At 40.6% G+C, this 72,089-nt stretch overlaps 1 protein-coding gene across 1 annotated transcript; it reads left to right on the top strand.

Moving 5' to 3' along the window:
- Window positions 1–26,013: 26,013 nt before the first annotated feature.
- Window positions 26,014–55,921, top strand: DCT (dopachrome tautomerase; the record flags this gene model as incomplete). Its single annotated transcript, XM_079903117.1, has 8 exons — window positions 26,014–26,368; window positions 34,481–34,780; window positions 37,389–37,489; window positions 37,623–37,789; window positions 39,920–40,099; window positions 41,693–41,828; window positions 52,226–52,427; window positions 55,749–55,921. The coding sequence occupies exons 1-8, from the start codon at window positions 26,074–26,076 to the stop codon at window positions 55,919–55,921; spliced, it is 1,554 nt and encodes a 517-aa protein (XP_079759243.1). The 5' UTR covers window positions 26,014–26,073.
- Between the last annotated feature and the right edge of the window lie 16,168 nt (window positions 55,922–72,089).

Genomic DNA, 72,089 nt, shown 5'->3' with positions numbered 1-72,089 from the left:
TGGAAACCTCTAGCTTAGCACCTTAGTGTTGACAGCAGGAATGAAAATTATTACTGAGTTTGGGAGAAAATCTTCTTTGTTCAGCAAGATTACAGAGGCAAGAAGAGCCATCAGAACTTCCACAGAGACCAAACGCCAAGGGCTAAAGTGAAGTGAAAAATCGATGAACACACTCACAGTCGGAAGGAACAGATGATAAAGAAATTGGCATTCAAATCAGGGAAAGGATGTTGAAGAAGGACTCCGTGTTGAAAAGAAGCTTTGGCTGTAGTCCTGTCTTCCAAATTAGTCCAAGGATTCTGGCCAACTCCAGTCTAATTACCTATGATAACCACAAAGACTAATTATGAGAACTAACTAGAAGATCTAAGAATAACAAAACAAGAGAATATGTTGCATGTAGTTGTAGTAACGAATAGATTTTTGAACAGCTATCAATTGATTATGTATCCTGAACTTTGCTCCTGGGACCCCACAGTCCAAAAAAGTAGCACTTATTTTTATTTGCCTCTGATTTCAATCAGTATTTCTCAGAAGTGTTAAAAAGATGGGAATATATCAAAAGGACATAGGAGCCAGTTTAAAGGGGCTCTTACTGGCCAAATCTAGGATAATCCCAGTATCAAAATGAATAAGAGAAGTAATAGATTATTTACCCCTTGAATAAAATAAAACTCCATGAGTACAATAATGGGGGGAGAATGAGATTGAGGGTTCTGGCTTACAGGTGGTAACTGTCATCAACTGATAAATGTGGAAGGAGTGGTTGCATTGGAAATAGCCATTTTCCAAGCATCATAGTAAAGGCTGGTTCGGTCAAGACTGATCAATGGATGCTAAGTATGAGGGGAAGGTTGTATAATGAGGAGGATCATTGCATGGTCTCAAAGTATCTCTCCACAGATTGCTCAATAGTTTCAAGGGGGAAATTGAAACTATACAGTGGGGAAACTGGACAAATCCTTGATCTGGTCACCAAGATGAACCTCACCAATGAAGGACACTGAGACATCATGGGCCTCCTAATGTCTGGGCCTCCTAACAGTCTGGAAGGAAATCATCTTGTCCTGGTATAAAGGGGGAGGGGTCAGCTCATTTTGCTGAATTTAAATCCACAGATGGATTCCAACCCCCTTTTTTCCCTCCCTCTCCGCTTCTCCCAAAGTGGTTTCCAGCGTTTGTATACACATCCATACGCATTAGAATGGTTAGTGTTAACAAGTGACTTTGATTTGGGCTTTGGGGAAATGAAAAATGATTTTAAAAAATGAAGTTTTTAGAACATTTTCTGAAAACTAAAATAATTTGAGGTCATTTCTGCCTAGTCAAAGGGGTGGGAAAATGTACAAAAGAGGAAGGAGCAGGCTATCATATGTGTTTGCAGCAAAGCTTAGGGGGTTCAACTGGGGGTGTAAATACAGAAGAAGGAACAGATCCCTCCCCCGTGAGGCCAGGGCAAATACGTGTCTGCTCACAATGGGGCTGCTTAGAAATGGCCTAGTTGTAAAACCTCAGATAGGGGCCTGGCCAGGGGGATATGACGATGGAACACTTAACAGAGGGGCCATTGTTTTGCTTCCTCAAGGAATGGGTCAACCCCTGTAGAAGCTGTGATACATTCAGTTTGAAGTTGGAAAGCTAAAAGTTGGAAAGCTAAGGTCCTCCACCCCTGTCCATGTGGTCGCTGGTGACTGCACTTGGGGGGCAAATAGAGTTCATGGAGAAGATCTTTTATCTCCTCTCCACTCCCTCCACGGCACAAAAAGTGTGTCCTAGGCTGTGGACCATTCACACACCCCTCGCCGTGGGACAGGTTGACGCTCACTGCAGCTCAGCTGTATGAGGAAAAACAGGGACTCTGTTCAGAAGGTCTGAATCTGAGTCCCAGCTCTGCTGGTAACTGCGTGAGGACATAATCTTTGCTAGGATGCCTGATTTCTTTGGGCTCATCTATAAAATGGAAAACAATGCCTGCCACCCAGGATTGTTGTGAGCTGTGGATAAAATCACTCCTGTTCAAATGAAATCATGTGTGTCAACACACCCTGCCCGAGAGAAAACGCCTCTGTATGGGTGACTGTTGGTACTATGTGTTATGATGCTTTTATTATTTAACACTGAATTTACAAGTATTCTATCAAGGAATAATAGCAACGGGTAAGCAAAATGTAGTGTATCCATGCAAGAGAATATTATTCAGCCATAAAAAGAAATGAAATCCTTATATACGCTAGAGCATGAATGAACCTTGATAACATGCTAAGTGAAAGCAGTCATTCACAGAAACACTAGATATTACAGTAAGTCCCCTATATACGGACCTTCGAGTTGTGAACTTTCAAAGATGCAAACGTGGAGCTTACTAATGAAGACCTGATGGAACTGGAGGCCTAGAGAAAGGACGAAGAGAAACAAGAAGAAGAAGAACAATTAACTGAAGAACCGAGGAGACTCACGATGCAGGAAATGGCAAGGGGACTTTCTTTATTTGAGGCGGCACTGTTAGTCTTTGAGGCACAGGACCGGAACGTAGGACGGTACACGAAGGTTGCAGCAGCCATTCAGAATGCGATCCAGTGCTACCGTATCATCTATGATGAGAAAAAAAAGAGCTACTACCCAGACATCACTGGATCCTTTTTTCAAGAGGGTAGATAGAATTGAATCCAGCAAGGAACCAGCACCTGTGCCATCAGCGTCAGGCATGAGCGACATCGCAGCTCGCCCTCCGTCTCCTGTTGCTGACGATCCTTCAGCTCTACCATCTCCCCCCTCCTCTCCCTCCTCCAGTCAGTAACTCTTCTTGCCTGTTCCCTCGATGCCAGCCCCTGGATGCCAGCTGTGGTACTGGACTACTGTACTTTTCAAGGTACTGTACTGTAAGATTAAAAATGTTTTCTTTATTTTTTGTGTTTGCTTATTTTTTATGTAGTATTTGTGTGAAAAGTATTATAAACCTATTGCAGTACAGTACTATATAGCCGATTGTGTTAGTTGGGTACCCAGGCTAACTTTGCTGGACTTACGAACAGATTGGACTTACGAACTCGATCTCGGAATGGAACTTGTTCGTACGTAGGGGACTTACTGTATATGATTCAATTCATATGACATATTCAAAATAGGCAAGTGTATAGAGACAGAAAGCAGATTAGTGGTTCCTTAAGGCTAGGAGGAAAGGACGAATTGGGGAGTGATAGCCAATGGCTATGGGGGTTTGTATAGTAAAGAAAATGTCCTAAAGTTGATTGTGGTGATGGTGGCACAGCTCTGTGAATGTGCTTAAAAACCTTGGAAATGGACACTTTCAGTGGGTTCATTGAATGGCATGTGAATTACGTCTCAATAAAGCTGTTACCTGAAAGACACACAGCAGCAGTTGGAACCACCCAAGGGTTCTGAACATGAAACAGTATCTTTCTCTTTATGTACTCATTAAAGGTATCTGGGTTCCTCTATCAACAATAGTAGCAGCTCACCTTGATAAGCACTGTGAGGTGCCAGGCTCTCTGTTTCATCCTCACAACACAAGTTTTGGTCCTCAGTTTAGAAATATGTAACAAAAGCTCAGAGAGGTGAAGCAGCTTGCCCTAGATCACACAGCTAGTGAGTCGCCATGCTGGGGTTTGAAAGCAGGCAGATGGGCTCCACTGCCTCCATCCTGCCCCTCACCTCCTCATATCTTCATTGAGAGCATATGTTGAAAGGTTTGGGACTCCATGAACTTTCCACTAAAATTTTGTCTCCATGAACTTTCCACTAAACTTAGATGGTTTGGGCTAGTCCTATTTAAATATTTACCATGTAATTTGCCATCTGGGAGGGAAAAAAAGCAGAGTCTAACTCTTTCGGGGAATAGTTATTCTAGAAAGGCATAAACTCAGTACCAGTGACTCCATCTCACTTTACTGCCGGGCATATATTTGATCTTGAGATCATGCCAGGAAGGTGTGTGTTTGTTTCTCAGCCTTTTCTTCCACCTTCCTAGAAAGCCAGAGCTTCAGATATTATTAAAAGCCTGTGTATGTATCTGTTTTCAGAGAAAAAAAAAGCGCGGGGTGGGGGGTTAGGTCAATTAACTGGGGAATCATTTAACATTTTGGTAAGATTTGGGGACCCAGTATGGTTTTGTGATCTACCCTGTCGTGAACCCGGAAGGCTATCGGCGAGGCGTCTGCCATTCCCCACATGCTCCAGATGACTTTCCCCTTTGACGCAGGGTCGGAGGCTGTGTCCCAGCACTGTGGCAGCCCTTGCCACTAGAATAGATTAATTTTGTCATTACCCTTTCTCAATTTCTGCCTTTGACCAGAAAAAAAGAGGTTAATTGTGTGCCATTTCTCAGGAGAATGAAGTATCAGCATTTCAATTCCTGATAGTTTATGAATTGTGGGTAGCTAATTAAAACTTAAAGATTAGAGGAGCTATTTCAGCTGAGGCCTTTTGCAGGACTGTGAAATGGAGAGAACAAAGGGTTGTCTTTTCTTTTTATTCGGACAGCTTAAATGAAACTTCAGGCTGGAAGAGAGCCTTGAATTGTTTTACCAACTGAGTATTCATTGTATGGATTCTAATTTTAATTTGCAGCCAGTGGTGTGGTATCTGAAAGCTGTGGAGGGGTGAACGCTGAGATTATTGGGAACGTGAAACAGCAGGATTTGCGTTTGGAGGCTCCGTGTGATCCTTCTTGACTTCTGAGAGACATCTTAAAGTCAGATAGGAACCACTTACAGATTCTATTAGATGTCCTTAATTGCCGTCTCAGAACTCAATAGGAATTTAGAGCTCTTCTGCTGTGCCTCACAGTTAACTGTTTGAGTTGTCCCATGGTTGATTAATGGATCTGCCACAAGCATTGGAGTTTTCTTGGTTCCTTTCCTCCCTGGTTGGCTTCCAGGCTATTCCATTTGTTTGGATACCACCAACATCACCGAAAACCTACACCTCTGGCGTGTGAATCAAGGAAGCCCCCAGCCCCTGCCCTACTTCGTGCAAATTAGGAAGGACACAGCTTCAGCCGATGCAGTCCCCGCAGACACGTAGCTTGGAAAGTCAAGTGTGGCTGGATTTTAGCTCCTACCCACCTCCTGACTATGTTCCCTTGAGCTGGGCAGAACGCACACAACAGATGACAGTGGCCATGAGTCAAAGGACTCTTTCCGTCTTAAATTTCTTAGCCATGTGTCTCAATATGCTTCTTGATGTAAAAGAATTTCTTCTCTTTGAAATGAGATTAGGTTAGATAAGATTGAACAGGTGTGTCCAGATGCGAACTCCTTAGATGCAAAACCAGGCTGTGCTCATTTTTCATATCCGCGACCTTCTAGTTTTTTCCTTCTATCCAAATTGAATAAGCAGCTACTAGGGCCAAGAAATAACCAGATTGGGGGAGGGAGTGACGATGGGGCAAAGGAGAAAGGACTTTCCATTCAATCAGAAGAGTGGGGGCAAAGACTGAAGCTGGAAGTGATTTGGTGCATTTTAGGAATTGAAATAAGACCAGCAAAATTGAAGCTTGGAGATCAGGGAGAAGCACGAGGCAAGAAGAAACTGCAGGGCGGGGAAGAGGACAAATCATGGGGGCGCTCTGGGTCCACGCTAAAGATTTGGGACTTGTATCCTATGAGGAACTGGAATCTATCCAGATACTCAGTTTTAAGCACAGACATAAGCTGGTCAAACTTGTCTTTTAAACAATAACTCTGGTCATGAAAAAGGAACCACCTGGAAGGGAGCAGGGAGATCTGTGCAGAGGTCATGACCCCAGGTCAGGCAACAGACCCTGGTGAGTTGAACGTGGCACTGGTGGAAAGTAGGGGAAAGGGAACAGTTTTAAGAAACCTTGAGAAATTAAAATCAACACGATTTGGTGATGGACTGACCAAGAGCACTAGAGGAGAAAAGCACCGAGGGTGGCCCCCTGGTTTCGGCATGGGTGACTGGACAGTATTAGTGCCACATCTTGAACTGTGGGACCCTGAGAAGTAGGTTTGGAGAGTGAGATCCTGAGGTGGGTTTTGGATGCGTTGGATTTAAAGTCCCTGTGTGTCCTCCAGGTTGAGCTGGCAGCTAAATACATACGCTCTGGCACGTGACTGAGGGTAGGTAGTGTGGAAGGCCCGGTTGAGGCTCACACCAACAATTTTTGGTGGCATCGGTCTGCCTGGTTGAATCATCGTTTAACAGTTGCTCAGGTGCTGGCACAGAGATGGCCAATGGTTAGGTTGATCTAGGGTGGAGAGTAAGTCAGCTGGTTATGGAAAGGGAATTATGAGCATCTGCATTGTTATAATGATGGAAAATGGAATTTAGGATGGATGAAGAGGGAAGAGAAGACAAAAAGGAAAGTGAAGAGGGAGGGAGAAGGCCAGTGAGCCAAGGGTCTGGCAGTCCCATAGACTGATGTATCATCAGGTGACAAATAAAGGTTAACAAACATAAATAAGATGACGTCTATGGGTTCCAGGGCTTAGAACCTGTTATCTTTCGGGGGCATTACTCAGCATACTACAGAGTACTTGAGCAAGGAAGCAGGAAGGATGGGAGGTTGTGATCACAGAATTGGGTATTTACATGTTTTCAGGACTTCACCTCCAAAATTACAAAGAGTTGTCATTTTTGGAAGCGACACAGTTTCAAGTGATACTAAAGGCAAGAACAGGACCATGAGGGTGGTGTCTAAGCTAGAGGAAAGGAGGAATATTGGAGATGAGGTCAAGGAGATGAGAGCCCGGATACCAGACGGGCATTCACACAGACCTTGAAGTCACATTGGACGATGGCAGAAATGGCAGTGGCCAACTGTCAAGGTCCTCAGAGAATGAGGAAATGCTATTATAAGTCAGAAGGGGACAGAAAAGGAGGAGATGTTGACAGGTGGAATAAAGCTAAAAGAGCAGAAGAGAAATTGTCTGGAAGCTATTTCCAACCTATATCATTCCCCTCGATCCCCTATTTCACCACTTACCCTCTTGTGATTTAGCAAATGATCACATTTTGGGGGGAAACTTTAGAAACTATGTAATTAGCATGCCTTGACATTTATTTGCAACAGCGAATCTTTGTAAAAACTTTGCTTTTTTGGACACAGTTTTTTTTTTTTTTTTTTTTTTTAAATTATTTATTTATTTATTTATTTTTGGCTGTGTTGGGTCTTCGTTTCTGTGCGAGGGCTTTCTCTAGTTGCGGTGAGCGGGGGCCACTCTTCATCGCGGTGCGCGGGCCTCTCACTGTCACGGCCTCTCTAGTTGCGGAGCACAGGCTCCAGACGCGCAGGCTCAGTAGTTGTGGCTCACGAGCCCAGTCGCTCCGCGGCATGTGGGATCTTCCCAGACCAGGGCTCGAACCCATGTCCCCTGCATTGGCAGGCAGATTCTCAACCACTGCGCCACCAGGGAAGCCCTTGGACACAGTTTTGATATTGTTTTATTTTGTCTTTCTTTGAATGAGCTCATAAATTACTTGGTATTAACATGGATCGCTTCTAAAGATTTATTCTTTTGAAAAGTTTTTTGTTCCCTCCATTGCAAATGACACAAACCATGAAATCTTGAGCACAAAGAAGCATTGCTTAGTTCCCTTAGCTTGAATCATGTGGTTTTCATCAGACATGTTTCTCTTCTGGGTGGCAGTTTTAGGAGGGTTTAGTTGACCCAGCTTGTACCTCAAGCCCTAACTCTGCCAGTTTTCTTCTTCACCCACCCACACTTGACCATCATCTCTTCCTCCTTTGAGCTAAGCCAGGCTCACAGTATCTGGCAGGAACGCTAAATCGGCACATCCCTTCCCATACACAGGCCTGGTTAATAGGAGGCTTGGGAGCTACTGGGACCAATGGAATCTGGTTCCTGAGTCCTGCTCTGTGAGATGAAGGTGCTCTTGTGGTTAGGGTGGGTGGACGGCATACGAGAGCTTGGGTCGCTGCGTATCACTGCCTTGTATTCCAGCCACCGTGGATGTTGTCCTGTTTCTCATTTTCCTCTCTACAGCCTCTCTCGGAAAGGTCACTTTTCAGCCCCACAACTCTCAAATCTGTCCTCTAGTTCAGAGCTCGTTCTTGTGGTCTGGATGCATAGACCAAACATCCCACCAGGAGACCACACAGCACACACCAGCTCAACTTTTCCTTCCCCAGCCAAGCTCCCAGATGAGCACATACTACCACATGCTCTGGCTGTGCAGCTGCGGGCCACTTCCTGGGCATGACCTGCACCGGTGCTGCAAGCTGAGGCCCAGGCTCTCCTGAAGTTCTTTAATCCATTTTGAGTTTATTTTTGTGTATGGTGTTAGGAACTGTTCTAATTTCATTCTTTTACATGTAGCTGTCCAGTTTTCCCAGCACCACTTATTGAAGAGGCTGTCTCTTCTCCATTGTATATTCTTGCCTCCTTTATCAAAGATAAGGTGACCATATGTGTGTGGGTTTATCTCTGGGCTTTCTATCCTGTTCCATTGGTCTACATTTCTGTTTTTGTGCCAGTACCATACTGTCTTGATTACTGTAGCTTTGTAATATAGTCTGAAGTCAGGGAGCCTGATTCCTCCAGCTCCGTTTTTCTTTCTCAACATTGCATTGGCTATTCGGGGTCTTTTGTGTTTCCATACAAATTGTGAAATTTTTTGTTCTAGTTCTGTGAAAAATGCCATTGGTAGCTTGATAGGGATTGCATTGAATCTGTAGATTGCATTGGGTAGTAACATTGGGTAATCAACCTTTTCACCATGTTGATTCTTCCAATCCAAGAACATGATATATCTCTCCGTCTGTTTGCATCATCTTTAATTTCTTTCATCTGTGGTTCTGACAATTTTTGAATCTTCCCCAGTGGAGAGAGAGGGAGATGGGAAGAGAGAGATGGGGAGGGGGGAGAGAGAGAGAGAGAGAGAGAGAGAGAGACTGAGAGACCGAAATTTAAAGAAATTGGTTTACGTGATCATGGAGGCTGACAAGTGTAAAGTTTGCAGGGTGAGCCAGCAGGCTGGAGACCCAGGGAAGAGGTGATATTGAAGTTCAAGTCCGAAGGCCATCTGCTGGCAGAATTCCTTCTTGCTCATGGGAGACCAGTCTTTGTTCTGTTACGGTCTCCAACTGATTGAATGAGGTCCATTCACACTATGGAGGATAATCTACTTTGCTCCAAGCTCACCCATTTAAATGTTAGTCTCATCCAAAAAACACCTTCACAGAAATACATGGAATAACTTTTGATTGAATATCTGGGCACCCAGCCGAGTTGACACAAAAAATTAACCATCACAGCAAGTTTTCCAGGGACCAGACTGAAGAGCATTTATTAACTGGTCCCACACTTCGTGTGTTCCCGTGTGTCTCGAAGGAGGCCCAGGACTTGGCTGTCCTCTTCAGCCCACAGGGCTGACCTTCACAGAACTTGCAGAAGCCCTTTGATCCATCTTGCTCTGAAGCCCTGACATCCAGAAGTGCACTGAAGCCTGCGATTTTTTTTGGTTTTCCCACAGTGAGCATGCAGGCTGGCCTTTTCTACCCACATGATGGGCTGATCTGCTTCTGAGGCTCACCTGTGTGTTCATGAAATGCAAGGCTTCACAGGGCAGGAGCTTCCATAGAAAGGGCAGGATATTGCCTGAAGGAAGATGCATTTGCCTCAAGCTCCTGCAGGGAAGCCTACTCATAATCTCACCAAATTGAAGGAACTGTAGACATAGAAGGTGATCCTCAGTCCTAGGGGTTCAATATTTTCCTGAGATAACCCAAAGATTGCCGATTTCACTGTGGAAACAATGATGGATAATCTCAATATCATAAAATAAAAGACTAAAAATGCCACCTCGGCCTGCTCTGAGAAAACAATGTGTACATAGTAACAGAATGCCTAATGTATGGGGAGATAAGTGTATCATGGCAAAGAGAAATGCATTGTTTGTCAAAGACTTTGAGAACTAGATGCTTCACAAGACTGGGATACTGTCTGCAAAACTACTGGTACGTTATATGATAGTCTTAGAAATTTCCCACACGATGTTCATCGAAAGCCAAGTCCTTAGTCTTTTGCAGAAGAACACATTGTACTTCGTATGGGTATAGCTCAAGGGATTCTGTCACTTGGGTGAGGAAAGGCAAAATACGGGCATAGCTCAGAGATACTGCAGGTTTGGTTCCAGACCACAGCTATAGAGTGAATACTGCAATAAAGCCACTCACACAATTTTTTTGGTTTCCCAGTGCATGTGAAAGTCGTTTCCACTATACTGTAGTCTGTTAAGTGTGCAATAGCATTATGCCCAAAAAACAATGTAGCTCCTTAATTAAAAATACTTTTTGCTGTTGCACAGCAAAGGAAACCACTGACAAAATGAAAAGAATGGGAGAAAATATTTGCAAATGATATGACCTGTAAGGGGTTAATATCCAAAATCTATAAACAACTCAATATCAAGAAAAAAAATCTTTTTAAATGGCAGAAGACCTGAATAGACATTTTTCCAAAGAGGATATACAGATGGCCAAGAGGCACCTGAAAATAAGTTCAACATCGATAATCATCAGAGGAATGCAAATCAAAGCCACAATGAGATATCACCTCACACCTGTCAGAATGGCTATTGTCAAAAAGACCACAAATAAGAAATGTTGAGGATTTGGAGAAAAGGGAACCTTCGTACACTGTTGGTGGGAATGTAAATTGATGCAGCCACTGTGGAGAACAGTATGGAGCTTCCTCAAAAAACTGAAAATAGGGGCTTCCCTGGTGGCGCAGTGGTTTAGAGTCCGCCTGCCGATGCGGGGGACGCAGGTTCGTGCCCCGGTCCGGGAGGTTCCTGCATGCCGCAGAGCGCCTGGGCCCGTGGGACATGGCCGCTGAGCCTGCGCGTCCAGAGCCTGTGCTCCGCAATGGGAGAGGCCACAACAGTGAGAGGCCCACATACCGCAAAAAAAAAAAAAAAAAAAAAAACTGAAAATAGAGCCACCATATCATCCAGCAATTCCTGGATATATATATATCCGAAGGGGGAAAAAAACCCACTAATTTGAAAAGACACATGCACCCAATGTTCATAGCAGCATTATTAGCCGAGATATGAGAGCAACCTAATTGTCCATCAACAGATGAATGGATAAAAGACAATATGGTGTGTGTGTGTGTGTGTGTGTGTGTGCGCGCGCGCGCGCGTATATGTGTGTGTATATATATATATGTGTATATATATATATAAAATGGAATGTTACTTATAAAAAAGTATGAAATTTGCAGCAACATGGATGGGCCTACAGGGTATTATGCTTAGTGAAATACTATGTGTTTTCACTTATATATGGAATCTAAAAAATAAAACAGACGAATGAATATAACAAAACAGAAGCAGACTCACAGATATAGAGAACAAACTAGTGGTTACCAGCGGAGACAGGGAAGGGGGCAGGGGCAAGATAGGGATAGGGGATTAAGAGGTACAAACTACTATGTACCAATATATAGTAAATAAGCTACAAGGGTATATTGTACAGCCAATGAATATAGCCATAGTTTATAATAAAAAATACTTTCTTGCTAAAAAGTGCTAACCATCATCTGACAAGCAAGGTTGTCACAAACCTTAAATTTATAAAACACAATATCTGTGAAGTGCACTAAAACAAAGTGTGCCTGGGAAGAAATTTGTAAATGATACTTTAATTCTAAATTTAGCCTAAGATGTCTGCTTGCAATGGGGGTAAAATAAGTATTTTTCCCTGAATTAACCTGATTCAATATTCACTTCTGATTGGCTATTTCAAACAAACCTTAATGCCATGAATCTCAGGCAGAGACACGAGGGGATAAATAGCAAAACATGGGCAGTTGTTCCCCCTCCTCTGGGCTCCCATAGCCCTTCTCATGTGCTTCTACTTGAGGGTCTTGCCATCTCACTTTTGTACTGTTATGTGTTTTTCTCTCTTATCAGAACCATCACGGTGCCTGGCACATACCAGACTCTCTGTATGTGTTAGCTGACTGAATAAATGAGTGAATAGCCAGTATATTATGGTCTGTTGATTCTCTTTAAACATCACTAAGGGAGAAGATGGGTATAGTAAGGAGAAAATTACTCAAGAAACATTTTATTAGAAAGGTATTGAGAAGGAAACAGTTGAACGAAAGAAAAATGCAGGCAATGTGCAAGTCCAGTTGGCTCCGTTCCTGAGATCCTTCTCATTCTGGATGATTTTCTTGGGGGCTGGCCTGGCTCTGGTCTTTTCTTCTCTCTTCATCAGATCTTCCAACACCTCTGCAAGTTGGACTACTTCCAAGGAAGCTTGGGAATTTTTCTTTGTAAAATTTGGGGATCTAGCTCTAGCTATAATCTGAAGGGTCCACCTATGTTTTGGCAAACAGCATGCCAACATTTGGCACGGTGGTTTTGCAGCCTGGCTGGCTGGCCCAGGGCCCTCGGTATCATGGTGATCTGGGGTTGTTGGGAAACCATCCTGAGATAGTTTGGCTGGTATACAACCAGTCATTCTACTGAATTGGTGACCTTTGGAAACCTCTGAGAAATTGTAGGGAGCAGTAGGTTCTATTTTTTTGTTTGTCTGTTTTGTTTTGTTTTTTGCGGTACGCGGGCCTCTCACGGTTGTGGCCTCTCCCGTTGCGGAGCACAGGCTCCGGACGCGCAGGCTCAGCGGCCATGGCTCACGGGCCCAGCTACTCCACAGTATGTGGGATCTTGCCGGACCGGGGCACGAACCCGTGTCCCCTGCACCGGCAGGCGGACTCTCAACCACTGCGCCACCAGGGAAGCCCAGTAGGTTCTATTTCGATCATTGAAAGCCAACCTGATTTCACACAACGTTGTAATCTTAGTGCTTTAGCAGGTAAAAGGGATGCTCTGCGTATCAAAATATAACACACAAAATATTTTTTCTCCTTCACATCTATGCCTTAGCACATCCAAATTCTGTATTTTACCACCAGTCCATACTTGAAGAAGATCAACAAGGTCTGTTCCTGCCATTGTAAGATCTCTGAGATGGGTGGAAATGTTGATGACACGCCAGAATCCGTTCCAAAGACAGCTCGTATAGAATACACCTCTTAAGTTCCAAGGTGATTCATCTGGGTTGCACTTTGTAGGGTTCAGAAGATCAGAAGATAGGGTTGGGTAACAGCAACGTGTCATCGAAGATAAGTGAATATTGACGACAGAGTGAATGGGGGGATGAGAAAGGCAGAGGAGAGTCAGTTGGCAATGCTCCGAGGCAGGCAGTATATTGTTCCTTTCTGAGAAGTGACTGCCATCTGGCTTCTTTTATACAACAGACTTACCATGCAGTGTCACTACGCCTTACAGAGTAATCTTTGCATGAATTCTGAGTAGGTGCTATAGTAAATTATGTATAACCAGATTTAAAAGAAATTCCTCATAATTGAAATATGGGATCATGTTAAACCTCTTATTACTCCAAAAAGGCTTATACAGCTAAACCACATTTCTCTCTCTTTTGAGCTACTGTCCTATCCTCTCTCCTCTACAATTGTGGAGTGATTAATATAGTTAGAGAATGGGTAACCGTGAACATTTAAGAGAAGTATTATAATATGAGTGTTGCGACATATTCGATGAAGGTCTCACGTTATATTCTTATTTTCTCTTCGAATTTTTGCGTCTTGCATTTTGACACACAGTCCCCGATCCATTAACATGTAAACTGTAATGACGTGTGTAATACATTTTTTTCTGCAAGTTTTGGCCTTAAAGATGAATTTATTTCTTGGGCACTTGCATGCTATGCTTTTGGGAGTGGAGATGCTGCAGTCTTTCTGGAAGGCAGTTTGGGAGCCTTCGTGTAAAAAGAGCATTAAAATAAACGTGTACTTTGACGCAACAGTCCTACTTCTAGGAATTTAATCCATGGAAATGGTCAGAGATGAGTACAAAGATTAAACAAAGATGATTGTTGCAGAATTCTTAATACAGGTGAAAAACTGTAAACAACTCTAAATGTCCAAAAATAGGGAAATTGATTACACCAGTTATGATAACATCATAATTATTTATGGTGCAGTGAGTTATTATGTACCTTTAAAAATCATGAGAAAAATTTGAATAATATTGCTAAATGGAAAAATTATAATATAGAACGTGATATCACAATTTTGTTTAAATTTATGTGTATGTACCAAAAACAGATTGAACATATAAATGTCAAATAGTAAGCCATGGCTATCTCTGAGTAAAGGACTTATCCATGAATGACTTTCTTCTTTGGTCTCTTTAACAGTTTAGAAACTTTCTATAATGAAATGGATCATTCCTTCATAAGAGGATAAATGCTAGGATAATGCTAGGGAAGACACCCAAGAAGCCAGACAGCAAAGGGTTAAACGAGATTTCACACATAGTCACTCTACTTTTGAGGCACAGGGTAGAGTACATGAGTGATGGCGGAAGGAACCAAAGATCCATGAACAGTATCAATTAGGCATTCTGGCATAGGACCCAGCCTAGGAACTCTCCAAAGACAAAGAGGAAGAACTAGTCTCAGGGAACCCCCAGTGAAATGAATGAGCCGAACTGCACCTAAAAGAGACTTACAGAACCCAAACAAAAGGATGGAGACTGAGGAAGAAGTGACCAGGGAATAAGAAGAGATCTCTAAGGAAATATTTCCTGGGACCTGCCAGGAGCCAGGATTCTGAGAGGCCATCCACCCCCAGAAGGCAGGTGTCACCAACCGTGAGACCTAGGGGGGGCAGGTGGGGCAACTGGCCGGGAGAGTTTGGGGTATTGGGGGTGGGTTTAATGGAGAGTTGCTGGAGCTTCTAGCCTTTCAGAGTAAGCTTGAACTTCTAAGTGGGATCTCCTAATTTTATAAATCCTGGCCATTAAAATTTAAAAAAATTAATAGGCTTTATATTTTTAGGGCCGTTGTAGGTTTATAGAAAAGTTGAGCAGAAAGCAGAGTTCCCATATACCCTCTTACCCCTGCCCCCCAGTTTCCCCCATTATTAACATCTTGCCCTAGTGCAGTACCTTTATTACAATTGATGAGCCAGTATTGATACATTATTATTAACTAAAGCCCACAGTTTACATTATGGTTCACTTTTGGTGTTATACATTCTATGGGTGTTGACAAATGTGTAATAATGTGTATCTACCATCACAGTATCGTACAGAATAGTTTCACTGCCCTAAAAATACTTTGTGCTCCACCTGTTCATTCCTCCCTCTCTCTCCCTGAACCCTGATCTTTTTACTGTCTCCACAGTTTTGCCTTTTCCAGAATGTCATGTAGTTGTAATCATATAGGATGTCGCCTTTTCAATTGGTTTTGTTCACTTAGCTGTATGCATTGAGGTCCCTACATGTCTTTTCATGGCTTGATAGATTATTTGTTTTTATTGATGAATACTATTCCATTTTATGTCTGTACTACAGTTTGCTTATCCATATACCTATTGAAGGGCATCTTGGTTGCTTCTGGTACCTTTTTTTTTTTTTAAGACAGCTTTATGGAGGTATAATTGACATATAATAACCTGCACATATTTCAAGTCGAAAATTTGATGAGTTTCCACACACCTATATATCAGTGAAACCACTACCAAAATCAAGATAATGAATGTGTCTATCACCCCCAAAGGTTTCCTTATGCCCCCTTTGTAATCCCTTCCTCATACCCCTACCTGCCACCCTGTCTCCAGGCAAACACTCATCTTTCTGTCACTTGCAATTAGTTTGCATCTTCTAAACTTTATATAAATGAAATCATGCCGTGTCTTTTTGTCTTGCTTCTTTCACTCAGCACAAGTGAGGGCAGGTATTTCCCCTGGATTCTGTAGAAGTCTAAATTTCAAGAAGCTGGCATGTCTCCTGAGGATGGTAACTAAGAAGATGCAGCCAGAGATTTGCCCTAGTGTCAAATGTCCCCTCCATGCAATATCTCCTTATATACTATATTAGTTACGAAAATAGCCCAAACTGTTCTTTCCTTCAGAGTCATGTTGCAAAAGAGTCTCCACTCTCGTGAGTCCACACACGCAGCATTTTCACAGTCTCATGCAGTGAGCCGTCCAAGCACAACACCCTGCCCTCCCCCCATACTGCCACTCCCTGTGACTGATGTCTTTTGATAGGACTGACCTGGTTTTGATGGAGTGAAGCTTTCAACCTTCCTTCACTCTCTGTTTTAACAACCGCAAATTATGGAGAAGCGTTTTTGACATATAATTACATGGAGGATAAAAGTAGATTATAAAAATGTGTATTCTATAATTCCAGTTCGATTAAAAAAAGACTATTGAAGGAATGACTCATTACATCCCTCTGGAATGATAAACAGCAAAAGAGTAATCAGAATTACTTCTGGATGGTGAGATTATGAGTGATTTAAATTTTCTTCTCCATACTTTTCCATGTTTTTCAAATTTTCTGAAATGAATGTGTGTATTGTTATCAGAAATAGTGTGAAAAAAATTTATATTAAACCCCAAATTTGGGTTTTTGATTTGCAAGAAATTACCAAGTTATTTGGAGTAAGTTCCCACGCCCAACTAACTTGAACCCTAATGTTAGGGGAACTACTGACTGAAACTGCCCACCTTGGCCAGGCACCACAGTAACCATTTGTATGAGTTATTTTATGACAGGAGATCCTGGTAAGGAACACAGAACTAACAAGCCACCACCAACCGGAAAAATTCGGGCAAGGTCAAAAGGAGACCCCAGTCTGTATGTCCTACCAACCTCTCAGAATCCTTCTCGCTGGAATCCATCTTGGTTGAGTGATGCGTGTGACACCAGGAAGGACCCTGAGTCAGAATGATTGGCCAGAGATAATCCAGAAACTAACCCCATCATCATAAAACCTGAGACTTCGAGCCACGTGGCAGAGAAGTTCTCCTGGGTTCCCTCACCCTCCTACTCTCCACCCGGCTGCCCCTTCCCAATAAAGTCTCCTGCTTTGTCAGCACATGTGTCTCCTGGGACAATTCATTTCCAAGTGTTAGACAAGAGCGCACTCTTGGGCCCTGGAAGGGGTCCCCCTTCCTGCAACACTAAGGTAGCAATAGTCACTGTTTATCATTCATTCACTTACTCCTCCAGCAAACATTTATTACTCAGTTATTATGTGTTAGGCTCTGTGTTAGATATTGGATACAAAGATGAACACAATAGTAATCCCCTTCCATTGGAAAGATCCCTCTTCAGCTGATTAGTTATTCAGGTCAGTGTACTGATTTGAAGACGTCGGTCAAGTTGGGGGTTGGGAGGGGGGTGGTGGTTAAGAATTCAACTAGGAAGTTGGTTTTGAAAGAGGAGAAGAAGTGTATTGCTTTTGGTACTCAAGACTGTGGAATCCATTCCAATGACAAATGTCATTCAGCATGATTGTATTAGCGCCTCCATCAGTGAACTGGAAGGGTCATTAAATACTTGAGTGTAGTAGCAACTGCGGTTCTACCAATGTGTTTTCTGACTCCATTATTCTAGAGATTTTTTTAAAGTTAACTTCTTACTTTGCAATAATTGTAGACTCACGTGCAGTCGTAAGAAATAGTACAAAGAGATTCCATGTGCCCTTTACCCAATTTCCCTCAAAGGTAACATCTTGCAAAACTATATTATAATATCACACATTCTCAGGATTTTAATACCTAGGAAAATGAAGAAAAGACCAGTCTGGTTCCTTACCAAACTTCCTATATAGCTGGTACCTCTGCCATTCTTGGCAGGATTCTGCAACACTGGCTTTTTCTCTTACACTTTAATAAAGGCCTCCCTGAAGATAGATTTTTTTTCTTTATATCTTAAAATATTCAAGTATTTCCTTAAAGGGTTACATTCAAGTATCTCCTTAAATTAGATTATTTTCTTGAATGAAGTTAGTATATAAATGTGAAGGAACAGCATTTAGTCATCAGGTTATGGGGACCCTGTGAACAGAAAACTTAACCTATGAACAGTAAGGATGTTTGTAGCCATGGGCGGAAGACTGATGAAAAGATTGTTCCCAAAGGAGATTATTGAGCAGTGCACAGCCTCAAAGGGGCCTTCACAGGGGCACCTGGAAGTGAATGTAATCTCCAGCCACAGTGCCATATACAAGGAAGCTTCTATTGCTTCTACAAGAAGAGGAACAGCCGTGTTCAGAGATTCGAAAGACTTAAGTTCAAGGGGAAAATCTGAGAGGGGAAGAGATGGAAAGTTTTCCCAGGAGGAGCCCAACCCACCACCCAACTCAGAAGGAAAAAAAGGAGCTACCTGGACCTTTCCATAGAGATGGAGGGGCCAGTAAGTCAGGAGACCATCTGGATGTTCAGCTGATGAGTTTATCCTTCAAGGCACAGTGCTTCCCTGTTCTCATTCACGAATTTAATAAATATTACTGAGCACTTTTTATCTGTCCGTCCCTAACTGTTGAGTTGGCAGAAAGATGAGAATTGAGTGACTTTTTTGGGGTTTTTTTTTTGAGGATATTGCATTAAAAAAAATTTATTTATTTTGGCCGCTCTGGGTCTTAGTTGTGGCACACGGAATCTTCATTGAGGCATGAAGGATCTTTTAGTTGTGGCATGCGGGATCTTTTTACTTGTGGCATGTGGACTCTTAGTTGCAGCACGCATGTGGGATCTAGTTCCCCGACCAGGGATCAAACTCGGGCCTCCTGCATTGGGAGTGCAGAGTCTTACCCACTGGATCACCAGGAAAGTCCCAAGAGTGACTGTTAAATAAAAGATACTTGAGACAAAGATGAGAGGGAAAAAAGTGTCCATATCAGCAAAGCGATATCTTATATTTTACTCATCCTTGTTGCCTAGCGTCAGGAAAGAGCACTGTACTATGAGTCAGGAGACTGAGGCTCTGTCACTAACTAGCTCTGTGATCTTGGGTAAGTTATTTTTGACTCTGTGTGGGCATTGGTTTTCTCAGATGATTGGTCCAAACAATTTTTAAACTTCTCATCAGCTGAATAATTTATGAGGTAGGATGGCTCAAAGAGATCATGTATAGGACTAACTGTAGAATAATAAGAGTGGTACTGCCTGACAAATGCTAACCTTTAAAGAAGTAAGCTGCCAACACCCAGTTCGGAATTTCCGATGAGATTAAGCAGAATTCTTCTCGTCACTAGAAAGCAGCTAAGGCTTAAAATGGTGTCTCCCCAACATCTCTTCAGTGTCTCTCTCCCACCCACGTGACCCACATCAACCCTCCTTCAAAAGCCAAAATGTGAATGGTTGAGGGTGACCTGGTTGTGAAAAGATATTGAGTTTATGAGTTTTGATGTCCAGTTTCACCATTTACCATCTGCTATGAGTTGAACTGTGCTCCCTCTATGTTTCCCCACCAAATTTATGTGTTGAAGTCCTAACCCCAGTACCTCAGAATGTGACCCTATTTGGAAATAAGATTGTTGCAGATCTAATCAGATGTAAGATGAGGTCATGCTGGATTAGGGGGGACCTCTGGACTTGTGTGGACTTAGGGTGGACTTGTGTCCTTATAAAATGGGAAATTTGGACACAGAGGCACACACATGGGGAGAACACCATGTGAAAACTGGAGTTAGGCTGCCACAAGCCAAGGAACTACCAGAAGCTGGGATACAGTCTGAAAAACATCCTTGCCTCTTGCTTTCAGAGGGAGCATGGCCCTGCTGACACCCTGACCTCAGACTTCAAGTCTCCAGAACTGCGAGATAATACATTTCTACCATTCAGTTTGTGGTACTTTGTGTTTAAAGTAACCAAACAAGGAGGCCATTGGTCTGAGGTGGCTCTAATGTTTTGGTTGTCAACGCAAGCAAATCAGAACCTAAGCCAGAGTGAATTCCTGTAAAAGCCTCAAGGTTAAGAACAACTCAGTCACAAACAGCCAACTAGGCTTTCCCCCAAAATGCAACCACTTAAGCTATAGCCAATCAAATAATGTCCTTGCTTTGCTGCTGCACCTTCTCTGTAAAAACCTTGCCCCTAGCTCCTGCTGGTGAAGCACTCCTAACAACTTCCGGTTTGGGGCTACCCAGTTCAAATCACTGTTTGCTCAAATAAACCCTTAAAAAATTGAATATGCTTTAGCTTATCTTTTCACAGTTCCTTATGACAATGATAGCAAGCTAATATACTATCTGTGTGATCTTGGGCAACTCAGACAAATTCTGTGAGGTCCGATTTCTTCCGTGGAAATTGAAGACATAGAGGGAGGTTTATTTTTTTTTAATGTAGGTAAGTTTTTTTTTTTTAACAGAGAGAATTTAATATAGAGAACTGTTAACACGATAGAAACTTGTGAAATAGGTACTTGAAAGGGTAAAAGCACAACCCTAAGGTATCATGGAAGCAGTATCGGTAGCAAAAGGAATAAGTTAAGATTATTAAAATGAGGAGCCTAGAGGTGGGCTCTATGGAAATGAAACTCAAAGTTCTGCGGAGGAGGTGCCACTCAGCTGGTGCAAGTGTCTGGAGGGCCCCTGAAGAGGCTGATCCTGTAACTGTGGGAAAACTGCCAACTGCATTCAGCTGCTGCTTCAGGAAGGCATTTTTAAGTGTATTTTGTTCCTTAATGCTTCACCCTCTGTAGTTCCCAGTCCCCATGTGCACCATGACTTTGCTTCTTCACTTACAGCTTTGTGTTTCCTTGAGTCTTCAGGGAGGAAAAACATGTTTCCACCAAGAAGACTGCTCACCCCTCCAACATTTCTGAGTTCTGACTTGGGCTTCGAATAATCCTGCTAAGATGAAATCCATTTCTGTGGCATAAATGGACAGTTGGTGTTCATAAATTTCAATTGATTTTTATGACTATAAAATATTATGTCATCATAAGCACCTCTTATAATTGAAGTAAACCAAAATCTCCAATAAATTATCTTGTTTTGCACACTTTTCAGTCTGTTCTTCTTATATTAGAACACTTTAAAAAAGAAGAATTCATAACAACAAAATTTAAATTTAGTAGGTTGCTGTGTGCCGTGATTTGTAAGAACGTATTTCTTTTTTGTAGCTTATAAAATGAACTGGAAGTTTAGAGTTATTCTTTTGGGCTATGTATATTTGTGTGTTCGTGTGTGTGTGTGTGTGTGTGTGTGTGTGTGTGCACTTGGCCTATTAAAATTAACTAAATTAATTTAGATGAGATTAAATAAGAAGAAATCTTTTCCAAAGACGGCGTCAGGCACCATGGTTAGATGCTTTTGGACAGCAGTGATAAAATAATGAGCTTGGTATAAAGTATCAGATTCAGGTCAAGTATTTTTTGAAGATTTATTTTATTTTATTTTATTTTATTTTTAATGATAGAATTCATCTTTGTCAGCTCTTGAAATTAATGAGTTGCCTCAAATCTGGTTTACCCGGTCTCTGTGGCTTATTTAAGCTTTGTCCACACATATATTTGTTATAATTAATGATGGAGATTCCTAAGTTCTAAGGCTAAGAGAATAGCATACCTGTAAACATAGCACATCATCATTTAATTAATTCAGCAGAATCTAGGAAAGAACAGTTCCCTTCATTTCTGGGTAGTAATATTGCATAAAAGATAAGAATATTTTCCATGTGCTGAAGTTAGAAGTACTGATTTAGTTTCCAGAGGAAACATATTATGAAAAGGACTTCTAATTAGATTCTTGGATTAGATGTGTGTATGTGTGTAAGTGTGATTTATAGATGAGGAAACTGAGGCTGATAGAGGATAACTACTTTGTGCAGGCCATTGAATTCATAAGTAGCGGTACCAAGACCGAGAAAACAAATCGTGATATGCCAAAGCCATATTGTTTCTACTACTTACAGGAGGTTCCTTTATATAGTGTCATCCTCACAAGTACCCATCATTCTAGATTTTTTAACTTAAATTTTAAAATTTATGATTAAAAAGTAAGTACTACATGTGAGTGGTTCAATATTCAAAATGTACAAAAATATAGAATGAAAACAAATCTCTTTTTCGCTCTGGTTCCCCAGCTCTTTAGGCCCCCTTCCCAGAGAAAGCCACTCCACCAGTTTCTTGTGTATATTCGTCATATTTACACACACACACATACACATACACTCCCTCACTGTGTTAGCATAGTGAAGTCACAGTTGTGTCTCTTATGATTTTCTCTTGACATTATATTTTGGTGATCCTTGCAGATCCCAAACTGTCTTAATTGTACATTTATAGACTATGGTGGATCTGTTAGTACTAAAATTGTGTAAAAAAATTTACATTTTCAGGCCATACAACCTGTTACAAATGTATAGGTGGTATTTGCTGGGTTTGATCAGAAGTGGGCAGAAAGGGGAGTGAATCTCTCCCTTTCACGGATCTGTATTTTGAAGGGGGAGTAGCTATATTACTTACCCAAGTCAGTCATTAAATTATAGAGATACACATAAAAGAATCCATATTGAATACCCATTACCAGGATGAAGGATAAAAGCCAAAATGCTAAAATAAAGATTAGAAGGCACAAGTATGCATAACAAGGAACTGAGACGGATATAAAGATGAGCGATGCAAAATCTGAAATTAAAAAACCTGTTTGATGTATAAACACAGCCTTAAGAATAGACTATCAAAAAATACATGCAAGAAGGAAAAAATGCATCCAACTGAAATAATCAGAAACCACACAGCCCGTTCCTAACCCTTGATTCCTCTGAAGAACAATTCACACCACGAAGAAAAGAAAAGCTTTTAGAGGTAGAAAGCAAAACCCTTATCAGGACAGATGCCCAGCATTTACGAAACAATTTGGACACAGGGGAAAAAAATAATCTCTTTTCCCCACAATGTGGCTGCAGAAAATAGATCAAAAAGCATCAGACAGAGGAGTCCAGCAGGGCTAAAAACAAGGAGGATTTTCACATTCAGGGGCATGGAAAAGGAGCAGGCAACTCGCTGACAAGCAGAAGAAAGAGGCAGATGATTGATTTCTCTGTATTAATCTTAGCTATGGCTCTAAAATGTTTACCACCCCATTGGATCGCTTACCAGGCTCTGAGCCGTCTCTTCCTCCTTTGAATGTAGCGAAGGCATGGTTCGCATCCTACCTCCAAGGTTTTGCATGTCCACCCTGCATTGTCCACAAATTCTCTAAAGAATCGCGCATTGAGTCCTTTTTATGTGCAAGATGGTACTAGATGCTGAGATGCAAAATCAAAGTGTGCAGAACATCAGTTTTCATTCAGATTCTTGCCTCAACTGTAAAGGAAAAGGGTAAAATATATTGCTTTCTGATAAGGCACTTGTCTACTCAGATTATTTCCCTCTGATATACAGCTGCCTCTCTTTATTGGCTTTCAGAACATTCCATAGACTAGTCCTTGATTTTATGGCTTCCGGTGACAACAAACGGTCTCAATGCGCCCAGGAGGTATTTCCTCCTGGATTCTGCTCTTCGCTTTCTAGCAAAGACTTTCCTTTTTGTAAATAAGGCAATGTTTAATTACAGCCATACTCACGATCTGAGATCTTCTAGGCTCATGTCCTTAGATGTCTGATTACTTACACCAGCGTCTCAGGAATTCTTTTTGAATTCTTCTCTAAGCCTCGGCTTGTTTACAAACAACTTGGCTGGGAGCTTATTACTGTTGGACTTACACAGAAATGTATGTGTGCATCTATACATCTCTCCGCCTCCTTTTTCAAGGAACTTGAGATAGACTGGAGAAATACATAAATTTACAAAAGGATAAAATAAGAATTTCCATATCTAGGAACATATGGGAAAGCAAATATCAAACAAAACACTGTGTGAATCAGTTGCTAGACATGGGGCTATGAATTTGGTTCTAAGCGTCATAAATGGTCGAGGCAAAGGAAGAGACACTATCCTAAAATTCATAGGACCTAAAAGTTCAGGACAAGCTAGTTGCTACGGGGAAGCACCGTTTTTCTGGAAACTGAACCCTGAGAGAAATCTCTCCCATGGATCTTCATAAAAATGACATTGTGACGTATATGAGATGATAGAAAAATGCCTTACAAGTTTCACATGGTATTTTGCGATGACATGCCTTAATGTAGGCTTATTATGGCTTCATACTAAAAGTTAACTCAGTTAACGTAATGGGAGGAGGGACCCCAAATTAGTACTTTAGCTAGGCTCCTGTATCAAGATGAGGATTTCTTAACTCTATTCTGACCTGCTTAGGGCTTCCATCTAGGGTAGCAATATTAAAGCACAGAGAGGAGGAGGTCACGTCCTACGGCAGAGATTAGAATGATGTGGCCTCAAACCAAGGAAGCTGAGGAAGGGCAGCAGCCACTGGAAACTGGAAGAGGCAAAAAGGTTCTCCCCTAGAGCCTTCAGAGGGTGCGCAGTCCTACCGACACGCTGAGTTTGGACTTCTGGTCTTCAAAACTGTGCGAGAACACGTTTCTGCTACTTCAAGCCACTCCGTTAGTAGAAATTTATTAAGGCAGCCCGAGGAAATGAACACACATGGAATATTTCAGTTGACTTGATTCCAACATTTCCTTTGGAGCCTTGCTTTATTCTGACCCAGTGACTCTCACCTCAGACTGCACATTAGAATGGCTTAGAGAACTTAGAAAAAATGCTGACGTCTGGGCCACACGCTCAGAGATTCCACTTCAATGGGCTTGGGCTACAAACTGGCAACGGTCTACAGTCAGAGTTGAGAACGTACATTTCTGTGTAAGTCCAACTTTTAATTAGTCACAGCAACTTAATATCATAGGGGTGACACAGAAGTACATGGGGTGGGAACAGCTATATAAAAATTTTTTTAACTTAGGCATTTGCTTTGGGACATAACATTCTGTATCTTCATGCCCAAATAGAAAGCATTCTTAGACACTGTCTGAAGCAGTTTTGCATCAGCTGTCTGCACAGACCCTTAGGGCACTAAGAGAATCCTGTTTCTACCATGAGGAGGGAGTATGGATGTTCTCACAGGTGGCCACCGCTGCCCATCTGGACGCTCCCCTCACTGCCTCTGGAAGCACTGCGGAGGCGCTGCCTTCTAGACTGAAGCTGGACAATGCTTCACTTTAACATAAATCAAAAGACATCATTTGTAAGCCCTTGCTCCAAATTGTCCCACTGCCTCTTGACAATTAGACAATGACAATTTTGAATTTCTGGTGGCATGGTACTTTGTGTAATTAAAAAAAAAATCTGCTGCAGAGACGTGCTGAATAGGAGAATAGTACCTTATTATTTGGAGGGAAGAGGGTCCTTCATTGTGAATTGTGGAACAAAGCAATTCCTTGTTCGTCAGCCCTCAATAAATGTTTCTTTATTTGTGAAGTTGTGTGATGGCCTGTAGTGGTCTTTCGCGCACATCAGGGAGCAGTCAGGAGTGAGCTGCAGTTAGCAGTGGGGCTGGTCTATGAAGGGCCTTTGACGCCGAGCTCACTGCATCTATTGACTCCCCAGGAAGTCTGAGGTCACAAGCTTGCCTGGAGCACATGAGCCCAGATAATGAAGATGGTTTGGCCTTCTTGAAACAAAGCCAGAAACTTTATCTACTTCATTGTGCCCTTTGGGTCATGTGCTAACGACGAGGATTTGTCTAATACTAATCCCCCTAATGAAGGCTTCTCCCAGCCCTTACACAAACCCCACAAGGCCCCGTGATTTGGCAAGCCAGGCAGAATAAAGGCGAAACGGCGTTTGGCTTTTGAACTGAGTTCAAGGCAATTAAAGCCATGGACTAAGGAGGAAAGGAGGGGGTTTAGAAATACCAGTATAATAAGTAGTATGACTGGAGCGCTCCGTCAATTAACTCAATGAGACAAAGCCTGATTTCACGGGGGAAGGCGGTGAGAAGCGCTACCCTCATTAAATCTGGCCATTAGAGGTGCTTCTAATGGAATTAACTTTGTTTTAGTGGTCTGAGTTATATAAAGTAGTCTGTGCATGTGCACGTACACACGTGCACACAGGCAGGTTCTGTAATTTTTGTGGGTCTTTCTTTCAAGAGGAGAGGAATAGAACGCGAAACAAAAATACACCCCCCAAACCGCAAATCCCCAAAGAACAAAAATCAAAAACGGGGTGGATGCTCCAGTGCTCAAGAGTGGAAGACAAGAGGAAAGCAGGACAGAGGCGAGGAGTGGAAGGCGCGAGAGAGTCCTCCCGGTTATAAAGCCATGAGCCCCCTTCGATGGGGGCTTCTGCTCGGCTGCCTGGGCTGTGCGCTCCCGCCGCGGGTGCGGGCGCAGTTCCCCCGGGTCTGCATGACGGTGGGCAGCCTGCAGGCCAAGGAGTGCTGCCCGCCGCTGGGCGCCGACACGGCCGACGTCTGCGGCTCTCGGGAGGGCCGGGGCCAGTGCGCGGAGGTGCAGATCGACACCAGGCCCTGGAGCGGTCCTTACGTCCTGAGCAACCAGGACGACCGAGAGCGGTGGCCACGGAAGTTCTTCGACCGGACCTGCAGGTGCACAGGTGAGGAAGGCGGGCAGACGTGCGCATGCGCCCAGCTGGGTGGGGCAGGCCCGCTGGGAAAAGAGCCCCTTCCAAGGAAGAGATGGGACTCTTGAGATGCTTAGACTAGGCTTTGAAAAGCAAACCAAGTTGGTCCATCGCAGGCAGGGAATTGAGTAAGGCTGATGTCTTGGTATACTCTTCACACCCTTTGTATATCTAGCTATGAACACTAAATATATATTCCGTGGGCCAAGCTTCATTACATGAACGCGTGCCGACACACCACGGGCTTGTCTGTTGGAGGGGGTAGATAAAGGGCCCAAGAGTCAGCTTTGAAACTCAGAGCAAAAGTCCTTTCAAGATGGATTCAGTGCCCTCTCCTTCTGAAATGGGTTTGCACTTGTTGAAGAGGGTGGTGGGTGAGGCCTGGCCTCTGGAAGACAGACGTCGAGGGTAGGTGTTCTGTAGTCCGAGTCTCAGCGTTCCTAATGATTTGAACAGGTCTCAAGCAGGATACGTCTTGCTCGTGAAGGTTATGATTGGGTTGTAATTTTGCCAGCATCGGAGAGACGTGGCATGCCAGAGCTTTCTCCGCGAGCTGAAGAACAGAGGCTGGTTAGGAGATAAAAATGGCTTTTTTCCCTCTTACCTGGGTTTGATGTGAGCGTTTCAAAATTTGCTCAGTGTCTCTCTTTTAGACCTTGGTCTCTCTTATTACCTGTTTCTTTGAAATCTCTGTGCACTTCTTAATCCTCCGTCTCTTCTGAGCCATCTCAAATCCTCTTTCACGGGCCTCCCCTCCAGTGTTCAGCAAACATGCACAGCAGTGATAAACACTCAAAGGCTGGCAGGGCATGTGGAATACAAAACACATAAGCCATAACTTTAGCAAAGCCCTTGGAAACTGTTCTACAGTGTCTAGCCACACAAGAGCTTTTTCCTTTTGAAATTATGTTTTTATTGATGTTCTTATATGATGCTGGCACATAGGAAAATACAGATAATTGAGCTACCTAAGGACATAAAAAGGTAAACTAAGGGAATGTACAAAGGGCTGTGATGTGGATGTAGGAATGATATCAGATGTTTTTAACTTAAACAAATTCTGAAGCTATTTTTTATACAGTGGATAAACAGGATCCTATTGTATAGCACAGGGAACTATATTCAACATTCTGTAGTAAACCATAATGGAGAAGAAAAAAAATTCTGGCTTTATAACCATTTTGTAGTCGTATTGTTAATTCTGTGATTCAAAGGAACTGTTTTGTCTTGGGGTATTATTGTGACAAAAAGTTTTTAATAGCATGTTGAATATATGCTGTTCATTTTCTCTAAGCTAGTTGAGCATTTGCTTCTGTAGACATTATCTTGTAGATTCTCATGGTTTTTCAGTCTAATGAGAGGCAGCAGGTTTCATACTACTTGTGGGATTGGAAACCACACTACAGAGTGACTTCTTTGTCTATGACTCAAAAATTCTTCTAGAAAATTTGTTTCCAGGTCAATTAATGATAGAGTACCACAAGTTACAGAGGTTGGGAATCTCCATTTTATAGAATCCTGGGGACAGAAGACATTAGGAACTCAGATATAACTGTTAACTCTCCTTATCACCATCTACTCTATATTTCTGACCTGACTAGCAAGTTTTTAAAAAAGTGGAAATGGAAGGAATCAAGGATGGCAGAATAGAAGAGATAATTGCAGTCTCCCTGTCCTGAGGGAATGGTTATAAATATTCCTCTAGAAGTGGCAGTAAATTAGGATCACAGTGACCTAAGTTGTCTCTCTCCTCCAGGATTTGATCTGTCTAGACTCATTCAGGACCATAGCTCTTTCCATCCCAACTTTGGATGGCTCTACTCATGTTGGCTAGACGGTCTTTGTCTTTGAGCCTCAGCGTACCAGGCTAGGTCCTTAGTGACTGAGCTAGACAGCTATTTGGTATACATAATAATCACCGTGATGTGTCATATGCCTCAAAGCAAGACACATGTCTTTCAGTTTATTCTCCCTAAAGAGTGAGTTGCTTGCTTTCTGAGAGTAATTTCTTCATGATTTAGAAGGCAGTCTTCAGAAGTTAAACCTGATCTCTGGTAGCCTCAAAATTCTTTTGCAAATAGAATCACTGGGATTCTTCTGGTGTCACCCAAAATTTATTAATGAAGAAATGTATATTAGCAACCAGACTGTTGATGACCTTGAGCTTTGTTAATACAGTGGAAAGATAAACACACCATTCATCTCTTGATGGACATTTAGGTTGTTTCCACATCTTGGCCATTCGGAATAATGCAGCAATGAACATGCGGATGCCAATATCTTTCTGAGATCCTGATTGAAATTCTTTTGGTTAAACACTCAGATATGGGATTGCTGGATTATATGATAGTTTTATTTTTAATTTTTTGAAGAACCTCCATACTGTTTTCCACAGCAGCCGCACTAATAGTGTGCGAGGGTTCCAATTTCTCTGCATCCTCGCCAAGTGGTATGTATTTGCAACTTAATACCGTTCAGCCCTACAAAAGAAGGAAATCTTGTAGTATGCAACAAATGAATGAAACCGGAGGCCATTATACTCAGGAAATAAGTCAGTCACAGAAAGATAAATACTGAATAATCCCACTTATATGGGCATCTAAAATAGTCAAATTCATAGAATCAAAGAATGGAATGGTGGTTACCAGGAGCTGGGAGGAAGAGGAAGTAGAGGGTTACTAATCAATAGGCATAAAGTTTCAGTTAAGCAACATGAGTAGGTCCTAGAGTTCTGTACAACAGAACTGTATAAAATTCTACCTAGAGTCAACAATAATGTATTGTACCCTTAAATATGTGTTAAGAGGGTAGATCTCATGTTGGCTATTCTTATCTCAATTAAAAAAACACACACACAAAAACTCATAGTCTCCTCGATCTTGAAGTTGGTAAAAGATTTTAGCTCAATAAAAAGAAATAAATGCAAACTCTGAGGGGGGGAAAAACCCTAAATTATGTGCTCAAATTCTCTAGAGAGAACATCTCTATTCTCTGTGGGGATAAATTGAACCCCCCAAATTACTGAACTTAATTGTCAAGAAGTGGTAAATTTCAGGAGACTTTGGCATTAGCCATTCACCTTCCAAGTCTCACCTGCCAGTTGGCATTCCTAAGCATAGACCAGCTGCAGCTGGGTCTTTGGATTTTTGAAAAATATGTGCACCAAATGGTTTATGAACACTTATCTGAGAACTTCTTGTTTGTACAAGTGACTAAGTGCCTCCACTTTCCAATCTCTGAAATGGGGATAATGATGAAACCACATTTGTAAAATCCTTTTGAACTCTGTAAATGAAAGGCCTCATGTGAGTATAAAGTATTGTCATTAATATAATAGAATCTCTAATTAAAAGGAATAGGCTATTTAGAGCTCCTTGTAAATTCACTGATTGGTGGTCTTTAAGCTTAATTAATCTAATAGCCCTTGGAGGTTGAGCTGATGCAGTTCATGTAGGAATGTGCATTGTTTGGTTGTTCTCATTCTCTTTCCATTTTCTCCCCAGTCCTAAGTAGGTATAAGACTTTGTCTTTTTAAATTTAATTTTTACTCAAGGACATACTCAGTGATAGACTGGTATCTAGGGATCCTTTCTTTTTTCTCTCTCCATTTCCCAGGGAGATAACGCAATCCTTTCTAAAAGGGCCCCGTTCATTTATATATCTATATATCTATATCTATATCTATATCTATATATCTATATCTATATCTTGGCTGCTGCTGTTGGTGGATTAATGGAAAAATTTAACTCATTAAGTTGATGTTAGGAAATACTAGGAAATCTAAATTAAAGAAATAAACACTTTGTGTGCTAGGCTTTTATGTTATTGCACTTTTCAGTTGTCTTCAGCACTTTAACAAATTCTTTAAATCAGGGTTAGAAGCTCAAATATGAAAGGGATCTGACTGCAGAGCTGTGGGGTATATTTTCTCTGAGACATGCTGGAAAAGGGATTTTTTATCAAATACATTTATGGGTCATAGGTGAGCTCAGATCCACACAAATGCTTTCTTATTAGCATTTCTACATTGCTTTTCAGGGGCAACTCTGGCTTCACGAGATGTCTTTGTTCAACATAATTGTGAAGCATCTCTGGTCTTCTGAGTCAGAATCAATCATTTTGTCTTTTGTCATTCATGGTGTTTGGTTAATTTTTGTTTTCACTTTTCCCACAGTTAGACTTGCGTTGATATTTCGTTCCGCCCATGTTCCTTGTCCCGCTAGATGAACGCACCGTGCCTTATATTTGTATCCTCTAGGGCTTAATGCCTTTTATTTAGTTATTCATGACTCCTTCATCAGCCACCCAACCAATGTTTATTTAGCACCAATTATGTTAGGCCCTTCAGGTACAAAGGGGAAGAAACCCCAATATAATTTTTGATGTGTCCACAGCGTAGTGGATGAGTAAGACAGGTACGAAAACAAATACTTAGACCATACGACTTGATAAGTGGCATCTGGTAAAACTAGTAATGGTAACACTTCATACAGAACTTACTATGTACCAATACTACTCTATATTAACATGATTGCTTTCCATAAGAACCTGATGAAGTAGAACTCTTATTCCAATAGGACAGGCTTTGAGAGGTCAAGTCCAAAGTTACCACGTGTGGCAATTGCATGAATGTACATAAAGCTGTGGGTGCACGGAGAGGGCATGATTAGTTTTGACCTCCTTTTAGGTATTAGGCATTAATAAATTATTTGTTGAATAAATGAATGAGGGAGATAATTAGTTATTGGTAATTTTGTTTCTAGCAACCAAAAAGAATCATGGTAGAGAAAATGCAAAGATCTTAAAACTCATGGCCTAAGTTATGAATTATTCAATTTTAATAATGAGACCCCAAAATTCAAAGTCAAGTTTTATGCCTTTAAATCTAGAAATGTATCGAATTTACTATTTTGAAATTTGTGTGTGCTATTTCTTAGCATTTTGGAGGAAGGAATTGCTCTCCTATTGTAGAGCTATGACTACACATTCACCTCCAATCACCTGGCTGTAGGTAAACAGCTGGAAGTTTAGGTATTTAGTATTCTTCACATGCATTTTGTTTAATTGCTTCTCAAAAAATACTCTATTCCTATAGACGCTGCCAAATTAGGGGATACATTTTAATCAAAGATGTTTTAAAAATAGATATTATACAATTTTAGTAGGTACCCCAAGGGAAAATAAATAAACACCAAGCTCCGTGAAGCCTGAAGTGCCTTGCATAGCATTTGATACTGTAGTAGCTGTTGAATAAATATTTGTTAAATAATTTATATTTAATAGCTTCACTCCAGTGATCAACATAAATTTTAATGTTTAATGCAGACTATTCAAGAACTTGATTTTCAGTCTTGGGACTAGTAGAATTTTCCCTTTTAAGTATTTTTTTTAAACTTACGTTCTCATTTGGTGTTGAAACAGGAAAATACAAGTAAGCTGTGTAAGAGTAGGTAGAATATTTTGTATGTTACAAAGAGCATAGAACCCAAATTTTTTTAAAAAATTCTTCTTACTTATGATATTTTTAAGGACATTTTCTTTAACCATCAAAAAATCCATTGGGTTAATAGAGGAGGCCTGTGCATTTTCTTCACGTAGGACACATGTTAATCGTTTTGTTTTCCTGTTATTGGAAAATTTCCTTTTCCTTTAGAGATCCAAATAACCCTCTCTTTACTATGGTCATAATATGTTTTACTTGCATCTATTTTGGTACTTGTAGTTTATCAAAATTATTTGCAGAGCCTGCTTTTCTTTCTAATTCACAAGGGAGAGAAAGGAAGAAGAAAACTGAGGCTTATTGAATCATCTACTACGTGCTTTATATTCCTTTTTTTAATTAAAAACCTTAAATTTCAGCTTTATTGACATACAACTGACAAATAAAATAGTAAGATATTCAAAGTGTCCATCGTGGTGATTTGGCTTTATGTTTCTTTCATTCATTAAAGAAATATTCATTTGTACAAGGCCAAGCATAGGCCTAGGCAGCAGGATAACTGCCTTCCAGTTGTCTGTAGCTGAGACCAGTAGATGTCTACAGTTGACACGATTAATTCAATGAAAAAGGAAATATGAGGTGTCATAGGAGCACAGCATGAGATCATCACCCTGATGTGTGGGATCAGGGATGACCTTGCAGAGAGCCCATCGTGATGCTTAAAGGTGGAATAGGTAACCCATGCAAAGAGGAATGTAGGGAGACCGTGAGGGAAAAGTGTTCTAGACAGAAGGAAGAGCAAGTAAAAAGATCTGGGAGGGGCTTCCCTGGTGGCGCAGTGGTTGGCAGTCTGCCTGCTGATGCAGGGGACGTGGGTTCGTGCCCCAGTCCGGGAAGATCCCACATGCCGCGGAGCGGCTGGGCCCATGAACCATGTATCAAAAAAAAAAAAAAAAAAAAAAAAAAAGATCTGGGAGGAGGGGTAGGAAGAGAAGGAAGGGAGATTGTCACTCACGTTAAATGCTTTACATAACCCCTCTCATCCCCTAGGAGATAAGAGTTATTATCCCTTTTTGTTTCAACATTTCATGCCAATAATATTTAAATGTTTATTCTAACTTATTACCACCTAAGGAATGAGGTGCTGGTCATACCAAAAGCAATAATCAAGGCTAAAAAGGGAAAAGTCAAGCTAAGATAATTTAAACTTTAGATGCTAATCAGAAAGATGCCTAGAGCTTGGTATGACTAGTCCTCAGTCCCTGGGGCGATAACAAACAAAGCAGAGCCGTTTGTTTGCGCTTCCTGACACCACGGCAGCTAATTCACCTGCCAGCCTCCACTGATTTTGTCTTAACTCTGTCTCCTTTGTGAAATAAACCAGCTTTTTAAATGTTGGATTCCACCTTAATTCCTGGAAGTCAGCTTAGTTATTTTGGTTCCACCTTTAGCTTGGTGTATATTCTCTTCCTTCTCTAAATCAATGACCTATTTTGCAGCAGCCCTTCCGTATGTGCTGCAGGGGAGGGCGGCCCAGCAGTGATGACATCCAAGGCTGCAGCTCAACCCCAGGAAGGGACCCCCCCCCCCCCCACGGCATGACCCGTGAGAGGAAGGGAACGTGGAAGGCAGCAGTGTTTTAGTTTGCTAGCGCTTCCATAACAAAGGACCATGGACTGGGTGACACACAGAAACTTATTTCCTCACAGTTCTGGAGGCCTGAAGTCCCAGAACAAGGTGTCGGCAGCTGGGATTCTTCTGAGGCCTCTCTTGCTGGCTTGTTGATGGTGTCTTCTCCCTGTCTTCACATCATCTTCCCTCGGTAACTGTGTCCAAATTTCCTTTTCTTATGAGGACACCAGTCATGTTGGATTAGCCAATGATCATTCCCCCCAATGACTTCATTTTAACTTACTTTTTTAAAGACCCTATCTCCAAAGATAGTCATATACTGAGGTACTGGGGGTTAGGACTTCAGCATATGAATTTTGTGGGGACTCAGTTCAGCTCATAACAGCATGGAATTCATTTCCTGTCCTATTTCTTTGCTGGGAATATTTCTAGGAACTCTCCAGTGTTCAGTCCACTTGGAGAGACAAACATTTCAAGAGAAGAGTAAGGAAAAGCAATTGATCTTCTCTTCTGTTCTACCCCAGAAATGTCCTCCAAACTACATAAGCTTCCTCTTCCATCTTTCCCTTAATTTTTATTATTTATTTATTTATTTTTCATATGATACAGGTATTTATTACACCTACTAGGTGTGTTCTCTTTGGGAAATACGAATCTCTTTGAGACATAGGTTGTTCATTTTTTTGTTTTCCCACAAATACTGGGACCTTTTGAGCAGGAAGGTCTATATTTTACTAACATCTAGAACCAACAGCTAACACGGTGTCTAAGATGTAGTCAATACATATGAAATACATAAATGAACACAATTTTAAGGAAGGGCCAGGACGTGAACGAATAGAAATTTTTCAGTCACAAAGCAAAAACAGACATAAAAATGATACAGACAACAAGTGCTATGGTCATTCAAAGAAGGCATAGAATAGATACAACAAGGATCTCCTCTATGGCACAGGAAACTATACTCAATATTTTGTAATAACTTGTATCCCTTAATTTTTAAAATGCACTAGGAAACTTCGCCGGCTATAACTGTGGAGACTGCAAGTTTGGCTGGACTGGCCCCAACTGTGAGCAGAAGAAACCCCTGGTTGTCCGGCAGAATATCCACTCCTTGACCCCTCAGGAGCGTGAGCAATTCTTGGGCTCCTTAGACCTCGCAAAGAACACGCCGCATCCCGACTATGTGATCACCACGCAACACTGGCTAGGCCTGCTCGGGACCAACGGGACCCAGCCACAGATCGCCAACTGCAGCATCTATGATTTCTTTGTGTGGCTCCATTATTATTCCGTTAGAGATACATTATTAGGTGAGTCTTTTTTTTCCCCTGAGTTTAAGGTATTTTATTATAGGTTTGGGATTGGGGGTGGGTTGGTGGGTGGGAAGTACTTTCAGGCAAGTTAATTGACAAGAGAAAAACCTCTCAAGGAATCAAAGAGGAATTAGGTTTATGAAAGTCATTGAATTATCAGATGCTGCCCAGTGTTAGAATGTAGTGGTTTCTCCCTGGACGTTGGCTGCGGACATTTGAAAATGTTCTTCTCTCCTATAGTTCATGTTTTTGGTTCAGGGTCTAAACTCTTCTCTCCGAAGCTATTCATCCTCAAAGGCAAGAGTTGGTGAAGTGGAGGCAAATTCCTTTTGATTCCAGAAGAAAACATGTCTAAATCTGACCATGGAAGCCTTCTCTGACCTGTTCTAAAAGCAAGTGAAGCTTCTTTGTGCAGAATCAGAGTATTGGTATTGGAAGTGTGTATCGCACTAAACTCACATGTATTAGTTGTGAGACTTTCAGGTCATCGCTTGTGGTGCCCATGCACTGCTGTCATGCCCAGGGTTTTTGGACTTGAATTGTCAAGGAAAAGGATGAGCTGACCCACAGCAGTGTAGCTTGGCTCAGCCCTTTGAACCACAGTTAGGCTGGATGCTTGAGAAAATGGCACCCTGCTCTCCCAGATACTAAAACCTGGGGCCTGGGATGGGAGTTGTCTGTTAGGAACGTCATTCATATGGTACATCAAATTTTATCCTCTGTTATTTTCAGTCAGGGGAAAGCCATGGCCACCAGTTAGCTCCAGGAGGGCTGGAGTCCAGTCCAGATCCTGCTCCGTGCTGTCCTGAACTTTGGCTCTATTTGCAATTATCCCCTCTTCTGGGGCTTCTCTTTGGGGTCAGGGTGAATGAAGATACAGAGCTCACTTTGAATAGTAAGATTCTCATTTGAAATCATCTGTCCTTGTGTTTATCGCTCACTCCCCCTCGCTTGATGCCCCCTCATCATTTTGTTTTGAGAACTTTAAACTCTGTTTTGCATTAAAACATTTATGAAGGGCTGCGTAGCCAACATCAGTGACAGCAGTTTTTTCCCCTCAGTGTCTTTTAAAAACTTGCCTCATAGGTAAGTGTCTGTCTTTCTTTATTGGTAGATACGGAGGCTCTTCTGGCTCTAAACCTTTATTGTTTTCCTGTCATCACTCTGAGGAATTTTTGCTTTATGAGAGAGTAGTCTCTCAAGAGGAAAAGAAAACTATAGTTTCTGGTTGCATCTAGGAATTAAATTTATATTCATTTCTGTTCATCTCTCTGAAGTTATCATGGGTACTTTGAAAAAGAACTAAAGTTAGCTAAAGTTTCTACATAACCATCAAAAGCTGTTATGAGAGGGAGAAGAAGGATAGAACAGGCAGTAAGGAGGTCATTAAATCTCCCAAAGCTTTTCACTAAAATTGGCAGTTCCAGAGGCCAGCCAAATTGGTTGGAATGTATTTTTCTCTCTTCTGGGTTTGGCAACCATGCCTGTCAGCTAATAGTTGTAACTGATTGATGGCTGAGGTAGAATCCGTGGAAGTGCCTTTCGGTTACATAAATGCTGAATTTGGACTAAGTGCAGTTGAAGTTGCTTTATTATTCATTAATCCCTCCCTATAAATACATGCTTTTGTGAGGAATAGGTTAGAAAATGTCTTTTAGAAATATATTTCATTTAGGTCTTGATCTCTTTTGGGGGATACTCATTCTATCTTCATGAAACATTGCTTAAAAATTAAATTTATAACAGGAGCTCTTAAGATGACCTGAATTTCTCTGCTGTCAATCAAACTTTCAAGAGATGAAGGAGAATTTATCCTAAAACTGCTAGTTGCTGCTGAGATTGTTTTGTTGTTGTTGCTTTCAGAGAGATAAATGACAAAAACAGTTGTTTTCCCTTATGGTTACCAAAGGGGAAAGGGGGGGATAAATTAGGAATTTGGGATTAACATATACACACTACTATATATAAAATAGATAAAGGGCTTCCCTGATGGTGCAGTGGTTAAGAATCCACCTGCCGATGCAGGGGACACAGGATTGAGCCCTGGTCCGGGAAGATCCCACATGCCATGGAGCCACTAAGCCCATGCGCCACAACTACTGAGGCCCACACGCCTAGAGCCAGTGCCCTGCAACAAGAGAAGCCGCTGCAAAGCTCACGTACTGCAATGAAGAGTAGCCCCTGCTCGCTGCAACTAGAGAAAGCCTGCGCGCAGCAACGAAGACCCAGTGCAGCCAAAAATAAATTAATTAATTAATTTAAAAAAATAGATAAAGAACAAGGGCCTACTGTATAACACAGGCAACTTTATTCAGTATCCTGGAATAAACCATAATGGAAAAGAATCTGAAAAAGAATATATATATATATGTACATATATTTATATATATATATACATATATATATAAACTGAATCCCTTTGCTGTACACCTGAAACATTATAAATCAACTATACTTCAATAAAAAAATAATTAATTAATTTAAAAAAGTTGTTTTCCGACTAAAACGTCACGGACTTATTGGTTCTGCAGCACCTCCCAGGTAACATTTAACATTTAAAAAAAATCTATTCTGTGACCTCTAACATGTTTCCCAATTGTTTTAGGACCAGGGCGCCCATACAAGGCCATAGATTTCTCACACCAAGGCCCCGCCTTCGTTACCTGGCACCGCTACCATTTGTTGTGGCTGGAAAGAGATCTCCAGGTTGGTCCAAACATTAGTTTCTTTTAATTTTGTTTTGTGTTTGGTCAAGACCCATATCAGTCTTTGCTTTATACAGTTTCTTGTTGTATCTGATGACATGAATTAAATGACTGGTCATGCCCTTTGCTTTCAGCGCCTCACTGGCAATGAGTCCTTTGCTTTGCCCTACTGGAACTTTGCCACCGGGAGGAACGAGTGTGACGTGTGTACAGACCAGCTGCTTGGGGCTGCAAGACAAGATGATCCGACTCTGATTAGTCAAAACTCCAGATTCTCCAGCTGGGAAATTGTCTGTGATAGGTAATCGCATGTGTACCTGCAGCAGAAATCCAGAGATTTTATTTTCTTATGTCTGAGAGATGGAGAATAACTTTACAATTCTCTTTCTAATGCATGTTGGATTCTGTTTACATGTTTCTGAACAGTATTTTCCTGAGGGAGGTGGGATTTTAAAAAACCCTGAGCCCTTTAATAAAAAGAAAATAGAGGTCTGGAAATCACACTTGTGAATTGAATATGCTTGGCCATCACTTTGAGATCAACTGTCTTAAAATGAGAAGTATTTCGTGTATTCAACCAACATGTCTTAAGCACTGATCATATTCTAAGCAGTTTAATAGTGCTGGGAATACAAGGATGAATAAAATATAGCTTCCCTTTGGAATATCATTTTATACTTACAAAGGTAGAAGGCTGGTAAACAAATTACAATATAACGTGAGAAGTATTTTAATAGGTGTATGTCCAAAGCCAAGAAGAGAATCAGTGAGAGTCTTTTAAGAGGTGGAGACACGAGTATTCTGAGACTTCAAGGAGGCACAGATCTCTCAACCAGAGGCAGGGGAGGGTAGTGTGTCCTAGATGGAGGGAACATCATGTATGTAGTTAGGAAAGTCCCTAGAAGCAGTCTGATATGGCTGGGCCATAGGGTGCTGCAGAGGTGAGGGGAACAGGAAATGGGGTGGTGAGATGAATCTCTAAAGTACTAAAATCGGGTCATGTGCATCTGGTGTAGAAACTTTTTTCTACCGTAAGTGACACCAGCAAATGTTTGTTATTTGCAAAAAAAAAGTACCAAAGAACACACAAGCAGCCCATACCCCACAAAGAACTCTGTCCTCAGGGATTCCTTGAATTTGTTTCTCTTTCCTGACACACATCTCAGGAAAAGATTCCCCAAGAAGCTCTTCCGTCTTCCTGTATTCATTTGTTTCCTCCACGATCCTCCTGTTTTGAACTCCACTATACTAGTGCCCTTGTCCTTTGTCTTTCGACCGCTCCATGGCACAGAGCTTTGTTGTCCACGCCCCAGGCTGGGCATGTGCGTGTTTTCGGGGGTCTAGGTCTAGCTCACTGTGATCCCATCTTCTACATCCTAAGCTTTTCCTACAGCCCTCCAGGCAGTGCTCCTAGGGATGTAGTAAGTGCTTTGTACATGACTTAATGTCGTTCCATAAGGGCACCATTTCTCATAGTGCCTTGAGCTATTAATAGGTGGTATGTGAAAAGAGACTCCTCTGATCAAATAAATTTAGAGAATGCTGAGTTAAAAGGGTTTTAAAAATTTTAGAACGTCTCAGAGCCTTTCATAAGTAACCGTGTTCTTATTTTTCAAGAGGGGCTTAAACTTATCTGACCCTGACACCCTTATTTCACAGACCATCTCACTGGAACACACTTGGGAAAGGCTGCCTTGGAGGCTGTTTTTTGTCTAGTTTTTAGGTACTGGCGTCTTTCATCCTCACGTGCGCTGATTCTGTTCTCACACACCCAGTATGATCCCCTCACCCATTAAAATGCACACAGAAACATCCTGAAAATTTGATCTCTACCAAATGGAATACTGTTCTGATGGTGGAATTCCAGGCCCCAACAGGCATGTAGGATATAATCTTATGGGCACGGGACCTTGCCAGCATCCACGTTTACCAATTAACCATCCCTTCTGCCTTAGAACATTTTCTAATACAGCGTTTCTCCTAATACTTCTCCTCCATATAGTTTCACGTGTTTTCACTCTGACCACCTTCATTTGCCTTCAGTTTGCCTGAAATGCTTTCCTAGCTTTACTTCTGCCCAAACTGGCTTAGCTCAATATTAATACAGTCTAGCCTGGTCTCTCCTCAGTTACTCAAGATTCAGATGCACGTAACAGGAGTCACCGTCTTGCCTAGTAAACCCTCTTACTGTCTTTCCAACGGAATGGTAATTTTTCTTCATTATTTATGTGTTGGTTCATATTTCATGCATCTATGTTTTTGAAAATCCTTAATCCATAATTGCTTTTGGAAGCAGTACTTTTACCACATATTTTTGACCCTTGTAAGGTAACTGTAGTAAAATTTTACCACGACTATAACCTTGATTGGTTTGCTGGGCTCAAAGTTATGATACTATCCGTATTATTTCTAATCTCCTTACACATCTTAGCTTGGATGACTACAACCGCCGGGTCACCCTGTGTAATGGAACCTATGAAGGTTTGCTGAGAAGAAATCAAGTGGGAAGAAACAGTGAGAAATTGCCAACTTTAAAAGACATACAAGATTGCCTGTCTCTCAAGAAGTTTGACAATCCTCCTTTCTTCCAGAACTCTACCTTTAGCTTCAGGTTGGTGCTCTGAGCTCTGCGACCCTGGCGTTTTACAATACTTCTAGATTTTCACACCTGTGGTTGTAATGAACTGGAAGGATATCCAGGTGTTGGGAGACATCAAAGCTCAGTAATAGGGAAGCACTTGGTAAAAGAGGGTAACAAGGCATCAGTGTCAAGGAAGTCATCATCCACCTACTATCTTTAATAGCGTAGTTTGAATATCTTCTAACTCAGCCATTCAAAACCACCTTTTGTATTTGTAATTTCTGTACACATATAAGTACAGTCTTCAGAACCAAGGCACCTCACTAAACAGAGTATTTTTGAAATATTTGCTCATGATTTTTCTTTTCTCCCTTAAAAAAATGTCAACCATAGACCTTAATATTGGGGTCTGAGATCTCAGAGGAGTATTACAGATTAAATGCAACTCAGATTACAGCACAGCAATGACATTACGATACTTGACATTTGAAGGCCAACTAATAGTTTTCTCTCTCTAAAAAGACAGTAAGCATGATGAGAAATATGTATGGCTATAAATAAGATTTTAAACAAACATCTTTGAAGCTCCAAAAAAGAATGGCAGATAGACTCATGGTCTTCTCCCAAACTGAATTCTCTCTCTCAACCGTGTGTAAATTATACAATTGGTGTGTTATTTGGGGCCAGGGGCAGGGTAGGCTGAACTTACTGCAGAGGTCGTGCCGAGTGTAGCAGAGCCCAGAGTCTGTGCTGGGGTTGGACACATCCCTCAGAATAGTGTCAAAGGTGAGGTGAAGGATGACCTTTACCTTGAAAAGGAGCATGCATTAGTTTTTCATTGTGATACAAGTGCAGTCGACACAGATTGCCTTCCATATAGATTTTAGTTAAGCGAGTGGTTTTCAAAGTGTGGCGCCCAGACCATCATAATTGACATCACCTGGGAGTTAGGTAGAAAGAACCACAGATTGTTAGGACCCAGCCTGTACCTACTGAATCAGAAACTCTGAAAGTGGGGCATGAAATATGTATTTTTATTTTCCAGTGATTCTGATGTATGCTTAAATTTGAAGATCACTGAGTTAGGGTATGGACAATTAAAATTTCCTGAAAATGAGGAGGGGAAGAAAGAGAAAGGTAAGGGGAATTTGGGGATACGTTTAGAATGCTGAATGTATTACAGTCAAACAGCAGATCTATTTAGTGGAGAAATAGGAATATAAGATTATATGTGAATTCAAAAGAATATTTATTGATCTCAGACCATGTGCTGGGCATGGTACTGAGACCTGGAAATACAAATTTGAAGAAACCACAGTCTCTGTCCTCTAGAAGATCATATCTAGCACGGGAGACAGATATGACAGTAAATAATTGTCATACAGTACACAAAAGATATAGACTCCAACCAAGCAGGTGTGGAAGTAGCATGGATTAGGAGTTCCCTTCTCTTTAGAAGATCTCATTAAAGGCTGTCGCTAATTCTTAGCTATTTAGCTACAACAGAGCTTCCCATTTCCTGACACAATCTCAAAATAGAAGACCATTATCTAGGCTGGAAACAATACAAAGAGATCTTTATCAATTCATGACTCTTGTCACTGACATACTGATTTCTCTCAGGAATGCCCTGGAAGGATTTGATAAAGCAGACGGGACCCTGGACTCTCAAGTGATGAACCTTCATAATTTGGTTCATTCCTTCCTGAACGGGACAAACGCTTTGCCACATTCTGCTGCCAATGATCCTGTTTTTGTGGTATGTTCAAAGACTCAGAAGAGATGAAAACTTTTCTAGATAATGTGTTGGATTTATGTGCTTTACAACAAGATTAAGGTTTGGTGTGTGTTTTATTCTCTGTGTGAATGGGATGTATGCATATGTAAGTTAATTTAAATCTACAGCATAGGGGTGGTTAGATAGCATTTGAAGTTCCCTAATCAGAAACCTATACTTTAGAGATGGTTAGCTTTGGAATGACCCTAGATGGGAGTTTACAGTCCAGAGGTGGATTCAAAAATTAGCATAATAATATTATAAATTATACCATAATTTAGCATAACATATCGTACATTAGCATAATGATGAGTGATTTTTCATTGGTGGGATGAGTGGTGTTAAAGGTAAGTGATGGGCTGGAAGTACTGTGCAGGTACTGTGACCCTTGCATGATGCCCAGGTACCTGAGGTCCAAAGCTCTGTTTGGTGTTTGGTCCTGGCTTCCCTCACCTCACAAAGGATTCTGGCTAAAAATGAGCTGCTTTTGCCATCAGAATATCAGATATGTGGACTACTGGTCCCAACGTCTTACAAGGTGGGGGCTTGTCTGTGAGTCCTCCATTGCCATCTTTGTTCTTCTGTAGGATGGTCCTTGTTCCCTGGCTCTAACTTGATATCTCACATCGCTTTTCAGGCTATCATTTCAGCCATCAGATTATGCCAAGCATTTTGATGTCTACCTTCTCTGCTATCTATCTACACATCTATTGACACCATATGTCTCTAAATAAGTTTTTATTAAAACGCACATTTTAAATTATAAAATTTGTACATACAACTCATATTCATAAGAAAACATGTCACTCCTACCCAGTACTCCAAAATGTTGAGTAGAATAGCGGAATCCTCTGACAAATTGAGGATTAAACCAAGACCTTTCACTCCTACCAAAGGTGGTAATGGTGATGCTAGTAAGTTTTTTTGTTTTAAACGTCTTTATTGGGGTAGAATTGCTTTACAATGGTGTGTTAGTTTCTGCTTTATAACAAAGTGAATCAGCTGTGCATATACATATATCCCTGTATCTCCTCCCTCTTGCGTCTCCCTCCCACCCTCCCTATCCCACCCCTCTAAGTGGTCACAAAGCACCGAGCTGATCTCCATGTGCTATGCGGCTGCTTCCCATTAGCTATCTATTTTACGTTTGGTAGTGTACATATGTCCATGCCACTCTCTCACTTCGTCACAGCTTACCCTTCCCCCTCCCCATGTCCTCAAGTCCATTCTCTACGTCTGCATTTTTATTCCTGTCCTGCCCCTGGGTTCTTCAGAACCACTTTTTTTTTTTTTTTTAGATTCCATATATATGTGTTAGCATACAGTATTTGTTCTTCTCTTTCTGACTTACTTCACTCTGTATGACAGACTCTAGGTCCATCCACCTCACTACAAATAACTCAATTTCGTTTCTTTTTATGGCTGAGTAGTATTGCATTGTATATATGTGCCACATCTTCTTTATCCATTCATCTGTCGATGGACACTTAGGTTGCTTCCATGTCCTGGCTATTGTAAATAGTGCTGCAATGAACACTGTGGTCCATGACTCTTTTTGAATTATGGCTTTCTCTGGGTATATGCCCAGTTGTGGGATTGCTGGGTCGTAGGGTAGTTCTATTTGTAGTTTTTTAAGGAACCTCCATACTGTCCTCCATAGTGGCTGTATCAATTTACATCCCCACCAACAGTGCAAGAGGGTTCCCTTTTCTCCACACCCTCTCCAGCATTTATTGTTTGTAGATTTTTTTGATGATGGCCATTCTGATTGGTGTGAGGTGATACCTCATTGTAGTTTTGATTTGCATTTCTGTAGTTGCTAGTAATTTGATTTTCAATCCTAAGTCTCAAGGATTGCCAAATCTTATGTCCTTATTTTGAGGAAACCCCCTAAGTGTGCAGGGCTTGACAACATTTTTCTGTCGATGGCCAGATAGCACGTGTTTTAGGCTTTGCAGGCCAGATGATCTCTGTTGTAGCTACGCAACCCTGCCACTGTAACATGAAAGCAGCCATAGACAATACATGAACAAGTGAGTGTATTACCCGAAGACTGGGTTCAGTCTCTTGGCCGACATTGAGCCAAAAGACACAACCAAGCTAAAGATTGATCCGAAGAAGGAAGGATTTATTGCTTGCAGCAAGTAAGGAGAACACTGGGGATATTTCCCAAAGCAGTGTCTCTGGGAACAGCAAAATTGGGGAAGTTTTAAGCTAAGGGTATATGAATATTCATGAAGGGGCTCGCGCAGAGGAGATTCAGCATAGAACTGGGGCAAAGGTCGACGGAGTCCAATCTTTAGTTGATTGAAGTCACAAGTCAGAAAAGGTTAACATCATCATCTCCTAGGTTCCACTGATCAGGTGGTTGATCGCTAGAGGGGGGTTTAGATTCTTCAGAACAGCTCAAGAAAGTGCTTCAGGCCAATCTTTACCATTGAAACGGAACTGAGAGTTCCGTTTCAAAGACAGCTAACTTGTTGTCTTTGCTATAGTTACTTCTCTTGCCTGATAACAGTCAGTTTGTTCCTTTGTTTCCTTAAAATTGTTATTACTGAGGCCTGTTCAAGGGCAAGCATTGAGGACAGGCTTAGATCACAAAACGGCTTAGGCTTAAAATGGCCTCTCTTATGTCGAAAAGCTGTACCTGGTTCTTTCCCACCAGGGATTCCCCCTCCCCTATCTGCCTACAAGTGTGGTGTTCTAATAAAACTTTATTGACAAGAACAGGCTGCGAGCCCTATTTACCCAGCAGGCTTTAGTTTGCCAACCCCAGCTTGAAGGGATCAGTGTCTTCTCTGCCGTACAGATGTCTCTTTAGTCATCTTTCTCTTCCTGCTCTAGTTAGAAGCCCACATTATGACTTTATGGACGAGGAATTCCGTGACTTACACGTAGTTCAAAGACACTAGATGTTTAATCGTCCTTGTCTTCATTACTTTTAATACCTTTAATATTTAAAATTTTGTTTTCTTTGGTATAAGTTATGTATATATAAATAGACAAAAAGCCACAGCCCTTCTCTGAAGGCACAGAAGGAGTAATGTTTGGGCACCAGCTCCAGAACTCACAGTTAATTTAGGCTGTTTACAAAGAGTTTCATGTTGAAGCCAATTCAGCTTCAACAGTATTGAGAGCCAGGTTAAAGCACTTAAGTTAACAGAGCTATAGCTTCCGGAATTTCAAATTCATGAGTCAATTTATGCAAAAACATTGCATATAACATTTATTAAATTTATTTTTCTGAAATCTCTTCAAGCAAGAGAAATACAAAGTTGTATATGATCGCAATACTGAGTATAAGAAGGTATAATGCTAAAATGCAGGAAAAACTCTGAACTGATCTCTGAAATTCTAATTTTAAGGTAATTGAAGGAAATGCACTTATCATTTATCATAAAATGCATTTATCATGGAAAATAATATTAGGTCACAGGAATGCTAAGTAGTTCCGTTTTCAATATTAAATGTAGGTATAACCTAGAAAAGAAAAAAAAGAGGGAAACCAATAGACTAAAAAGTTAAATAGTTAACTGCCACAAAAGAAACTATGTTAGAGACTAGTAACTTTCTTCCCAATTCCTAAAGATAATATTCTTAAAGTGTATTTGGATATTGTCCTCCTAGAAAGTTACATTTGGCAAGTTGTAATTCTTTCAATTCCACAGTAGCTAGGAGACTCATAGCTTGCATGGTTAGTACTCACTGAATAGCTCATGTGTCTGTTCCTCACCTTATATGCTGAAATTCTAAATGGAATTAAGACACACAAGCAGCCTTATTACCATTTGTATTTCTTTCTTCTTTTATTGAGCTATAGTCAATTTATTTACATATAATATTGTATATATTATATATGTAACTGAATCACTTTACTTCACACCTGAAACTAACACAATATTGTATGTATTCTTCCTCAGATTCTTTTCCGTTATAGTTATTATAGGTTATTAGATTATTACAACATGTTGAATATAGTTCCCTGTGGTATACAGTAAAACCTTGTTGTTTATTTGTATTTCTTAACAATGACAATCATTTGGATAAGAAAGGAATTTAAGAACATAAACCAAGAAAAGAGAAAATGAGTTTCTAAAAACAAAGATCTAATGGATCACACTAAGTTAAGCCTGTAAGACCTTATCAGACTCTACCTTTCTAGGCTGCAATAAAATGACTAAAATTAATAGGTCATAGTAGCAAATATAAAATACTTCTGAGTTAGTATGAGTTTAGTTGAAATTTTACAAAAGAAGTATATAGGACATTGCTTTTCTCCCATCAAGAGCAAAGCACTTACATTGCTTTTCTCCCATCAAGAGCAAAACACTTAAAAATGGGTCTATTATATTTATCTTTCTTAAAAAGTCATAGAGTAATAGCTTGAGTAATTAAAATAACATTGTTTTATGTCAATTTTAAATGTATTAATGGTTTAATGATTTATAATTACAGAAATATTGGCAAAAAAGTTTTTAGATGTCCATAATTTCATTTCAATATTTCTGCTTATTTTGTTTCATATTCTTATATGTTTATACAGTTGCCAATATAATGCACACATTTTTAGGTTGTTACATAGTTTCCTAAATTTTTTAATTAAAAAAAATTATAACATTATAAGAGGTTCAAATGTAAAAGGCACAAAATGAAGTCCCTGTATCAATACCACCTCCCAGCTATCCATTCCCATTTTTCCCTATTCTTCCAGATATATTTTATAGATATACAAGCACATATATTTATGTATAATATTTCTCTTTTTTATACAAATGGCAGCATACTATAGAGACTTTTGAGACTTTGTTTTACTCTTTAGTTTTTGTTTTTTTACCTATTCTAAACACTTTTTTTTTTAAAGGCCTCATGGTATCCTGTAGCATGAATTTTTCCTGAAATTGGTCTCCTACTGATGGATGTTTAGGTGGTTTCTAATCTTTTGTTTTACAAACAATACAGCAATAAATGAACATGTAAGATAAGTCAAGAGGATAGAATCACGGGCTCAGAAGTTAAATAAACGCATTTGAAATTTTGATAGATGTTGCCAAATTGCCCTCTGGGAGGTTGAATGATTTTTTTCTCCGACCAGCTATGTAGCAGAGGGACAATTCCCCGACTCTTTCTCATTAATATGGTATGTTATTACACTTTTTCATCTTTGCCAATGTGATAAGTGAAAATATTTCAGTGAATTTAATTTTCATTTCTTTTCTTCTAAGTGAAGTTCAGCATCTTTTCACTTATTTGAAGAACCATTTGCATTTCCTTCTCTGTGATCTGCATGTTCATGTAGGATAATGACTTCTGGGAGAGCAAAAAAAACTAAAGGTTCTTAAGAGAATTAGTTAAATGATTTATTCTCTATGTAAGCTAGTAACAAATACAACATCCTCTTTTGATATTTTATTTTTCTTGGAAACCTAATACTCTGTTCATATAAAGATGTATTTTCTAAATTTCACTAGCTTAAGGGAAGCTAATGTGATCATTGATACAATATCCAATCTCCGGAACAGTGGTTAGGTTCTTTAGTGGTTAGTACTTAGTTGATGTGCAATAAATTATTGAGCATCTATTAATGTGTCCCTACACTAGATGCCATGCAAACATAGTCCTTTAAGTTCACAAACTGTGTCTGGTAAACAACTCTCCTCATTTTAAATATGGGGAAAATAAAGTTCAGAGAGGCTAAGAGTTGAGTACATCAGATGAACTAGTAAGTGGCTGAGCAGAGATTATAAGAAAAGTTTTCTCCTCAAAAATTTCCCCACGTGGAGTCTTCCAGCTACATATTTTGCCTTTTGTCAGTTTAGACAATTCTAATTTGATCACTTCACAGTTGCTTTCATTATAGCTGAGGACACATTGTCCTGTTAGATCATGTTGATAGGAATTAACACTAATTGGTGAGGCAGGTCTGAATAATTTCCCTTGACTTTTGAAAAGATAGGGCATTGGTTTTGTCATGAGTAAGGATTCATGACTTTAAAATGCCACATTTACTTATTTAATATATGTATTTTTAAATAACTGAGATAGACAGCCACTGATTCCTAAGTAGCATAACATCTTGGTGAATTTTACAAGAGCTGAGGTGCCAGAAAGGGTGGCTGGCCACTTGCTTGGGCAGGAGCTCCCAGGGTGGCAGGGTTTCTATAGGCTCAGTCTGGGTGGTTTTATTTTATTTCATTTTATTTTTAATAATTGAAAAGCTCTAATAATATTTAATTAGGTACAAGAAATACTCTTGACTGAAGTGTGTACCACATTCTATCATGATATACTCTTATTTACTCTTTTTTTATTGAGGTATAGTTGATGTACAATATTACATAAGTTACAGGTGTACAATATAGTGATTCGTAATTTTTAAAGGTTATACTTCGCTTATAGTTATTTTAAAACATTGGCTATATTCCCTGTGCTGTACAATATATCCTTGTGGCTGATTTTATACACAATAATTTGTAGAGATGGTTTGATTTTTAACTTGTACATGCAAAATGGCTAAATGGAGCTGAAGGGGTTCTTTTCAACTCTAGACTTTATAAGGATAAACACATACTGTACTGAGAAGAACTAAACCTGTAACTAAGAGATGAACTATATACACTTCATTATTGATGAATTAAGTAGTATAACAGCAAACCATAATTTATATACAAATCTAAGATGGTTCTAGCATTCATTTGAGTTCCTCTCTCCTAGAGCTTTGGTGGTCCCTTAGTCTTGAATGGCCTGGGAGTATCTCAGTTCTTCTCTAGAATCTCTTCTAACATCACCCTGGTCCTCTCTTTTCAACCTGTATTGTCTGCCTATGATGTATGCAGTTCAGCATACATCACATCTTTTAAATTGACATGCTAATAGCAGAACTCTCCTGTGTTCTCTGTTTGCATCTGTTCAAAATTTAATGCTTAAACTACAAGCGTTCTTCCTCAAGGTATAGCAACTGAGTTCCTAATGCTCTTGATATTTCTTCTTATATGCATGCTATCATATCTTATATACAGTGTATACTGTATAATTTTATGTATACATATGTATATTTTGTATCCAATGCTATTATACAAATCTTTTGTGCAGAAAGGGTGCTTTCCCTATGTAACTCCTCCAAAATGCCTGAAAAATACCTTCTATTCTGTCTGCTCAGGATGCAGTGAGAGAGTGGGTAGAAAAGGATAGGGAGAGAAAATTATAGCAAAACGGGAAACACGCACCATCCGGGCTGAGCACTGCCCGGGAGACTATTATTATTCAAATGCCCATTTTCTCTGGTTGTTTCTTCTCTCTCACTGAATGTGCCGTCTATGGAGTACTCATGTCCCTGTGGGAGAGCTTAGTCAGCTAAGTAGAAGTTGGGTGTTGTGTAACTATTTCATGCCTATTGCATATGGCTTATTTAGGTATGTAAAATCAACATCCTGACTATACACTGCTTCAAATCCTTGACAGAACAAGGCAAGAATAAACAAATATTATTGATACCATAAAATAACAAGCATGGTTAGCTCTGCTTTTTACGAGTTACCATTAGGAATTCTCTCATTTAGAAATTCAGACCCAACTTTTTACTTGTGACTTCTAACTTAAGTTTTAAATTAGAGCTTCTCATATGGAACTGTGTGTCTATCATGTGACTTTTAAATGCTCAGATATGAATTCTTAGAGGACCAGAGCATCATCATGTTACCACAATAAGATCCACTCTGATTATGAATGACATCTTCTGGATAGTAATACGCGAACTCAAGTGGTGAAAACCACAGTGAGCTGGTCTTTGATAAAGTACAGATGTGTTTTCAGTCAGCCTCAGGTTTCGATAGTAACGTTCCTCCAGGCACAGATACTCTTCTCTTGTCATCACGCGATTCCATGTGGCCGCAATCTGAATTTGCAGCCATTTAAATGAAGGTTAAGTTTGGTAGTAACTTTATCCTCCAATGATCTTGAGAAAGGCATGCATGCTTTCCCTGTACTTTATTAAGTTTCTTTATGCCTGTAAGCACAACATTTGTCGATCAGTTGCTTTCTTCTGCAAGGGTTACATTTAAAAATTTTTACCTCGAAAGCCCATGTAATCACATTTTCTTCAATACTGCCTCGCAAGTTGAAATTTAGTGGGGTTTTTTTTTCTTCCTGTACCTATCCACACTTTGTTGGAACAAGATAGAATAAGTTTTATACCGAAATTTGTAACCTCATTTCTGAAGCACTCAATTATTAATGCCAAAATGTAACTATGAATCTCTATAGCAGATATAAGTCAACAACAGTTTACTTTTACTTTGTTCTGTTTTTATTTATTATCATCAAATTACATTTGACCTTTATAGAGATATTAACTTAGCTTATTTTCAACCTGTGTCCAACAAACATATCATTAGTTTCTCAAGAGCAATTCAGGGTATTTCGTTGAGGAACAATGTTCACAACTTCATCAAAAATACCTAGTCTCCAGGTTGCACTACTTCTCTTTCTAGCCTCTGGATATATTGTTGCTCACAGCATTTTGTCTGTTGCCTTTTTTGCATCTTCTTGGCACACACTGGCCTTTCTTTTTTTTTTACTACATTCTATAAATTGGGTACTCTGTGTGTAGTTCCTACTAGAGCTTTTATTGTATAATGTTTAACAACCCTTCTGAGACCTATAATCTCTCCTTCTTACTCTTCCCCTGTTATTTCTCCAAATTATGAATTGTTTTAGAGTGTTGTCCCCTCCTTAATTATTTACACTTTGTGCTGGGTTAATTCTAGTGCTTTCACCCAGTTATTTACCTCTTACAGCATTAAATCTGCATCTTTCTATGCCCTGAGAGTCTCTTATTTCTTTTCGTAAATCACAATTTGATCTCTCACTTGAACTCAGACAGTATCTAAAAGTTCAAGAGATGCTGTATGGCCTTGCTTGGAAAATACATTCTGGTACACCCCTTTTTCTGTGTATCCCTTAGCATTTGGTTCAGCTGCTTAAAACAGAAAACCAAAATTACAGAAGCCTAAACAAAAAAGAGGTTTATTTTTCTCTTTGTGTAAAAGACCTCTAGTGGCAGGCGGTCCAAGGGCTGGAATAGTAGCTCCAGTCATCATGAACACCTTCCGTCTTTCTGTTTTACCATCCTTGGTGAGTGGCTTCTTTTCTTAACTTTGCTTGCTAGCTGCTAAGATGGCTGCTGCGGCTTCAGCCATCACATCCATGTACCAGGAAGCAGCAAGCAGAGATGGAAAATGAAAAGGGGACACTTTTAAGCGAGACAACCACCTTTAACGAGATGCCCTAGAAGTCCTATGCAATGACTTGCAGTTAAGTCTCATGGATAACTTGACACATTGTTTCACCCCAAACACAAAGGAAGTTACTGTGGAAGAAGCAGAGAAAGGCTATTGGGTAAGCAACCCACAGTGCTTGCTACACTTAGACACTGTACATCTATTGCTTGGTCTCCACGCTTGAGGCAAAACTTCTGTTTGAGGCTGGCAGGCTCCCGAGGCTACGCCTGGAGAAGGAAGCACAATTGCCCTCTCTGGGAACCTCTTAACCTTATGTGGAGTTTCCAGGATTTAGGGCATGTGATATTGTTTTCAGGGACCCACACCAACAACTAACACTTAGCTCCTTTTCCAGGGCTGAGGCCCCTTCTCAAAGATGAACTGTTTCTGAACTCTTCTTGTGGGAAACATTGGTCACTAGCATTATCATGTGTTCTTCTCAAGTTGTTGCTCATGCGATAAACTCTATGCCTTTATTCCTCCGGGGTTTAAATTTTGTTACTCAAAGCCAAGATTTCAGAACTCAGAAAATCCTTTCTCTCTGTGAAAGCCCAGGTCTTACAATTTGATGTTTTGGTTTTTAACGTGATTGTCTCTGACATGAACTTTAAAAGTCCATTCAGGAAAAAAATCCCCTCAGTAAATCACTTGATTCTTTTTACTATCCTGAAAGTAGAAAGCTCTCACTGTTGCCTGAATGGGTGGACTAACTACAAGAAACTTTGGGTAAGATTTGAAACTATTATCTACTAAATAAACAACAGTAATACAAGCCAGAAGGGCAAGGCAATTAAAAGGGTTAAGAAGTGCGAAGGACTGAGAAGTCAGACTGGGCTTCCCTGGTGGCTCAGTGATTGAGAGTCCGCCTGCCGATGCAGGGGACACGGGTTCGTGCCCGGGTCCGGGAAGATCCCACATGCCACGGAGCGGCTGGGCCCGTGAGCCTCTGCTCCGCAACGGGAGAGGCCACAACCGTGAGAGGCCCGCGTACCGCAAAAAAAAAAAGAAGAACCAACCCTATTTCATTTTAGAGAAAGTTCCAATCAGATTGGTCTGATTGGAACAGACCTATCAATGTTAACACCGTGTTCAACTGTCTTGCAGGTCCTTCATTCCTTTACTGATGCCGTTTTTGACGAGTGGATGAAAAGATTCAATCCCCCTGTGGATGCCTGGCCTCAGGAACTGGCACCCATTGGTCACAATCGGATGTATAACATGGTTCCTTTCTTCCCTCCGGTGACTAATGAGGAACTCTTTTTAACTGCAGACCAGCTTGGCTATAGCTATGCTATTGATCTGCCAGGTAACTAATGCAACTTCTAAATGCATGATTCGTTCATCTTCTAAAGAAGCTTTCTTTCCTTTTTCCTTTCTTTCTAGTGTAAACCACGACCTTAAATTGAAGTACTCAGGTCTAGTTAAGTTTATTGGCAATTTTATAGAGTATCTATATTTACCAAAATGAGCCTTTAAACTACCAATTAAACATCAGAAAAGGGACTGGTTGGATGACTCTTGTTTTAGAAAACTGAAAGTTGTTAAGAGAACTTATTTCACAGGGAAAGTATCTACACCCGATTTGACAATTCTACTTGCATTAATTGAAAACTGGCTGTGGTTTGAAATGCCTAAGCAATAAAATCAAAATACACTAGCCACCTACGGATGGGTACTAGCAGGACCTGAAGGTAAGGCTGGGCTTACGGTGAGGCAGACGCAGCACGTGCCTCAGGCACAAAGTTCAAGGGCAGGCCAAAAACTCAGTAATTGAGCTAAGGAGTAATATTCTCAAAAACCCAAATTCATGCAAAAAAATCTATGATGAATACACTACCAAAAATTTAAAGACAGCTGTCGTTGTTTGTTTGTTTTATACCCCTGCATCAGTTTGTAAGTAGACCAATTTTTTTTTTCCCCCAGTTAGCCAGTACCAACCTGCTGAATGGGTTTGTGAAGATGACAATGGCCTGCCAATAGATTGGGCTGCACGGGGCTTCATGTGTACATTTTTTTTTTTTAATGAAATTTTTGAAGTCATGTTTTTAAGTTGTAGGTTTTTTGTTAGCTTTTCCACCTGGTTCAAAATATGGGAGGATGTTTTGATAAGTGTAGGTAGGGGCATTATATTTTTTTATTTGCCCAGGCCCCAGTATAGCGCCATGTGTCATTTAAAGAATCTTAGGACAGGTTGAGAAAGGAAGGTAAAACAATTTTAAAAATCTCTAAATTTTTCAAGAAGCTGCAAAACATACGGCCTATCTGCTGGTGGCATTTCCCCATTGGTGCAAAGTAATCAAGATGATTTCTGAGGTCACGTGTCTCTCTCTCTCTCTCTCTCTCTCTGTCTCTCTAACTTTCAAAGCCTTTCAGACCCTGGACCCTGTCCTTTCTTTTTCCTTCCAGTTCTACATCTACTGCAGCTTACTGATTTGAAGTTTCCGTTCTTTGGTCAGCTAAGGATATCTCTTTGAAATCTTTCTCTTTTCTCTGGGATTGAACATAATAATAATCAGAAAGTTTGGAATGTGCATTTTGACCATGCTTCCATGTCTTCTGACATCAGCTAATTAACAGGTACAGACCAAGAGTCTAAACATGCCCAGAATGCACTAACTCAATAGAAGATACAAATTACATTCATTTATTGGTTTAACAAAGAAATTTACAATCCTGCCTGGGGAGACATAACTATAACAAAAGGTTGGAGAAGGGAGAGAGGGATTTGGGAAAGGAGCTGGGTCTTGAACTAGATTAAAGAGATGGTAGGTCTTAGGTAGGTGAGGGGGAAAGAAGGGAGCATGTTAGATTGAAGAAGGGCAGGGAACAGGGCTGTGAAAGACACATGTAGTCTATATAGAGGACCATGAGACGAAGGTCTGGTTGTAGTGGAGGGCTTGGGTAGATAACTGTGAATTAAAGTTGGATTTGAGAGAAGGGCCTGGTTACTGAGCGCTTTAAAAGCTGGGCAAAAACCACGAGATGCCACTCTACATCCAGAAAGCAGAAAGTAACAAGTGTTGATGAGTGTGGAGAAAATGGAATCCTCGTGCACTGCTGGTGGGAATGTTACGGTAGTCTCTGTGGAAAACAATATGGCAGCTCCTCAAGAAATTAAATGTAGAATTACCATACGATCCAGCAATTCTGCTTCTGGGCATATATATACCCTCAAAGAATTGAAGGCAAGTAATGAGATATTTGTACACCTCTGGTCATAGCAGTGTTATTCACAACAGACAAAGGTGGAAGCCACCCAAGTGTCCAATGACAGATGAATGGATAAAAAAATGTGGGCGATACATACAATGGGATATTATTCAGTCTTAAAAAGGAAGGAAATCCCATCACATGCTGTAACATGGGTGAACCTTGAAGACCTTATGCTAAGTTAAATAAACCAGTCACAAAAGGACAAAAACTAGGATTCCACTTCTATGAGGCACCTAGAGTAGTCAAATTCATAGAGACAGAAAGTAGGATGGTTGTTACCAGGGGCTGGGAGGGAATGGAGAACTGGGGAATTACTATTTCAGTTTTGCGAGAGAAAAAATTTCTGTGGATTGATGGTGGTGATGACTGCACAAAAATGAATGTATTTAATGTCACGGAACTTAATTTAAAAATGGTTAAGGTGGTAAAACATATGTAATGTGTGTTTTCCCACAATTAAAAAATGATAAGTAACTAAAGAAAAGCTAAGCAGTGGAGTTTGGACGATAACAAAGGCAATCGTTTTTGGCTCCTGAACCAAGAAATGACAGAATAAAAATCTGTGTTTTAAGAAGATGAAGATGGCAATAGATCCTGCCAGATTGCTGCAGGAGGAGACAAATTAAAATCCTCTTGGAGAAACACCATTGTGATGAGTCAGGGTCCTCTGTGGGACTGGAGGGAAATAACTAGAAGGACAATCATACATTTAGAGAAGTGTAGAGTACAGAACAAGAACCCAGTTCAGAGAAACTGAATTTAAGAACAGCTGGCCAAGGATATGATAATTTTTAAGGAAACAACAAAAAATGAAATCCATTAATTTTGTGGAAAAGTGCTTATAAAATATATTTGAATAGAGGATTGGATTTATCATGTGATGATTCAGATTTTATTCACAACTATTTAAATGGGTCCAAATTCCTTCTGCTCTTGCTGTTGATTCTCTCCTGTTATAATAGCCAATCTCATTTGTCTTACTCACTTATCACCCCATAAAAAAGGTAGAGACAATAGAAGAATTTCTAGACCTGAAGGTTGTGTATTTTGCAGTTCCCCAGATACCATTTTAGCATGCATTTTTTTACAAATGAGTTTCTAACTCACAAAAGTAGTTATATACTTCCTTGGAGGGTTTATTCTGTGTAAGTATTTATCGTAAGAAATTTTTAAAATGCAATAATCTACATTCAAATAATGGAATGCCATTTCCCACTTCCTCCAGAAAAACAATTGTGGATATGATAAATAGTCGGTAAGGAAGGAGAAGATAAATTTTATTCCAGCCAGTGTAGTTTTGCTTTATCAACAAAAGTGCATGTGAAAGGCTAATAGGTTTATTCTTCCCTTGTCTAAGAGTATTCAGCCGATGAAAATCCCAATCATAGACCCTTCTCTTCTGCTTTAATTTCAGTTGAAGAAACTTCAGATTGGACCACAACCCTCTCAGTGCTTATGGGGATGCTGGTGGTTTTGGTTGGTCTTTTTGCACTGCTGCTTCTCCTTCAATATAGAAGAGTCCGAAAAGGATATACACCCTTAATGGAGACACAGTTAAGCAAGAAGAGATACACAGAAGAAGCCTAGATGCTCACGCCTTACCCTGGAGAAGAGGCTGGCCAAGGCTTAGTTCTGACACTGACAGTGAGCAAACGAATCCTCACTGGTTTTCCTTTCATTGAAGATCTTTGGCATAGCTCCTCCTGTTGTGGTGATCCCAAATACGGAAGATGCTTAGCTGTAGTTTCTGGTTTGCTTTGTTTATCTAACAAACAAGCTAAAGTGCTTGAGGGTGTCTCTACCATCAAACAAAGGTAGAGCTGCTGATGATTGGTGGTATTTGTTAATAATTCCTCATTTTGATTTAGCCTCTTCGTGTTCTGAGAGCACCCCAAAAAATCGATAGAGTGGATTCATTGAAATTTGCAGGCCAGTGTAATTTGAGAGCTGAACAAGATCATGGTTAAATCTTTCTCAGCCCACACGTCTTCATTTGTAAAGGGATGGGGGCAGGAAGGTGCAGGTGCTACATGAGTCCCCAAGGTCTCTTTTAGGTGTAAACATCTGTGATTTTAGGTGGCTTCCTGGTCATCTTTCTGCAGCTTCTTTTTCTTCTTTTCTCTTGTTCTCTCCAGCCTGTAAAATGGTCTTGAAGATGAAAATAGGCCTTATTTTCCATACAGGATGGAGAACGAATGAATGAATGATCAATTTGGTTCTCTTTTATAAATTAGACTTTACAGAGTTTATAAAGAGTCTGCAGTTCTTAACAGCAGAGCTATCACCAGAGTCCATATTCCTTTGCTAGGGAGGCTCAGATGAAAACTTATTCATGCATTTGGCTTATTTTTAAGAGTTGACTTTACATTCATGAATGCTGCCCTGTACTGACGTTACTTACAAATGCTAATTGCGTCTTATCATTTAAAAGCAAACCATCCATACAAAATATGACAATTCAGAATGAAATGGCTAGGATCCACTAAGTAATCATCAGATTATGAGAGATGAGAATGAGGCAGTCTTTACGAAAATGTTTAGGCTTATCAAGATGATCCCTACTTCTGACGAGTTAACGTTTTTTGAACTCTTAAGACAGTTTCATCTGTTCACGTCTGGTATCCATGCAGTAGGAGTGAAGCCACCGAGGTGGCCCTTCTGTCCACTCACTTCAGCTCCTCTCTACTGGAATGGATGTGTGTGAAGAATGGGGCTTAAGAGCACCCTGGAGCCTTCTCCATATGGGGGGGCTAGAGGGTGCAAGATTTACCAATACCCAGTGTTATTCCCCGGAATAAGACTGCAGAAGCCAGAGAAATGGACAGAGCTCAATCTGAACTGAATTTGAGTGAGTCTCATAAAGTATATCTGAGAGTAGGCTCAGCAGAGGAGAATCAAGACAGCCCAGAGTCCTTCATGGGGTGAAGCCCTGCTTGGACCTCTAACCAGCGCCACATGCATAGATCTCAATGCCTGCCTTTGATAGAATTCATGGAAAATTCAGCAATGTGTTATGAACATGGTCCACTCTGGCAGGTTTATTTTCTGAACTCAAGGTTGTTGGGGAACACATTTTTACGTCCTGTTTTTAAACCAAAAGAGAAATATCTTAAGATGAAGATATAAGTGCGCGTGGTAGGTATGTTCCTGAAAAGTTGTGTATAGATCAATTATACATTAAAAGCACCAGGGGAAATTACTTTTTATGGACGAACTATTACGAATAATTCTATAAAGCACATAACCACCTCTAGCTTATCCTTCGAGTATATCAGAATTTTCATACATCATATTCTCATAAGATTTGTTTAAAAGCAAGATCTATCTGCGGCAGAAATAAAGACTAACCATTTACACTTAGCTCCTTTTAACTATAGTGTGTGCAACTTTTCATAAGTATTATGTTTTATGATGCCTTCCTAAGAGAAATAGTTTCCTAATTTTGTAGTTCATATTAGAGTAATAAAATTTTCTAGCATTTTCTAACATTACAATAAATCAATGACGACTGCCTTTCAGCAAATCTAAACGTAGAAAAAACCCGTAGAGTAAAAAGTTGGTATTTACTTACAGTGAATACTATGCAGATAAACTCAGAAAATATCACCGAGCTTTGTACAGCCATACGTCTCAATGATGGGGGGAAATATTCAACCTTGAAGAAAATGAACAGATTGCTTTATATGCATCTATCTGTAGTATTAGAAAAATTGTGTGTATATGAAGTATGATTTTAAAAGAAACGCTTCTTAAAAGCTAACATTCAAAAGTGAAATGAAATCCAATAACATCTTTCCTTTGCGAATTAAATTCTCTTCTAATTCTAAAATTCTTTGACATAAATTTGTGTCTTGCTTAGGATTTAACATTGTTAATTATAATAATCCTAATGAATAATTCTAATCTCACATGAACAAGAAGTAGAAAACTTACTCAAGAGGAAAATAAAAATTGTTTTGCAGATTATTGTTCGTCTGTTGGGGGCTATTGTTTTTTAATTTGTGAACATCAATTCCCATCTTTTTGGCACTCGATATATACATGAAATTTTATGTATATACATTAAAATACATAATAACTACTTCACTTTTGAAAATAAGTCCTTAAACTTGGACGGCATTATGCTAAGTGAAATAAGTCAGACAGAGAAAGACAGATACTGTATGATATCACTTATACTTTGAATATAAAACATACAATAAAGTAGTGAATGAAACAAAAAAGAAGCAGACTCACAGATATAGAGAACAAACTAGTGGTTACCAATGGGGAGAGGGAAGGGAGGAAGGGCAAGACAGAAGTAGGGGATTAAGAGGTACAAATTGTCAGGTATGAAATAATACAGCCAATATTTTATAATAACTCTAAATAGAGTATAACCTTGAAAAATTCTGAATCACTATGTTGGACACCTGTAAATTGTGTAATATTTTATATCAATTATACTTCAATTAAATAAAAAAGTTCTTAAATATGCTGGTGTTTCTAATTTCTATTGAGTTTCTAAGCAACTGCTACTTCCTAGCTCTCTATGATATAGGCAGGAAAAGGAGATACTACCCCTTTTCCCAAGTAAAGAGTCACCTCTGATGTCCCTACAGTCTAAAGTCTAAAGACTGAAATTGGAGTGGGGGGTGAGTAGGGAAGCCACTTGAAGTCACTGTCTAGGGAGGCAGCCTCCTCCTAGAGGAGCCTTTCAGCTCAGTCAGCTCGTTGGAGACGCCCCGAAGAAGGAAATTAGAGCCAATAGAGGTAATGGTTACATGGCGTTCGCTTCCACTTCTAGATTTGAAGCTTCTAGAGGTCAGGTTGTACAGCTCTCTGTACAGCTCCAATGCCATTGTATCAAAGCACTTTAAATAAATAGCTAGAAAACGGTGGTGGTTAATTGATACAGGCACATAAAAGAGCGAATTCACCTCCCCTCCCCTACCCCCTGCCCCCTCAGTGGGAGATAGCTACTCTCTTCAATGCAGTGGCAAAACCCAACTCTTCCTATTTCTCCAGGGCCTTGTTCATCCTGATTACTCTGTAAATATTTTTTGAATGCATAAACGAATCTCAAAGTAGAACTTTTTTTTTTTTTAATTTTGATTTTTCAAAGTAGAACTTTTTTTTTTTTTAATTTTGTTTTTTCAAAGTAGAACTTTTCATTCAGGGCTTCTGGCATGTGTTTTGACATGTACTGGATAAAACATAAGATAATGGGGTCTTGTATCGCTGCCATGAAATGAATAGCAGCCTATCTTTCAGAGTCTGAGTTGTGCCTATGCTAGATAGAATTTTACTCCATACAACCTAATACGAGGGGCTACTTCTCAGCCATATTTTCTTCTTGGGTGTATCTTTTCCCCACCACTGGTAGGCCCTAATTCTACCATTCATACGGACAAGAGTAGAAAGTTAAGACCTCACAGTATCATTATAGGGCCTTCCACCACCTGATGTCTTAAAAGCCTTGTTTCCGTGGAAGGAGTTAGTGGGCAAATGATATAGCCAGGCAAAATCAGTGCCTTTCTTACATGGATGGACCCATTGGTGAAACTAAAGAAATTCTCAAAGATAACATGATACTTTACTTATAATGGCAGTTCAAGATGAAAATAATTCCTGTGAATTTAATTATACTTGGGTAGGTAGTTTAATGAAATCTTGAAAGCAACACACAAGAAAATTGTGAGCAATAGGATAAAATTTTTGAAAGCTAAACAAAACAAACGAACACACAAGCTTCCTATTCAAGGCCTGAATGCTCTGTATATTATCACCAACAGTATTTCTATTTGGAAGAAACCATTAACCCACTTATGTTATTTGCCACGTTGATTCAAGCCAGAATTCTTGGATGTAACATGACGGAATTTGGTCCTTTCTTCTAGCCATTCTCTGCTCCTTTGCTGGTTTATAACAAAGCTAAAACTATCACAGTGTCTCCCAAACATAACTGAGAGAAGCTTAAACTTGTCCCTTTTTATTAAAATACTAGAGATTTCACTGCCAGAGTAGACACTCTGATTACTCATTCACTTTGTATGTTATTGGGTGTTTCTGAATTTGTAATGAGCACAAATGACCATTTTGATTGAGAGGAATTAGGCTCACAGTAAAGCAAAACCTGCCCTCTTGTGTTGTATTAGAAAATTGCACAATTTTGGTAAAGTTCTTAAAGCTGTTTTCCTCTACCGTGGTTAATTGCCTGGGGTCAGAGAAAAAAACAAATGCCAGAAGGTTTGCCATCAATTCAAAAATCAGAACAGATAAAGCACAATATTTAGAAGGAAATGATTTCCTGTGCAGGCAAGGTAATCATATAATTAAAGCTCTTAGACTTTCCTTTCCAATGTACTTTGAAATGTTAAATGTTCCCCTGCAAGCCATAAAACTCTGGGTGAACATTTCAGGCCACTGGGCAAAACTCTTTTATGCTTGTCAGATACACAGAGGGTATAATTTAGTCAAATATTATTTATATGATCATACTGCAGCTGGAGATAGGGACTACTTCTTTTTCAACTAAAAACAGTTATTGAGGGTTTCCCTGGTGGCACAGTGGTTAAGAATCCACCTGCCAATGCAGGGGACACAGGTTCGAGCCCTGGTCCGGGAAGATCCCACGTGCCGCAGACAACTAAGCCCACGTGCCACAACTACTGAGCCTGCGCTCTAGAGCCCACGAGCCACAACTACTGATCCCACGTGCAGCAACTACTAAAGTCCGCGTGCCTAGAGCCCGTGCTCCGCAACAAGAGAAGCCACAGCAATAGCCCCCACTAGCCACAACTAGAGAAAGCCTGTGTGCAACAGTGAAGACCCAACGCAGCCAAAAATAATAAATAAATAAATTAATTAAATTAAATTAAAAAAACCTGTTACTGAGAAGGTGGTAAATTTCAGTAAAGTTTTTAGAAAAATACTGGATCAGTGAATTGAAACCAGATATAAATATCTGAATTGGGGTGTAGGTGTGAGCAGTGTCAGAAAATGTCCTTTACTGTGGAAAATTCACTTTTCAAGACTGGACTATTGGCATGGTGGTACCAAAAGCAAATGTTTACTTGGGTGCCCACAGTGGCTTATCTCATATTAGGTGATTGCAAAGATAAAGAATCTCAAATAATAAAGAAAACATGGTCTCTATCTAGGTTTTGTGAAGCTCTTTCTTCTAGTACGTACACCCAGGTAAAGATTAGAGGGGGGAAACAGGCAAGGCATTTGTTTGCGTATTCTGAGAAGTTTCGTTTAAGTGAAAAAATTGGGGCTGAAATTTTCCAGCTGGCTCTATCTGTTATTCTCTTTCTCTGGTGGTTCTCTCTGAATGGGGATTCCAGACACGGTGACAGTAGCTGTTTTTATGGTGAGTACGGAAAAGGAAAAAAAAAAAAAAATCCTCAAAGCAGCAGTGGGGAAGTCAGATTCAAGGCACTTAGAATGCTGCAGTCTTTCCCGGAGGAGAATCGTTCATTTACTCCCTATTGATAAATATGTTATTATGTGGCACACTTTGCTGAAAACTTAATTTCCAAAGCAGCAAGTTTATTATTTATATTTCTACTTAAAGTCTCATTTCTAATATTTCTGCTTCTTTAAAAAAGCAAGTTTTGGGGACTTGCATGGGGTTCCCCATAGTTGTACGTCCCAAATCACGATTCTTTGCTACTCGAGTAAACCTTGTTTTCCTGGTTTAAAAAAGAAGGGGGGGGGGGAGTTTTGTCTTGACTATTGCTACTAATCAGCTTTTTCCTTCTTAAAAGAATATCCGTATTTCAAAAATCTTGCATTCCACACCAAGGAGTGATGCTCAGCTAAGCCACACGTGTCGCTGCTTTGTCTCACGAGTAACTCAAGCGACGGATCAGCCTTGAAAACAGAAATGTGATCTCAGTCATAATCCGAGCAGTCCTGTACCACGCTCTCCTCTTCAGCTGTGGCCAACACATAACTTCCAACCTTTTCAGCTCTGAAACTCTGACGTGAGCTGCAGCTTTTCTTTTCCTTTCAGGCATTTTACAATTCTGAGGCTTGTTAACATTTGATAGACTCAAGGTCGTTGTTCTTCCTTTCTGTGCATTTCTCTTTCCAGCCAGATGCTCTTATCAAGATGCGGGCGTCTTTGTGTTTTTAACACTTTTCCTTGAGACAGTCCCAACTCTTTGATCCTGTGCTGACTCGGAATCGTTTGCTGTCAGCTGTGCCCAGCGGAGATCTGGTGCCTCCTGGTGCTGCTGTCTGCCAGCGGCTGACAGCCTCGTCGGGCCTCTCCGACAGTCAAGGAGCTCTTCCAACCCAGTGACATGCAAATTTGCTCCTTTTCTGCTGTAGTTTGTCACAGCCCACATTTTCCACCTTAGCTGCACAAAGGCAGGCAGGGTAAAATCGTTCTGGGGTTGATGCTGGCCGCAATGTATGTGAATTCATTGTTTTTAAACAACAGCTACTCGGAACATCAAATTACTGGGAGCTCACCTTGCAGCTAGGTGGCAGGAAAACTACCTGCTTTTCTGTTTGCTGGAGAGAGGATGCCACCGAATGGCTTTTATCACAGGGCAACCTGCTCACCTGTGTTGTAGCTGTCAGAGGATAAGAACTCCGTGCCTCTGGAAGTTTTGCTGAGACTTCTGGGTATGTACCTAACTACACAGAATCACAGGAGAACAGAAAGACTCTGCAGCTCATTTCCTGTTTATATCTGTCAGCTTAGCCCCACTAGAACTCATTCCCTTCCTCTGTACTCTAAAAAGGTCATGAAAAAAAATATGTTACCTAAAAAGCCCACTATTTTTTCCCCTATTCAAACCACCAGCAAGTGATTGACCTTAATTATCTCCCTGTGTGAAACCTCTGGCAGTTGAAGATAAGGGTTCTCAGCTCCCATGAATAGCACCGTGTTTCCTGAGCCCGGTCACAAGTCCGTGTTCTGTACAATCCGAACATAATTCTCTGTTGACACTTGGCAGGTACCTTTTCTTGCCCTTGGCACTGGTTCAGTGGTTAGGGAGGGCTCCCAAGGGCTATTTTCAATGGCAAAAGGACACTTTGGGGATGAAACACGAACTGGCCTTGGCTGGCATGGAAGTGAAACATATGAAGAAAGCTATTTTTTTTAATTAATTTTTGTGACAAAACATATATAACATAAAATTTTCCATTTTAACCATTTTTAAGTGTACAATACAGTGGCATTAAGTACACCCACAATGTTGTACTACCATCACCCCCATCTGTTTCCAGAATTTTTCATCATCCCGAACAACCACTCTGTACCCACTAAGCAATAACTCCCCAATCCTTCCTTTCCCTCACCCCTGGAAAATTTAACAAGGCTTTGGGAAGTCTCCACCGTCTCTCTCCTGGTACCCTCAGCTCTGTGATTTTGGTGGAAACCTAATGGTCTTAAACCAATTACTCTTTTCCATAACATTGGCTGCAGCGTTTCAGCCGTGAATGCAAAACTGATAGCCGAAACATCAGAAAGGGATTTTTACTGAGGATTCTAGGAAATAAGGCTAAAAGTCGTGGTCTCGTCCCTGAGTGATATGGTGGGAAGATGTGAGGTCTGTAATCACAGCAGCCATTTTGTCTCCTTGAGGGAGTGTTTGAAGCAGTCAGGGAGTACCCCACTTTTTTCTTAATTTAGGCCAGTTTAAATTCGTTTTTCTCTTACAATATGAAAAATCCTGACTGATAAACTCATCTTCAGGGAATTTAAAATTAAAGTGAGGACATAGAGGAGTTCATTTATTTAGTATTTATTTCCAGATACCATAATCCATGCCTTCAGTTGAGTAAAAAGAAATTCTTCTTTGTTCTTTCAAGATTGCAAGAGAAACATATCAACTTCTAAGGAAGGGCTCCTCTGAGTGTAAAGGGACAGTAGAGTGCAGTCATTCAGTATGTGGCATTTAAATTCCAGCTCAGTCACTTATTCACCACCTAACCTTTTTTGACTTTTTAACTGCTCTGGGCTTTAGTTTCCTTGTCTGCGAAAGGATATTAATAATGTTCCTCCTGTTCTGTACACACATAGCTTGTTTTAAGAATGAACTGAGTTCATATATTTATTCTTGAGAATACTGCCTGTGTATTAGACTAGGGGCTCAAACAACAGAAATTTATTTTTTCACACCTCTGGAGGCTAGAAGTCCAAGATCAAGGTGCTGGCGGGGGTGCAGACAACCACCATCTTGCTGTCTCTTCACGTGGTCTTTCCTCTGTGTACCTGTACCCCTGGTGTCCCTTTGTGTGTCCAAATTTCCTCTTCTTATAAGAACACCAATCAGATTAGATTGGGGCCCACCCTACTGGCCTCATTTGAACTTACCCCTTTAAAGACCTTATCTCCAAATATGATTACATTCTGAGGTTCTGGCGGTTGAAATTTCAACATATGAATTTGGGGGGATATAATTCAGCCCATAACAGCCTGGAACGAAGAAGTCACTCAATAAATGTTGATATTTTTTGTCAAATCCCTTTGGAATGACTGGCGTGTGGAAGCAACGCCGCAGGTTTCAATTTCATCGATCATGGCTCCAAACTCAAAAGAAGGCTCTGCAGGGTAGGCAAAGATAGCTGAAACCTAAGCAACGCTCTGCAGAAGGATCACTGCCCTTTTATTCATGATGCAAGGAGCTGTGCGATTTCCTGGTGCTCAGGTGAGGGGTGGGAGGGTCACTGAGCCACAGATGGTTTCCATTAGCATGAAGACCTCTCACCCCTGGAGAGGAAGAAAGGGAAGGAGGGAGAGACACAGAGAGAGGGGCGCTTCAAGCAGAGCTGGCCATCCTGTTAAGCCCCAAAGGACATGCTACCTTTTTCACTTGGTGGAGAAAGAACCGGACTGTAAATGGGCTGTGAAACGTTAAACGTGAGTGAACTTTAAGCAATTGACATGATGTTTCTGCTTCATTACCGATTTCATTTTTTCTGCTCCTGAAGCCATAGAAAATGTTCCCAGCTGCCAGTTCTTTCTAAGAGATAAAGAACTTTAAGAATGGACTCAGGTTAGATTTCCCACAGATATTCTTTGGACGCTGCCCTTTCCTTGGTTTTCAGCCCTTGGTTTGGCTTTGAAGTGAGAGTGAATCAGAGTCAGGAGGGAAAGGGCTGACTCCCCGCCTTAGGCTGGAGGGTGAGCTGTTTCCTGCCTCCCAGGCAGGAGAAATGAACAGATTCCCCGCCTGCTCAGCCCCATGAGCCCCACCCCCGTTGCTTAGCGCTTGCCTGGATCCTTGAAGGTTTCAATTTGTCATTTTAACCTTTCCAGAGGTCACTTTTTCGTCTTTGCGTATTTTGTTTGTTTTTCACATAATTGGCCATTGTAGAACATATTCTTCCCAAAATTATGCGTGGATACTCTTAGCCTGCCTTACAAATTGCACGTTGGATTTGCACAGATCAGTGAACCGATGAAGATTGTGAGCTGTTCCACTCTGGGGGTTCCCTGCCAGGCGACGGCTCAGTTCAAGAATTGTTCGCTTTTTCTCCCTGCAGTACTGGTGCGCCTTTCTGAGTATTTAATTTCATGTTTACTCCTTACTATTTTAGAAAAGTGTGTTAAAAAAATGAAGCAAAAGAAAGATTAATGCTAAGTTTCACAAGTTTAGTACATTGGGGATCAAGATGGAGATCTAGTGAGGGTTGATGTAGCCTCGAAGGAATGTAAGCTGGTCATCTATGGGTTTAATTGTGCAGGAAAGGAACGGAAAGAAAAATAAGAATTCTGAAAAATGCATCATTAAGGTTGTGTGGAAACGGTGAGGTGTAATTAAAAATCTGAGAATGTTTTTTCACTCTCTGGGAATCTATATCTGTTGCTGCATTTTCAACTTCAACGTCTTTGGAGATTGACTATCATTGGAATTAGAATCAGCTGTTGTCAGGTGAATAGCACTTGGCTGTGGGTAATTTTAATTTACAACCCCAGTCAGACTATTCTTTTTCATTAGACCATTAACAAGGTCAAAATAATGTCTATTTATGTAAAATGTTAAACCTAAGCGAGATGAACTCTACATCCACCCCCACCCCCATGACCCCCAACCCAGGAGATTGTATATTTACTGAACAAAATTTAAGGGAACAAAGGCAAATATACTTTGGCCCTTTTATCACTCATCACTGTTCCCAATTCAACTAATAAATAGAAATTTGTATTCTTAATCCTAATTAAAAAGTCCTTTCCCCAAAGTAAGAGGCACGACTGAGGTCACAACCTTGGGGTCCAGATATGACCATGTCTCTTTTGTTTCAGGTGAAATGACATCTGACCCACTAGCAAGAAATGTGGGATTCCCATCTCTGGGCTTCCCCCTTCTTGAATGGCTCAGCACTGCTGGGGCTTATGCAGTCTTCAGTCTGACTTAATTATTCTTGTGGTAACTTCTCATGATTCCCCCCCATATGCATTTTGAAAACTGTTTGTAAACAGTCCCCTCCTAGCTAAAGGAGCCGTGCACTGTTGTCCACTGCTGTCCCTTTCCCTTTAAGACGGGGCCGCCTCAGGCTGCTGAGGCGAGCGCAGCTCTTCTGGTGCCATCTCCCAGGGTACCGGTTGCCCCAGGAACATGGGGTTTGGCATCCGACCAGTCTTGTTTCTGAACTCACTGTCCCCTTTCTTTGCAGAGGGAAGGGAGTATCTCCCCTCCAAACCTGGCAGCTTTTCCTTTGCAAACCTTGGAACTCTGCAATATGACTCTAGAGGTCAGGAAGATGGGAGGGTTAAACTGCAGGAGGGCGGTAAAGAAAGAGCATGGGGAGATCCGCAGTTGTGGGCCGGGAGACAGGAGACTGAGATCTAGCCCCAAGTTTTCCATTTACTGGCAGAGTGATTTTGGGTAACCAACCTGACCTCTCCGAGGTTCCTTTTGCCATTTTATAAAGTTGGTGGGGGGCGAGGGGGTGTGGATTAAAGGATCTTTAAGACTCTGCTAAACTAAAGAGGAGAAACTATAGGATATAACAGAAGGAACACTGAACTGAGAAACAGAAAGCTGGCTCTAAATTCTCTTTCTAACATTTGCTGGTTCTAGATGTTGGACAAACTATACATGTTCTCTGACCCTCAAGTTTCTTTCACAGAAGGATGATACTGCCTCCTTCATAGGTTGGTTGCAAGGACTGTTAGGTAACACAGGTGAAGACACTAAAAGTGGTGCTCGCACATAGATATTCAGCAATCATGCATAGAATCTCAACTAATGAATCTGAAGTTCATGCTTTGTGATTATAAAAAGGACTGGAGGACCGTTTCATTGCCGTGGGATTTTTGCCTTACTTATCTTCAGAAACTTTGGCTGACAAAGGCAAATAAAATGTAAAACGGAGGAAAATTAAAAAGATCAAAAGGATAAAATGAAGCAAAAGGAGAGAGGAACTGATAACATCTTTCTGGACATAATTTAATTACAGCGTGGGATACCAAATTTAGCGCGGACTTTCTTAGCTAAGTAAAATCTAGGAATACATTGGCTTTTATAATTAGCAGTCGAACCTTCAAGGAAACATGCACACTCACGTGTAGTGTTTGGTTTGTAACATATATTGATTATGCCAGTCCTTACATCATTACAGAGGGAGCACAGATAACCTTGGGCAGTGTCTTCACCTATGGTTTGGTAATTTATTGTGAACTAAAAAACTCAAAGATGGAGTGAAGATTTTTGTTCCTTTGTTTTCTTTTGTTTTGGGGTTCAGAGAGTGGGAAAATAAGATTGGTTTCAAAATAGAATGATAATAAACTGGCATTGGTGTCAGGAATTTGGATAAAAGAATGGACATGGATTGTGTAATGTCAGTGATTTCTGCCAGAGTCAGATACACTTATATTTTCATTTAAAAGTGTCAGTGCACAATATAAAAATGACCAGTACAAGGTATGCTGTAGTTTCATTGTTTACAACATTAAATAGTAAATTGAAAAACACCATGACAAGCTGGGAGAGCGATCATGGAAGAAAGGGAAAAGGTTTCTATTTTATACGTGTACCGGCACTTTTCTCCTGCAAAAGGCACCCGACATTTTCATTTTGTGATGGGTCTGGTAGATTATGTAGCTCTTTCTGCTGGAGGTACTGACTGAGGTGAAAGAGGGATTCCCTCTACCCTATAAATGCATATGGGCATCAGTGGAGTCCCCAGCCCAGCAAAAGTCTGGAAGAAGCCTTCCAAACATTCCTTACGATAGCTCATCTTAGCCTCTCTTATACTTGGGAGCAGAGTCAGAGGCAGGCCACCATATTGATTTTCTCTGCTCTCTGGTTGTGGGAGGGGCCAAAGCTGGCCAGGGCTCTTCTGGGCTCAAGTAGCTACATCTGTTGACATCAGAATAACACACACATGGAGGGGAAGGTTGGGAAACATGGCCTTAATGAGATCCAGCTGTGGCTGAAATCAAACGACTTCGGCCTCTCACTGTTGTGGCCCCTCCCCTTGCGAAGCACAGGCTCCGGACGCGCAGGCTCCGGACGCGCAGGCTCAGCGGCCATGACTCACGGGCCCAGCCGCTCCGCGGCATGTGGGATCTTTCCGGACCGGGGCACGAACCCACGTCCCCTGCATCGGCAGGCGGACTCTCAACCACTGCGCCACCAGGGAAGCCCCAAAAGACTTTAAAAATCTGTACTCAAGATGCTGAAAGTAGAGACCAAAAACAACACCTCCTTGAAAATGGATTTGATTTACCCTCAAGACCACTGCAAATATTACCAGTTTGGTTAGAGCCAGCTGAGTCGGGAAGAACATAAAGGTAAACAATTTTGATTATACAGTTGATTCTCGTTATTCACGGTAGTTATGTCCCATAAAGTCACAGCAAACCCTGAATTAGCGAATAGTGAATCATTGCTTCTGGGGGAAATACCGGGTTAGGTTCCTATGACCCTCTGACATTTTCATCAACCCATCTACACAGAACTTTGTTTTATGTATGTTTTTGTTTAAAGGCTTCTTATTTAATGTAAATTGTCAATTCATTAACATTGAACTCACGGCCCAGAACATTACATGCCTGAACGAAGCTTACCTAACACATGCATTTTGTCTGTAAGACACATCACAGACTCCTTGAGTTTAGGAATGCTAGACAGTGGGGGCCATTAAACAGCAAAATCACCAACGAAAAGCACAAAAATGCGAACAGCATGGCACTAACGAGACTGCAGCAAGGACGGTCATTTATAGTCGGAGAGCTGAAATGAGAGAGCAGGGCCTCATCCTGTTCGACCTCAGCTGGGATGTGTGCATCAAGGGACTCACAGTGTTCACTTCTCTGTGCATATGCATGTCTGTGGACAACTGTAGAAATGCCTGAGTATTGATTTGGGGCTTTCAAATAAATTTTAGCAAGTAGACAAATTTGCAAATATGGAATCTTTGAATCATGAGGATTGATCGTGCTGAGGAGGGAGTACAAAAACACCAGTTAGGTACTTAACTCTAGTATTTAATGTAAAGTTTCAAACCAAAAGATTTTGGTCTCTTCCGGGAATAAAACATCAAATGAAAGTGAAAAGAAAAACAATACGAAGTGTGTTGGTGGCATGGTGGACTTATTCCATCCAATTCTTATGAGAATGAAAATCACAGTTATAACGGCAGAGCAGATAGAGGGTTTTTGGTTTGTGTTGCTATTGTAGCTATTGTTAACAAGTCATTCCGTAAAATTAGGTCACCTGAGGCATGAGTAAATTTTTCACGGAGGTGAGAAGTGTAAAAGACTGTTCCAGAGTGAATTACTAGTGTTAATCTCAGAGTTGAATAAACATAGCAGGAACAACTACTGGGTCATGGCCTGAAGAGATAGCAAGGTTGCGTTGCAGCGCTTCTCTGGGGGAGCTCCAGATTTGCTGGTAAGGAGTGTGTGTAAGGGGTTCTGAGTCCTAGTTTCAAAATAGGGACTAGAAAGTGGGTTTAAGGATTTGGGTGCTCACCTTTTTGAAGATTTTAAAGAGGGGCGTGGCAAACTGGTTTTGAAACCGCACAACTCAGATTGGGAATTGAATCCACGGTCCTTTAACTGAGTTCACACACCTGGTCTCAGGATTTAATGAAGCTCAGGTTCTTTATGTCTCATCAAAGAAAGATTTCAGTGAGAGATATAGTGATAGGTTAGAAGTGGATTTATTTAGAGAGACGCAGATCCCGTAGACAGAATGCAGTCGTCTCAAAAGGTGAGAACAGCCTTGGGAAAAACAGACTCCACAGACAGAGCGTGGGCCATCTCAGAAGGTAAGAGGCCCCGAAATATGGGGTGGTTAGTTTTTATGGGCTGGGTAATTTCATAGGCTAATGAGGGAAGGATTATTCTGACTATTTCAGGGAAGGGGTGGAGATTTCCAGGAATTGGGAAGAAAAGATTTCTTTATAATAGCAATAAGGCACATTCAGAGGGAAATTAGATGCCTAAAGATCTAGAGGTACTTAACACTTTTCCTTTTTTCATGCTTTACAACTGTGATTAACTCAGCACAGACCACCCTCCACCATTTCTTATTGCTTAATTAAGAAACATCTTAGAATTTTCTCCCTATTAGTTTCAGGCAGATTAGAAGGAAAAAAAATATTTTAACAGATGCTAAAGTGTCTTTCCAACGATTTGAAGATTAGGAGAATGCCTTTTATAGAGCTTCCAAAGTGTTCCCTGGCTGCTGCTTCCAGAGTTGAAAAGAATTTAGTGGCTGAGTACTTAATGCAAAGCCAAGAACGCTCTGACAAAGAACTCCTGGGCAACTATTACTCTGGCTCCAAAGAGTTATTGCCAATTAAATTGTATCCTTGTCCTGTATGATCTATATCAGGCAGTAGGTGTAACAACACGACTGAAATATTCTTGTCTTACACTGTTAATAAAAGCACACGTTCACTAATATATGTGTACCGGCAGGAAATATGAAATGGTGCGCTCCAGTTGGAAAGCTGAATAGTGTATTGGCAACTTGGTAGGCAAAAGACAGGGTAAATACACTTCGAGTTTGGGAACAGGGTAATTACTGTTACCATCTGGTAACACATTCTTTATCTGAACTCAAACCTCTTATGTATTTTAAACACTCATGAGGCATCTTGCTAGGCAACCAAATACAGGATTATTTTTTAAGTGTTACCTTGAAACCTTTTCAAGATTGCTTTTGTCTGAAAACACAATGTCACATCTGGCACGATTGCCATCACCATATAGCAGAGTTTTTTTAATAGTATTTATCAAGCACTTTCCAAAGATGCATAATCACCAGCATGAGTTGGTGTTCACAGAGAGTCATTAGTCAGCTCCAGCTTCAATATTTGTGGAAAAGTCAGACTCAGCAAGAAACACATAATGAATGGAAAGCAAATACCAAACACAACATCCCTGCAGCCTGCTCGTTCCCCTGATGGATGGGAACACTGTATTTCACAGTGGAGCTGCCTGGCGACTTCTGAGCACTGTCTCTCAAATATTTGGCATGAAATATCATGAGCTAAATAAGCACAAGGAACACAGCAGCTAACGGGAGCCTTATGGGGAGAAATGGCATTTACTGTAATGACCGCAGCTTAGGAAATTGCCACATTCTACACTGGGTTAATAAAGGCTTAGGACGAAGCGGAGAGTGACTGGGAGTGTGGAAGAAATGTCAAGCACCTTCTTCTAGCTGTCAGTGGACATCAGAACTCTCCTCTCCCCTCTTCTCCTGATTCTCTCCCCATGGCCAGAACAGGGCTGGGGTAGAAAAGAACTGTGATTAGGCTAATTCAGCCGCTGGGATGGGATTTTCTGCAC

Source organism: Stenella coeruleoalba, assembly GCF_951394435.1.
Source record: "Stenella coeruleoalba genome assembly, chromosome: 18".
Lineage (NCBI taxonomy): Eukaryota > Metazoa > Chordata > Mammalia > Artiodactyla > Delphinidae > Stenella > Stenella coeruleoalba.
This window is presented reverse-complemented; position numbering and strand designations above follow the sequence as displayed.